A 72,089-nucleotide genomic window follows, 5' to 3' on the forward strand; every position below is an offset into this window, starting at 1 on the left:
ACGGATCATCACATTCATCAAGTTGAAGAACAAGTGATATCTTAGAACAAGAACAAGCGGAATTGAATAGAAGAACAATAGTAATTGCATTAATACTCGAGGTACAACAGAGCTCCACACCTTAATCTATGGTGTGTAGAAACTCCACCGTTGAAAATACATAAGAACAAGGTCTAGGCATGGACGAATGGCCAGCCTCCCAAAGTGATCAAAAGATCTAAAGATCAAAAGATTTCAAAGATCAGAAGATGAAAATACAATAGTAAAAGGTCCTATATATAGAGAACTAGTAGCCTATGGTTTACAGAGATGAGTAAATGACATAAAAATCCACTTCCGGGCCCACTTGGTGTGTGCTTGGGCTGATCATTGAATCATTTTCGTGTAGAGACTCTTCTTGGAGTTAAACGCCAGCTTTGGTGCCAGTTTGGGCGTTTAACTCCCATTCTTGTGCCAGTTCCGGCGTTTAACGCTGGAAATCCTGAGGGTGACTTCGAACGCCGGTTTGGGCCATCAAATCTTGGGCAAAGTATGAACTATCATATATTGCTGGAAAGCCCAGGATGTCTACTTTCCAAAGCCGTTGAGAGCGCGCCAATTGGGCTTCTGTAGCTCCAGAAAATCCACTTCGAGTGCAGGGAGGTCAGAATCCAACAGCATCTGCAGTCCTTTTTAGTCTCTGAATCAGATTTTTGCTCAGGTCCCTCAATTTTAGCCAGAAAATACCTGAAATCATAGAAAAACACACAAACTCATAGTAAAGTCCAGAAAAGTGAATTTTAACTAAAAACTAACTAGATCATACTAAAAACATACTAAAAACAATGCCAAAAAGCGTACAAATTATCCGCTCATCACAACACCAAACTTAAATTGTTGCTTGTCCCCAAGCAACTGAAAATCAAATAAGATAAAAAGAAGAGAATATACTATAGACTCCAAATTATCAATGAAACTTAGCTCCAATTAGATGAGCGGGACTAGTAGCTTTTTGCCTCTGAACAGTTTTGGCATCTCACTTTATCCTTTGAAATTCAGAATGATTGGCTTCTTTAGGAACTCAGAATCCAGATAGTGTTATTGATTCTCCTAGTTAAGTATGATGATTCTTGAACACAACTACTTATTGAGTCTTGGCCGTGGCCCAAAGCACTCTGTCTTCCAGTATTACCACCGGATACGTACATGCCACAGACACATAATTGGGTGAACCTTTTCAGATTGTGACTCAGCTTTGCTAGAGTCCCCAATTAGAGATGTCCAGGGTTCTTAAGCACACTCTTTTTGCCTTGGATCACAACCTTATTTCTTTCTTTTTCTTCCCTTTTTTTTCGAATTTTTTTTTTGAATTCACTGCTTTTTCTTGCTTCAAGAATCATTTTTATGATTTTTCAGATCCTCAGTAACATGTCTCCTTTTTCATCATTCTTTCAAGAGCCAACAATTTTAACATTCATGAACAATAAATTCAAAAGACATATGCACTGTTCAAGCATACATTCAGAAAACAAAAAGTATTGTCACCACATCAAACTAATTAAGCTAGTTTTAAGGATGAATTCGAAATCATGTACTTCTTGTTCTTTTGTAATAAAAACAGTTTTCATTTAAGAAAGGTGATGGATTCATAGGACATTCATAACTTTAAGGCATAGACACTAAGACACTAATGATCACAAGACACAAATATAGATAAACATAAGCATAAATTTTCGAAAAACAGAAAAATAAAGAACAAGGAAATTAAAGAACGGGTCCACCTTAGTGATGGCGGCTTGTTCTTCCTCTTGAAGATCCTATGGAGTGCTTGAGCTCCTCAATGTCTCTTCCTTGTCTTTGTTGCTCCTCTCTCATGATTCTTTGATCTTCTCTAATTTCATGGAGGAGAATGGAATGTTCTTGGTGCTCCACCCTTAGTTGTCCCATGTTGGAACTCAATTCTCCTAGGGAGGTGTTTAGTTGCTCCCAATAGTTTTGTGGAGGAAAGTGCATTCCTTGAGGCATCTCAGGGATTTGATGATGAGAGGGGTCTCTTGTTTGCTCCATCCTCTTCTTTTGCGTCTGTCACTAACGCCTCACAATCGCGAGTTTGAAGCTCGTCACAGTCATTCAATCCTTGAATCCTACTCAGAATACCACAGACAAGGTTTAGACCTTCCGATTCTCTAGAATGCCGCCATCAATTCTAGCTTATACCACGAAGATTCCGATTAAGGGATCCAAGAGATATCCACTCAATCTAAGGTAGAACGGAGGTGGTTGTCAGGCACACGTTCATAAGTGAGAATGATAATGAGTGTCACGGATCATCACATTCATCAAGTTGAGGAACAAGTGATATCTTAGAACAAGAATAAGCCGAATTGAATAAAAGAACAATAGTAATTGCATTAATACTCGAGGTACAGCAGAGCTCCACACCTTAATCTATGGTGTGTAGAAACTCCACCATTGAAAATACATAAGAACAAGGTCTAGGCATGGCCGAGAGGCCAGCCTCCTATAGAGGGTTCAATCATAAAAAAAAGATCAAAAGATCTAAGATTAAAGATGAAAATACAATAGCAAAAGGTCCTACTTATAGAGAACTAGTAGCTAGGGTTTACAGAAATGAGTAAATGACATAAAAATCCACTTCCGGGACCACTTGGTGTGTGCTTGGACTGAGCATTGAAGCATTTTCGTGTAGAGACCTCTCTTGGAGTTAAACGCCAGCTTTTGTGCCAGTTTGGGCGTTTAACTCCCATTCTTGTGCCAGTTCTGGCGTTTAACGCTGGGCAGTTTTGAGCTGATTTGGAACGCCAGTTTGGGCCATCAAATCTCGGGCAAAGTATGGACTATTATACATTGCTGAAAAGCTCAGGACATCTACTTTCCAACGCAGTTGAGAGCGTGCCAATTGGGCTTCTGTAGCTCCAGAAAATCCACTTCGAGTGCAGGGAGGTCAGAATCCAACCGCATCTGCAGTCCTTTTCAGTCTCTGAATCAGATTTTTGCTCAGGTCCCTCAATTTCAACCAGAAAATACCTGAAATCACAGAAAAACACACAAACTCATAGTAAAGTCCAGAAAAGTGAATTTTAACTAAAAACTAATAAAAATATAATAAAAACTAACTAAAACATACTAAAAACAATGCCAAAAAGCGGATAATATATCCGCTCATCACTGATGCTGGATACTTGTCTGATCTGCACAAAGAGAGATCTCAAACAGGATACATGTTCACATATGGTGGTACAGCTATATCATGGAGGTCCACGAAACAGACGATTGCTGCAACATCCTCTAATCATGCTGAAATACTAGCGATACATGAAGCTAGTCGCGAGTGTTTTTGGCTGAGGAATGTGATCCAATATATTCTGTCATCATGTGGACTGATTGATCAAAAGATAGCTCCAACTGTCCTGTTTGAAGATAATACAGCATACATTGCTCAACTTAAAGGTAATAGAACAAAGCATATTTCTCCCAAATTCTTCTTCACTCATGATCTTCAGAATCAAGGGACAATTGATGCACAACAGATCCGCTCATGTGACAATCTGGCAGATTTGTTTACAAAGTCACTCCCAAAATCTTCTTTTGAAAGATTGGTATATCAGATTGGGATGCGCCGATTTCGAAATATTAAATGATGTCGGCAAGAGGGGGAGACTGTACTCTTTTTCCCTTGGTCAGATTTTTTCCCATTAGGTTTTTCTTGACAAAGTTTTTAATGAAGCAGTCCCCATCATTAAAGGATATTGTACTCTTTTTCCTTCACTAAGGTTTTTTTTCACTGGATTTTTCTTTAGTAAGGTTTTAACGAGGCAATAATCCTAAATGGATATATAAGGGTGAGTGTTATAATATGGATGTCCATTAAGTGTCTACTCAGCATTATCTATTCTTCCATTCAAGTATTATTAGGAAGTACAAATATTAAAGAAATAAACGGTGCATGTTTTCCAACATTTAAAAAAGTGGAGCCTTGCACATGTATAAATAGGAGCATATGCTGAGGCTTTTGATATAATAATAATAATAATAATAATAACATTTTCTCTTTTATTCTCTCTCTTTCTTTACTTTACAAGTATTTTAAATACTCCTCTCTCTTATTCTTTATATATAATATTAATAAATATATTAATCATCTCTATTATATTGAGATAGTAATTATGGTGAATATTGTTATCTAATTATATTTTCTTATTTTATATTACCTCTTCTTTCTTTATTTATTTATTTATTTTACAACAATGAGATATTTTTTTATGTTATTAGACTTTTTTGTTGTTACAGCCCACAATGTAATTAAAAGAGCTGACTAGTACTCTAATTAGTTTCCAAGACTTTTTCCTCTTGCTATATATTTAAACATACTTTTTACCAACAATGATCATAATATAATTTTTACTGTTATATATAGTAATATATATGATAATCTATTATTTACTATATTATATTAAAATTAAATTTTTTTAACATTTAATAATAAAATTGATATGGCATATTTTTAAAAAATATTTTTTTAGTTTATTAAATTAAATTAATTATAATTAATTAATTATAATTAATTAATTATATCAAGTAATTAATTTGATTAGATATCTAAATATATTACAATTTAATATAATTTAATTTATTTAGTAATAATATAATAATTTGTATTATAAATTGATATATAAGATAAGACTATTTAATTTAGTTTATTTGGTATTAATTAGATAATTGGTAACAGAATTATATATATGACAAGAATATAATATATAAATATTATACCCCTCATGTCATTTCATTTTCACCTCTTTGCACATAAGTATTTAAAAGAGGTTATGTACCTCTTTCATTTCTTGTTTCGTTTTATTTCTATTTTTGTCAAATTGAGTTCATTATATTGATTTTATTTTATATTAATTTCATCTCATGTATGATTTCTTAACAATGTATTTATTTACTAATGTTTTGATTTTTTTTGACAATGTCTTTGTAAAAAATTATTAATAATTTTTTCTTTACAATTTTTTTCCTTGAATTGCGTTTTAATAAGAATTCATATTGCTTTGTTTTTTATTCTTTACATTTTATATTCTTTGATTAATTTTTTATTTTTATTTTTTAATCACAGGTCTACTTCATCCACTGTTCTAAACGTTATAATTTATGGTAACATTCTTTTCATATTTCCTATTTATTTTTCTTCCCTAAATGTGTTTATTTATTGTGGTTTTATTTTTACTTTTGGGCTAAGTAGATTAAAAGGATCTCTTTGTTTGTATTATTACTAATATATAATGCATTTTGTTTTAGCTTTATGATCATCACGAATTCATCATAAATATTATAGTGTGGTATATTTTTAATTAATTTTTCTAGGCATATATCTTCTAATTTATTTGTGGTTTGGAATTATCATTTATTATAACATTAAATCAATTAAAGCATGCATACTATAAATTTAGTGATATATATATATATATATATATATATATATATATATATATATATATATATAATGATGTAAATTATAATTTTTATGGAGAAAATAATAAAAAATAAAATAGAAAAGATTCTATCAAAAGAGTTCTAAAACATTAATTATATATAATTCAAAATAGAGTGAAACAATATCCTTTTTTTTTAACAGAAAATAATATTAAATTAAATATAATTTAATTTCAAATTAAAAATATTATGTTGATTAGTCCAAGTATTACAAGGATTAATTTAGTTTACTTGGTTATAATATTAATATAGTTGATGGAAAACATATAAACGATAAATAAGATAATAAAATAATTAAAAAAATAAAATATTAGTAATTACTAAAATAAGTAACGAAATAAATTATAGGATATTATTTTATTTAAATTGTTAATACTTAGAAGAATACAAAGTTAGTCATTATTTTCAAATACGCATGAAATTTAATTTTACGATAAAATTTGTAAGAATTATTAATATTGTCTTATAAATAATAATTTTGTAAATGGGATTGTTAATAAAATTTTATCATTTTAAAATTTATATCCGCTCAATTTTTATATATATTTTTTATTTTACTTTACCTAGAAGATTGAGACGGTCTTTTTTAATTATTTATTTAGAGAAGATAATGAAATGAGTTACAAAATTATAATCATTTATAATTAATTATATCAGTTAATTGATTAGATTAATTTGTAAGATAAATAACACATAATTGATGTTGTAAAGTCAATTATAATAAATTGATAATTGATAAATAAAAGATTAAAATGACTTTTTTTTGTTCTCTTTTGATGGTTATATTTTTTTATTTATTCATTTTCTTTTATCTCTTTTTTAATTTCTTTTAATTTATATAATCAAATTAATTATATTAATTATTTATATTAATTTATTAATTTGATTAATTTTTAAACATATTTTTTATTTAATTTATATATTTCATTTAAATACATTAATTATAATTAATCAATTATTTACTTTATTTGATTTGGATAATATAAAATTATTTAATATTTTACTTGATTTAATTAAAATAAATGTTAAATTATTTAATAAATAATATATAAAACAATGAAATACATGAATTAATTTAATTTACTTTATTCTCATTATTTTCTAAGGTAATTTACACTAACATATTGAATTGGATTTAAAATTATGCAAATATTCTAAATCAATTTAGAATATCCCTATGTAACCATTCCTAATAATGCGTTAGCAGTACAAAATGTTCGCACCCTTATGTTGACATTTTTGCACCTCCTCCTTAATCTATTGGGTCATCAGCATCATCAAACACTTGAATAATAAGTTGTGCTTTGGCCAATCTAAATTGCACATGGTGGCAAAAGGCGGTTGGTAAACATAAACAATCAAAAAAGAAAGCACACATTTAACACAAGTAATTCTTTATAAAAAAAAATATGAGAAACCAATATTAATAGTGTACAATGTGTACATCAGGGTTAAAATAAAATTAAAATTAAATTATAGTCAAATCATTAATTCTAAAGATTTACTAATTTGAATTTTGAAAAAAAAATTAGGATTCATTTATTTAAAAACAAAAACCACGACTATCTCTCTTTGAATGGTGAGAACTAACCAAATATGCAGACTCTTTCTTCGACGGTAGTAACTCATTTTCTCCTTGTCTTGTGTTTTATCATTGGGAGTCGTTCCGTCTGACGCCGACGTTCGCACCGGTGAATGTCCAGCAACGTATTCTGATTGTGTCGCTCGTTCTGGCGGCACCGCATCAAGTCCACTTGGTACGACTCCGTCGCATCCGGCGTGTGCCTTCCTCTGGCCATTGATGGTGCAACATAAAGGAGTCACGAGTGTCTTTCCTTTGATGCGTACATCACTGCGTGGAAGTTCGTCAATAGCGTGCAATGTCGTTCAATCGCCGTGTCATGTTCCATCCTCCGTTGCTGATTACAATTCATCGAAGCCACATGAAAATGCTCCCGACCATTTCGTCGCCGACAGTGAGCAATCTAATAAGATGAGTATGGTTCGTTGAATTATTAATAATGGATGGTTATTTTCATAAGATTTAGATGTTCATCGTTAGTGCAAGTGGAGTGTTTTATTTTATGTTAACTGCTTACTTAGATGGAACATGAATATTCTACATTCAACCATACTTGTGCTGGTTTTAAATTCATGGTGCACAATTATGTATGGAAGATATGCATGTGTCAATCAATCATGGAATATAGATTTTATTTGGGATGAAACTAGTTCTTTTGTGGAGTATCCTATATGGATGTATGAATTTAAATATCCAAAATTAAACCAGCATGTATAAGCAATATAATTGGTACATGGGACAACTGGCTACTTAATAAGTAATCACCCATGATTTTATGCATGATTCCCGTAGACCCGCTTGAGCCTTATTAGTGTAGTATATTGTTAAATAATATAAAATAGAACTAACTGCATTGTTATTATTAAGAGTATTTCTGAAAATATAAATTAAATAGAAAAGAATGCTTCCTGCATGTTTAGATTAGGCATATATGTATGAGTATACATGATAGATGGTGTATGAATTAAAAAGGACTCTAGTGACCTTGGACTCTAAAACTGAGGAATGAAATAAGTGCATGGTGGTTGTATGTGTTGTATGTTGATATTTGTGGTATACAGTGTCATGTAGTACAGAGAATAATAGTAGTTAAAATTCTTATATAATAGGTAAAATAAAATAAGTAATTCAATTACTATCAATAGGTGATATTGATGCATTTTTTCCCAAGTTAAAATGGGTAGGATGATGTGGTTGATTTATATTTGTGTCTTTTTCTCTGTGGTGTTTAGTGGGGATTTATGTACATCTCATTTACTAATGGTTTGTCTAATTAGTTTTCATGATTCGATTTGCGTGTTTATTTTGTGATTATAGGCCATGCCACTATTGAATATTACTGAGGTTGGAAGTGAAGAGATGGATCTTGGTTACAAGGTTTGAACTCTAGTTTTATCCTGTATTGTCATGTTTGGGACAGTAACCATCCTCTTGTGTACATTGAATTCTCCGAAAAGTCAAAATAATCCATACTTCTAAAATTAAAGAAACTAGTTTAAATTGAATTATGATTAAAGGATAAAAGAAAACTTGTTTATAATTTACTGAATTAAGCAATTGGTGGCATGACTTCATGAGCATGTGTACATGTATTGTACCTCGTGGAATCTTAAATAGGACTTAGATAATGCATTTCATTGCTGAACAAGAATAAAAAAAAGGAAACACGCCCGAGGAAAAAAAATTATATTTGTCTCACTTTTTTGTGGTGTTTAGTGAGGGTTTATGTACATGACATTCATTAAGAGTTTCTCCAATTAGGTTTTCTGATTTGGACTTGTGCGTTTATTTTGCGATTGTAGGCCATGTCACTGTTGGATGTTGCTGAGGTTGAAAGTGAAGAGATGGATCTTGGTCACGAGGTTTGGACTCTAGTTTGATTTTGTATAGTCGTGAACCGCATGATTGATTTGACCAGTAATGGTTTTGATTTTTTTTTTAATTTGAAACATAGGTACCGGATCACAGTTGCCTTCGGGAAGACGAAATACCAAGTGTTGGAATGCAGTTTGCATAATTACAAATAGCTCATGAATTCTATGTGAGCTATGCAAAGAAAGTAGGATTTGCAACTAAGATACGGAAGACAACCTGTGATAGGATCACAAAGCAACCCATTAACCAATCTATCCACTGTAATAGGGATGGGTTCCGCGGGTCTAATGTCAAAGCGTCAACGCAGAAGAATACGATTTCAACCGTTATGTGCAAGCAACGATATATGTGAAGTTTGATAAGCAGAAGCAAGAGTGGGTTTTCTTGAAGGTTGAGTTGAGGCACTCGCACCCATGTTCAGTGAGAAAGGCGGTGCACTATCATGAGTGTAATATCTGGTCTAACCGAAATTAATTAAATAATAAGTTAAATAGGAGCGAATATGGTTGGAAGATTTGGCAATTGGAATTTGATGATTTAAATATGATATTTGGATTCAGTGAATTTTTTCGAGTCGGAAGACATAGTTTTCTGCGTAAAAGCGCGCAGTGGAATTTTGACCGGCAGTACCGGCTGAGACCTGTCTGGTACTACAGCTGAGAAAATTGATTATGAGTAAATAAGATTAAGAAATGAGGAATTATAATTAGGGGAGGTAGAAATATTTGAAGTGCGATTTAGAGCGCTAATCTTAAAGGTTTTGGTCCAAAATTGGGCTAACGGACAAAAATAAGTGAACCGGACCTAAGTGGGCCCAAGACCCAACATATATAAATATTAATTATGAGCATTTCAGCTCATTTTACCCTAAAAGGAAGGCTTGGGGCGCTGAAATTGAGAAGAGAGAAGAGAAGAGAGAAAACCTAACTCTCTTTGATCTTCAAACCACCATAACTTGAGCTACGGAGCTCCGATTGACGAGCCGTTTATGGCCACGCATCACTCTTCTCATCCTCTACAATACTATCTAAGTTTTGTGGTGAGTATTTGATGTGTAAGCATCTTATCTATCTTTTCCTAGTGAATTTGTATCTAATTTGTTGAGTTTAATTAAGAATTAATTATATTTTAGCCACTATGGATGCTATTTTGAGTTTTGTGCAATTTTATTTATTTTAGGTAGAATTCGGAGGAATTTGATGAAGTTTCTGTAGAGAAAAAGAAGAAACCAAAGAGATGACCAGCGAAGACCGACACAGACACATGGCTCACGCGACCGCGCGGAATGGAAAAATCGCAATGACGCGATCACGTGCCTGACGCGAACGCGTGGACTGGAATCTGTACAAATGACGCGAACGCGTGGACGATGCGAACGCGTCACATGCGCGATTTGCAATAATACAGAAAACGCTGGTTACGATTTCTGGGCTGTTTTTGACCTACTTTCCAACCCAGAAAACACAGATTAGAAGCTGCAGAATGGACAAAGCAAGTAGTCCCCACCCATCAACTGAAAATCTGTTAATTAATTCGAATTTAAATTCAAATCTTATCTTTTAGGAAAAGATATTATTTTTATTTTCAGATAATTAGATTTTAAATTAATTAGGATTAGTTATAAAAAGAGAGAGAACACATTACATTACATTAGAGGGATTCCATTAGGGAATTCTATACAAATTTACATTCTACATTCCATGAGCAACTAAACCTCCACTGTTAAGGTTAGGAGCTCTGTCTATTTATATGGATTGATTTTATTACTTTTTCTATTTTAATTTATGTTTTGGATTTATATTTAAGAATTGTTTTCGTTCTTTATCTTATGAATTTGGGTGGAACGGAAGTATGACCCTCTTTCTATTTGAGTTCTTGTATAACTTGGAAAAGCTCTATACTTGAACAACAACTTGAAAACATATTCTCCTAAATTCTAATTATCTGGATTTAACGGGATACGTGACATATAATCCTTTTATTCTTTGGGTAATTAGAGTTTTTGTGGCATGCAAACTGGAATTTGATCATATACCCTTTAATTGGAATTAATTGACCAAGGAATTGGTAGTTAATGAATTTTAGAGGAGACTAGGAAGGTCTAAGGAATTAGGGACTAATCAAATATAGTTTGCCATAAATTAAATCCTACATAATTAAAATAGTTAATAAGAAAAGTTAATCCGGAAAAATAGATAACTCTGAAGCTTTAACTGTTTATCCATATTTTATTCCCAATTTATTTAATTTTCTATACTTTTGATATTTTGAATTCAAACTTAAACCTTTTGAATATTTCAAAACCAATTTCTTCTTACCTAACTAAGCCAATCAATCAATCATTGTTGCTTAATCCATCAATCCTCATGGGATCAACCCTTACTCACGTAAGGTATTACTCGGTACGACCCGGTGCACTTGCCGGTTAGTAAGTGTGGGTTATAAATTCCGCACCAGTATTCCATTCATCTCTGCCCAGTTTTTGATATTCTCCACTGTTACATGTTTTTGGGTAGTTAGTGTTGAAATCTTGTGATTTTGGGTGTTTAGGGATACTCCAACATGGATTCTAAGTGGGTTCTATCCCTACTTCATATGGACTGAGGTAAGAAGTGCTCAAACCTTTGTGATTTATCATTTTTATGAGCCCTAGGTTGATGTATGTATGTGATATTGGTTATGTTAGTGTATTTGATGATCTTGGTGCACAATTGGGAGATTGGTGTTGCTTGAGGAGCTTTGGTGAGGCTTGGGGCTAAGGTTGGTGGAGACTTCTAAAGAAGAGGCTCAATTGGTTTGGCTACAAGAGATACGGTTTAAGTTTCATTTAAGTACCATGTGGTGTGATGAGAATTTCTAGGCTAGATGCCCCTAGGATTAAGTTTGGATTGTGTAAATGGTTGGTGCTAATATGCATAGTTGGTATGTAATGTGAATTAATGATTGGGTTGAGAATTGTGTGGCCTTGTATGCTTGGTGTATTGAGAATTTGATGCATTGGGTAATGAGTATTGATTTGTGGTTTATGTATTTAAATTATGAAATTGGGCCGGAGGCCGTGAATTTTGGGTCGGAGGCCGGAAAGAGGTAAGTAAGGTAAGTTGATGTGTGCATTGTATGATGACATAAGTGATTGGATGAATTTCAGATAATAAATATATGAATGATTGGGTTGGTTATTGAATAATAAGGTTTGAGGAGTTGAAGTGTGGAATTTGGTAATTTTGGGTGAAATTATGTAGATGAGGCATGTTTGATTTCGGTTGAGATATATTATGTGGTCATATATGTGAGTATGATTATTGATGCCTTGATGGTATGATAATGCATGAGAGATATGTATGTTGTGATATATGCTTGAGGAATGATTAAGGTTGATTTGGGGGTGAAACCACGTGATAGTGAGTATGATATTGATTATGTATAATGATGGTTGATTGGAAATAGTATTGTTGGAAATTGGGATGAGGAAGGATGTATGACATGTTGATGTGTTTGTAATTTAGCCATTTGTTTGAAATGGGTAAAAATGGTTATATGGCAGTTTTGTGAATCGTGGTAAAGTGTTAATGTATGAGTTGAGGAGGCTTGATGTTGATTTTGGTAAATTTTGATTAATTTCAAAAAGGGTTGAAATTGGCATGTTTTGGTTGATTTTGAAAAGAGTTGAAAATGACTTGTTTTGAAAATGGCACTTTGTGGTTTTGAGTGAAACATGGTTTTTGGGCATACTTTGACGAGACATAACTTGGACTGCAGATTTCTGTTTTGTGCCAAACTTGTTTAGAAATGAAATTGGATTCGGGATGTCCATGTCGTTCGAAGAACGGGTGAAAAACGATTTAAAATGAGAAAGTTATGTCCGTCAGAAGATTGGGGGTTGAATCTGTGAATTCTGCAGCTTTTAACTTAGAAAATTTTTAGCAGAATGATCCTCCACGCATAGGGGCACTTGGCGCGTACGCGTCATTCTTCAAGAAGACACCATCCATGCATGCGCGTGGTGTGCGCGTGCGCATCGATGCGCTGCACCCAATGCCCAGCCACTTTCCCGAGAGTTGTGCCAGAGTTGTGCCAGTTTTGTGCTTGGGGCGCAAATGCACCCACGCGTACGCGTGGCTAACACGTATGCATTATCTGGCTGTGTTTCAATCCGTGCGTCCGCGTGTATGATGCATACGCATCGATGAGCTTTGTGGCCATCCACGCATGCGCGTGGAGTACGCGTACGCGTGGCCCTGTTTTCATGCCAAAGTTAATTTTTGAGTTTTAAAAGCCAAATCTCATACTTCTAAGCCTCCGATCTCACCCCTTATCTATTAAATCATTATGATATACGTAGCAATGAGAAAGGAGCTAGGGGATGTGGTAACTTGCGAGTAAAGCAAGGGAAAAAGTTATGATCAATGATGATCAACGATGATTATATGAGATATGGAGGATGGCGGTGGAAGTACCGTGTATGCCATGAGCCGAAGGACTGTATTTATTGATAAATGACTGGTTCTTGATTGAACCATGAGCCGGATGGCTGAGTTATTGTCGGGTTACGGCAAATCCATTACTGATTATGGCTGAGTATAAATGCATATATGATTAATGAATGAATGTGTTAAATGGATAATAATGGAAAATGTTGAAATGTGATGTGTAACCCCGGGTAGTAGGCAGTGGCGTTGTCCACTTGCTCCGGGTATGAGACGGAAAAGGATATTTATGATAAATGAGTTTAATTATGGAGTTTTGAATGAATATAGCTCTGATACCTAGGTAGTAGTAAGGGTTGTGGTTCGTCCCACTTGCTCCAGGTTAATGTTTGAGATTTGATAACAATGATGATTGCTTTTAAACTGAACGAATGTATGTTTTGAGATCCTGGGCAGTAGCAAGGGTTGTGGTTCGTCCCACTTGCTCCAGGTCAGAGACTGTGACGCCTGGGTAGTAGCGGCAGTAGTGGTGAATCCACTCGCTCCAGGTTGAACTTTTAAACACCCGCCTGGGTAGTAGCTGCAGTAGTAGTTATTCCACTGGCTCTGGGTTGAGCGGGTAGTAACAAGGGGTTGTAGCTCAAACCTACTTGCTCCGCAACGGGTGTTCTGTCCAATGGTTAGCTACCAGGACATGTCGGGTTGGCTATATAACCGACAGATGATATCATCAGCCATAGGGCAGGCATACATCATTTGCATATATTTGAATTGTTTGTGTTTGCCTATTTGTTTTGGATTTCTACATCATATATGCTATGTTACCTGATTATGTGCTACTTGTTCTACTTGTACCTTATTTGTGTATTACTTGTCTGTATTGCTTGTGTTTATACAACTGAGAGATCCCTCATGTTGGTGTCGGTGGATGTTGAGGGCTGTTCTTGATGAGATGAATTGATGATGCGATTGCATGATGATGATGATTTTTGAATGAGATAATTTGAGCCCCCTGGGTAGACGCAGTGATGTGATTTCACTAGCTCCAGGCGAGGTATAATGTATTGATATAGAGTTGCTGAGGCAGAACAAATGGTGATGATTTTGCTTATGATTCTGAGTCTGATTCGTGGAAGAATCAGCAAGTTGGGAAACATGTGTAACATGAACTAGATTTAGTATCCCCTTACGACAGTTGCCTATTCATGGATTAGTCAGAATCTAGGCTGGATATTTGGTGAAAAGGAGTTTAGGATGCTTAACGAGTTTTTATTGCAGTGCATTGTATTTATTCGGCACTTTTACCGTACTGGGAACCCATGGGCTCGGGGTTCTCATTCCGTATATATCTCTTGTTTTTCAGATACAGGTCCAGGTGCTCAAAAGTGAGCTGTGGTTCGTCTGAGAGACGGCGAAGATCTTTATTTTCTCTACTTTGTGTTTTGCTTAGAATCTCTCCACCTTTGTTTTGAAAAGATTATATTATGTATTGAACTCTTTTGAACTTGCCTATAGAGGCTCTTATGTTTTCTTTGGGAGAGATTATGATATACTGTTGCCAACTACTTTCATACTGTACCCTAGCCGGCCTAAACTTTGCGGGTCGCGACTAGTGGCTATTTACTTATGTTATATATATCTATCTGTTATCTATCTCTTAATCTCCTTTATGCCTTGCCCGTATATCGCTTTTGGCTTCACAGTTTATCTTTTTGCTGTCGAAACGTGAGTGATACGTCTTCGCGATTTTATTTCTACTCTTTTCAGGCTTCTCGATTAATACTCCTTTCAAATTTACCTATATTTATATATTAAAAATCCACCTGAGAGTCGTACCACCATAATATCATTGACTTATGACTCGAGCATAAGGATTTGAATATTAGGGTGTTACAATGAGTATAGGAAGCTGACCATGCATGCAAAGTACGTGATCGAGGATAATGATGAGGCTGGGATTCGATCAAACAAGACTTTCCTAGTTTTGGCAAATGAGGCTGGGGACCCATCTAACTTGGGATTCTCAGAAAAGGATTTAAGAAACTATATTACAACAAGGCTCCGAACCAGCAACGTGAATGTGGATGCTAGGGAGATGATGAACTACTTCATGAGAATGAAGGACATCAATCCAAACTTTTAATACGCGGTGAATTTGGACGAAGAGTGTAAATTTTGGAGTGTAGTATAGGTAGATGCAAGGTGTAGGGTGTCGTACGAATATTACGAAGACGTTGTGTCAGTTGATAGCACATACAGTACAAATAGGTATAAAGTAGATATGTTGGTGGTTTCTATTTTTATTCTTTTTTTTATTCCTTGGTCATGACTGGGATTTGTTATTTGTGCGTGTAGGCATGGATTACCGTTTGCGTCATTCGTCGGTGTCAACCACCATGGTAAGTCGACCCTCCTTGGTTGTGCTCTTCTTGGAAATGAGAAAATTCCAAGTTATGAGTGAGTTTTCAGCCAATGGGTGAAGTGCATGGGAACTGCTCCACAACGGATCATCACCGATCAATGCAGATCCATTTTCCGTGCGATCGGAAATGTGTTACCCGATACATGCCACCGGTGTTGCATCTAGCACATTACGAAGAAGTTATCGCACAAGCTTGGAGGTTACCGTCAGTACATAGAGTTGTATGATGACCTCAATGATATTGTGTGAAACTCTCGGACTGAGGAGTAATTTGAGGATAACTGGTTTGAATTTATAGACGAGTACAACTTACATAACAACAAATGGCTGTCAAGTCTGTTAGTGTACAATTAAAGAGCAAAAAGTAATTGTACACTAACAGACCTGACAGCCATGTGTTGTTGTGTAAGTTGTACTCGTCTATAAATTCAGACTAGTTATCCTCAAATGACTCCTCAGTCTGAGAGTTTCACACAATATCATTGAGGTCATCATACAACTCTATGTACTGGCGGTAACTTCCAAGCTTGTGCGACAACTTCTTCGTAATGTGCTAGATGCACCACCGGTGGCGTGTATCGGGTAACAAATTTCGGATCGCACGGAAAATGGATCTGCATTGATCGGTGATGATCCGTTGTGGAGCAGTTCCCATGCACTTCACCCATTGGCTGAAAACCCACTCATAACTTGGGATTTCCTCATTTCCAAGAAGAGCACAACCAAGGAGGGTCGACTTACCATGGTGGTTGACACCGACGAACCACGCAGACAGTAATCCATGCCTACACGTAAAAATAACCACAAATAACAAATCCCACTCATGACCAAATAACAAAAAAAAAAAAGAATAAAAATAAAAACCACCAACATAACTACTTCATACCTGTTTGTACTGTATGTGCTATCAACTGACAGAACGTCTTCGTAATATTCGTACGACATCCTACACTTTGTATCCACCCATACTGCACTCCGAAATTTACACTCCTTGTCCAAATTCACTGCGTAGAAAAAGTTTGGATTGATGTCCTTCATTCTCATGAAGTAGTTCATCATCTACCTAACATTCGTATTCACGTTGCTGGTTCAAAGCCTTGCTGTAATATACTTTCTTAAATCTTTTTTTGAGAATCCCAAGTTAGACGGGTCCCCAGCCTAATTTTCCAAAACTAGAAAAGTCTTGTTTAGTCGAATTCCAGCCTCATCATTATCCTCGATCACGCACTTCGCATGCATGGTAAGCTTCCTTACTCATGGTAGTGCACCGCCTTTCTCGCTGAACATGGGTGCGAGTGCCTCAACTCAACCCTCAAGAAAACTCACTCTTGCTTCTCATTATCAAACTTCACATATATCATTGCCTTGCACCCAGCGGCTAAAATCGTGTTCTTTTGCGTTGACGCTTTGACACGAGACCCGCAGAACCCATCCCTATTACAATGGATAGCTTGGTTAATGGGTTGCTTTGTTATCCTATCACAGGTTGTCGTCCGTATCTTAGTTGAAAATCCTACTTTCTTTGCGTAACTCACATAGAATTCATGAGCCATTTGCAATTGCACAAACCGCATTCCAACACATGGTATTTCGTCTTCCCGAAGGCAACCGTGATCCGGTACCTTCTTTTCAAATTAAAAAAAATCAAAACCATTACTGGTCAAATCAACCATGCGGTTCACGACTATACAAAATCAAACTAGAGTCCAAACCTCGTGACCAAGATCCATCTCTTCACTTCCAACCTCAGCAACATCCAACAGTGGCATGGCCTACAATCACAAAATAAACGCACAAATTCAAATAAAAAATTCTAATTGGAGAAACTCTTAGTAAATGTCATGTACATAGACCCTCACTAAACACCACAAAAAAGCGAAACAAATATAATTTTTTTTCTCGGGCATGTTTCCTTTTTTTATTCTTGTTCAGCAATGGAACGCATTATCTAAGTCCTATTTAAGATTCCACGAGGTACAGTACATGTACACATGCTCATGAAGTCACGCCACCTATTGCTTAATTCAGTAAATTATAAACAAGTTTTCTTTTATCCTTTGATCATAATTTAATTTAATCTAATTGCTTTAATTTTAGAAGTATGGATTATTTTGACTTTTCGGAGAATTCAATGTACACGAGAGGATGGTTACTATCCCAAACATGACAATACAGGATAAAACTAGAGTTCAAACCTCGTAACCAAGATTCATCTCTTCACTTCCGACCTCAGTAATATTCAATAGTGGCATGACCTATAATCACAAAATAAACACGCAAATCGAATCATGAAAACTAATTAGACAAACTATTAGTAAATGAGATGTACATAAATCCTCACTAAACACCACAGAGAAAGAGACACAAATATAAATCAACCACATCATCCTACCTATTTTAGCTTGGAAAAAAATGCATCAATATCACCTATTGATAGTAATTGAATTACTTATTTTATTTTACCTATTATATAAGAATTTTAACTACTATTATTCTCTGTGCTACATGACACTGTCTACCACAAATATCAACATGCAACACATACAACCACCATGCACTTATTTCATTCCTCAGTTTTAGAGTCCAAGGTCACTAGAGTCCTTTTTAATTCATACACCATCTATCATGTATACTCATACATATATGCCTAATCTAAACATGCAGGAAGCATTCTATTATATTTAATTTACATTTTCAAAAATACTCTTAATAATAACAATACAGTTAGTTCTAATTTATATTATTTAACAATATACTACACTAATAAGATTCAAGCGGGTCTATGGGCATCATGCACAAAATCACGGGTGATTACTTATTATTGTTATTAAGTAGCTAGTTGTCCAATGTACCAATTATATTGCTTATACATGTTGGTTTAACTTTGAATATTTAAATTCATACATTCATATAGGATACTCCACAAAAGAACTAGTTTCATCCCAGGTCAAATCTATATTCCATGACTGATTAACACATGCATATTCTCCATACATAATTGCGCACCATGAATTTAAAACCAGCACAAGTATGGTTGAATGAAAAATATTCATGTTCCATCCAAGTAAGCAGTTAACATAAAATAAAACACACCACTTGCACTAACGATGAACATAACCATCCATTATCAATGATTCAATGAATCATGCTCACCTTATTAGATTGCTCACCATCGGCGACGAAATGGTCGGGAGCGTTTTCATGTGGTTTCAATGAATTGTGATCAGCATCGGAGGATGGAACATGACATGGCGATTGAACGAAATTGCACGTCATTGACGAACTTCCACGCAGTGATGGACGTATCAAAGGAAAGACACTCGTGACTCCTTTATGTTGCACCTTCAATGGCTAGAGGAAGGCACACGCCGGCTGCGACGAAGTCGTTCCAGGTGGACTTGATGCAGTGCCGCTAGAACGAGCCACACGATCAGGATGCACTACTGGGCGTTCACTGGTGCGGACGTCGGCGTCAAACGAAGCGACTCCCGGTGATAAAACACGAGACAAGAGAAAATGAGTTACCACCGTCGGAGAGAGGGTCTGCGTTTTTGGTTAATTCTCACCGTTTAAAGAGAGATGGTCGTGGTTTTTGTTTTCAAATAACTTAATCTTAACTTTTCAAAATTTAAATTAGCAAACCTTTAGAATTAATAATTTGACTATAATTTGATTTTAATTTCATTTTAATCCCGTTGTACATATTGTATAATAATAATATTAGTTCCTCATATTTTTTTATATAGTCTAAAACTCAATTCGTAAGATCAAGTTAATATAATTAGAATTTTAAAGATAAAATTAATACAACAGTCCAATTTGGAGTATCACTTCAGAGATTTGGTCCATCTTAACAACATACCTGATATTTTTAAGGAATAACATACATAATTAAAAATATTATTATGTCGCATAAATAAATTTTATTTGATAAAAGATTCAGCTATTTCAGCAACGTTTCCGTTTACGCACCTAACACTCTCCTAGTCTCTTTAGTGACTTAAAAGTTTAAACGCTCCGTTTTGAGACCGTAACTTCTCCGTTCCCAAACCCTTCACTGCACTGCACATCGGTTTGTATCCTTTTCTTTCATTCCGCCTCTGAAAACCCTAGATTCCTTTCTCCCAATTCTCAAACTCCCAATTTCGCCCCCTAATCCCGCAATCGATAACAAAAAATTGGAATTAAGAGAGGTGAGTATAACCTTGAAGCTCCGAAAATGGTGGGAGCAGGAGGGAGCAGGAGGGAGGATGCACCACCATCACTGAACAGCACCAACGTCTTCGCCGCGCTTAGTAGCTTGAAGAAGAAGAAGAGCACAAGCAGCAGCAAGAGCAAGGAGCAGATAAGAGGAGGAGGCGAAGTGACGCCGGAGAAGAAGGAAGTATTCTGGGCTCCGGCTCCTCTGACGGCGAAGTCATGGGCGGACGTTGACGATGAAGATGACGACGATTACTACGCCACCACGGCTCCTCCTGACTCATCTTGGGGCGCCGCCGTGAGTTCCGAGAAAGCCAATGACAGTGATGCTGCCGCAGATGTGGTGGGAACTCGCAATATTCTGCATTCTTGGTTCAATTTTTTTTAGTTTTTAAATTGAATTGAATGGTGATATATTGATGTTGATTACCAGAGTAGAGTTCTGTTTGATTTTACTTTCTACGAAAATCAATTTGATTTTTCTTTTAGGGATGGTAGGTAAGTTCATGGGGATGTGGGTGTTGGTTGGTGTTGGTGTTTTTCAGACATAAAACCGGTTAAAACCATCTCTGATATATTGGAAGGATTCTACCCCTCTAATAAGAATCTTCCATAAAGAGTGTGCTTATATATAGTATGGCTACTCCTAATCTCTTATCATGACAGTGAACTACTAATAGTTTTTCATTTGATTCTCGATATGATTGGCTATTGCCTTTGTTAATTTCAGTGAACTACTAAGAGTATCTGATTTTTATGTTGTCTAGCTACATGGGAATAATTTATCATTATTAATACTTCCAAATTATCAAAAATTGTGATACCACGTCTTGATACTGTTCTATGTAATATCCATAGTATTATCTTTCCTAGTTATTGTTTATAGTTTATACTTTATACAACTAATGTTAGTCTTCTCTTTTCTTGGTACTCCATTTGGTCTGCATGAATATAATGGCCTTAGGTTCGTTTGTTTGCTGTGTTCTATATATAATATCACTGGTGCCGGGGATATATCTACCTTTATTCTTCTATCTGAGTCATGTTTGTGTCGTTCCAATGAACTTAGGTAGAGTTTGTTTTGAGGTACTGGAATAGAGACCGGGAGACTAAGACTTAGTATCATGTTTGTTGGTTCAGAGACTGATACTAAAATTTCTGTCTCTGTCTCCAAAATTTCAAAATTTCAGGATTTCAGTACCTCCAAAAAGTGAGGACATAGGGGACTGAAATCTTTAAAGATGGAGACTGAAACTTTAATAACATTTATATCTGAAACACTCTCATTTCAATTAATTAATTCCAGTTTTGTCCTTTGTACAAATTAAATTAGAGCTTCATTTTTGTTTCAATTTCTGTCTCCCATTTTGCACCAAACAGAATACTGAGATTTATTTCAGTCTCTATCTTTGAGTCTCAATCTTTCAGTCTGTGTCTCTCTACCAAATGCTACCTTAACTAACATAAAGACAAGGCACAAGGAAGTCGTGTGCCTTGTAATCATCAAAGAACGGTCTTGCATGTGACATGAGCATTTAAAATTATTATCATCAGGATGTCAAATATGAAACAAAATGGGGCATAATAAAGTTAATTTGCAAAAATTGCATCAAGCATTGCATATTGAGGGTATCAATTAAATGTAAATATGAAGCTTGTGCTTAAGCCAGATGGGTTTCTACTTTTGGAAATGTGCTGCTAATCAAAAGAAGTTATATTCATGGAATTATTTATGTAAAAAAATAGTGGTTAAGTGAAATATATCACTGAAGAAAATCTGACATTTGGATGAAAAGTTTGTTGTTGCATGCTCATATAGATCAGAATTCTTAATACTATGATCCATTTTTATAGTCAATTAACTAACCAATGTATACTACAGTTTGATTGATCTGAATGTCTGGTGTTTCTCATGATGTTGATTATCATTCTATTAAGTCATGATTGCTTTGCACTTCAACTAACTTGTAGACTTGGTGAATATCAGGAAAGTGAGAGTGATGAAGAAGAAGGTATCTATAATGTGGAAGATGATGCAGAAGAGGAACACAAAAATGATGCAGAAGTACCAACAGAAGCTGAAGCCGTTGTTAAGAAGCTTCCTGAACCCTCATTGGCTACCAAAGAAACAGAAAGACAGCTTTCTAAAAAGGAATTAAAGAAAAAAGGGCTTGAAGAGCTTGAAGCTGTTCTGGCTGAGCTAGGATATACACCAAGAGAGTCCACTGGCCAGGATGATTCCCATGGTAATATAATGCTATTAATCATATATATGACCATTTTTTGGTCAAGCGGATAAGACTATGTCTAATGTTTAGTTCTTTCAAATGGAGTATAATATGTAATGAATTTTGATTACTGATTCCTTGTAAATGATTCCCTGATAGAAAATTAGTTGGTTATTGTATGAAAGTTAACAAGTTTTATGTTTATATTTGTTGCTTAGCTGTCATACTGTCACACTATATATGTATATGGAAGCTCTCTTTGTCTCATTTTCATTAACAATGACTTCTATCATCCTTAAAAATGTCATGAATAGATTGCTGCTCGCATTGTTGTATCCTGATTGCCGGATAATAGATTGCTGTATCTTATTATTTTGATTTTTCAACATTGGATAGTAGCCCTAAAAGCTCGAGTAAACATATCTACACTTAAACCTCGTACATACAACCTGTATCATCGAAGTCTTGCAGAAGTAACTGGTTATTTGTTCAGGTTTTACTTGGATTTTTGTTTCACATGGCCCTCTTAAAATGCAGGTGCAGAGAAGAAAGAGGACTGCAATGGTGCCTTGGAAAAGAAGGAGAATGCTACTGGGGAAAGCAAAAGTGCAAGAAAGAAGAAGAAGAAGGAGAAATCTTCAAAGGAGCAGAAAGAATTGGAAGATCAAACGGATGCTGGAAATACAACATCTGAAACTACTGGCCCAGAAAAGGTAGAGGATGCAAATGCAGGTGATGTTAAAGAGCGGCTCAAGAAAGTTGCTTCCATGAAGAAGAAAAAGTCAAGTAAGGAGATGGATGCTGCTGCGCGCGCTGCTGCAAGCGAGGCTGCTGCAAGAAATGCAAAGCTTACTGCGGCCAAGAAAAAAGAGAAGGCTCATTACAATCAGCAGCCAGTGCGGTAAACAGAGTAGTGGCAAAGTATTTGTATCTTTTCTCTTGTTGTAAACTTTTGTCTTCTTCTATTCATTCTCTTTTCTGGTTAAATGCAAATCACCCACCACCACAACTTTAGACTTTTGGGCAAATCACTCCTTAAAGTTTTGATCTTTGTAATTTACTCTGATTGAGCTTTAAACATTTAACAATTTTCAAAAGTTTTATAACTAATTTACACTGCATGGTTTGGAAACTAAAATCTGAACATCATGGCATGTGTGCTGTTAAAAACTTAAAATTTAAATATATTGAAAAATGTTTAAAGCTGAAGCAGGTAAAATTGCAAGAATAAAGGGGCTAGTTTGCCTTACAGTCCAACTTCTGCTATTTGCAATTATTTGACCCTTTTTAATCACATATGACTTTATGGTCTTTTCATTTACTTTATTTTATTTTTACTTTTCTGCAAGTTTAAAATAAACTTTTTCGTATTTGGCTTACATGGTGCATTGTGTCCATAATGCCATTTGTTGTGTCATCACATTTTTTTTTATATGTTAAGAAATGGCAATGTTGATATTTAAACTCCATATCAAAAAGGTTGATGCACCAACGACTGCATCATATAATAATAACCAGCTTATGTTTTCAGTCATACAAAGATAACAAGTCATTAAGGAAGATTAATCTATTACTTCTTCACCAGATTCATACCTGCAAATCTTTGTGATCCATCCTTCTTCTCTTTCCCCTTTATTATTACCTTCTCCCATTGAAGCCAGAACCCCAATCTTTGCATGCTTCAGTAAATCACATCCCTACAAATGCCTCACTCTTCTATATCTCTACTCTCAGCACTTCCCTCATGGCTCCTCCGTGGGTCCAAGAGCTCCATCTGCCTCATCTCACCGTTCCAGTTACCATTGACGCCATGTACCCTGTCATGCCATCGCACCCTATACCCGTCCAATATGGAGACACCCTCTACCTCTCCAACCTCGACGACATGATCGGAGCTCGTGTCTTCACACCCACCGTGTACTTTTACCAACAAACTACCACCAACAGTTGTGCCAATTCACAAAAACCCATAGTCAAAACACTTCAAGATGCCCTTGCTGATGTCTTGGTCCCTTACTACCCTCTCTCAGGGAGGCTAAGGGAGACCAGCAACGGGAAATTAGAAGTGTTCTTTGGTCCAAGCCAAGGTGCACTCATGGTTCAGGCACATTCCGATGTGGCTTTATCCGAATTAGGAGACCTCACTGCACCAAACCCAACTTGGGAGCCATTAATCTTCAAGTTCCCTAATGAAGAGCCATACAAAGTCCTTGACATGCCGCTTGTAATAGCACAAATCACAATCTTCCGCTGCGGCGGATTCAGCCTTGGGTTGCGACTCTGTCATTGCATCTGCGACGGCCTAGGAGCCATGCAGTTTCTAGGCGCATGGGCTGCAACTGCAAAGGCTAGGACTTTGGTAACAAATCCAAGGCCAATTTGGGATAGAGAGGTTTTCAAACCCCGTGACCCGCCTCATATACAATTCCCCCACATGGAGTTTAGGAAAATTCAAGAAGGCTCAAATCTCACAATGTCGTTATGGGAAACTAAACCGTTACAGAAGTGCTATCGCATCACGCGGGAGTTCCAAAACCTTATAAAATCCCTTGCCATGCCACGTGACGGTTATGGCTGCACAACATTCGACGCAATGGCTGCACACGTGTGGAGGTCGTGGGTCAAGTCGTGGGTCGTGTCAAGTCATGCAAGACAAAAGCTCCGGAATCCACCCTTGAAGGAAGGGTTCTACGGCAATGTAGTGTGTGTACCTTGCACAACAAGCAAAGTTTCAGAGCTTGTGAACCCTGAACGGCTTTCGGAGACAACGAGGTTGGTTCGAGAAGCAAGGCTAAGTGTGTCGGAGGAATATTTGAGGTCAACGGTGGATTTCGTTGACTTGGAGAGGCCAAAGCAACTAGAGTTTGGAGGGAAGCTAACAATAACTCAGTGGACAAGGTTTTCAATATACAAGTGTGCAGATTTTGGGTGGGGAAGGCCACTATATGCTGGTCCTATAGACTTGACTCCTACGCCTCAAGTTTGTGTTTTTTTACCCGAAGGACAAGATGGTAGTGGTGGTGATTCTTGTTCCGGTGGTGGTTCTATGATTGTGTGTATATGTTTGCCAGAATCTGCTGCTCATAAGTTTACTCAAGCATTCATGTTGTTGGATAACTCAAAATTCACACATTAGCTTGGTTACTTAATGGCTTTTGGGTTTAGTTGATTAAAGGTGTTTTCAATAAAACATTGGCTTTGATGTGTTTTGGTTATGTATGAAGAGTAATTATTTTCTTGAAAAGTATTCAAAACACTAAACGAATAAATAAATAAAATTTAGAGATATAGTTAGAACACATGAGATTTTAAATTTAAATTTTATTGTCCTTGTGTAACATATAAATGGTAGATCTTATATGACTAATATGTCAAGTTGTCAACAAAAAAAAAATCTTATATCAGACATTTAGACTTGCTAATTCTAGTAAATTCTAAACATCGCTAAAATTAATTAATGTCCAATTAAGTAGAAAAGTTCACCGTTATCTTCTAATTAATTTAGATTAATTTGAAAATCAATCAGTTAGTCTAAACTCATGTCAATTCAAAATTCTCATATCTTAATCTAATTATAAAATCAATTTGAGTTTGTTTAATAGTTGACTTACTAATCTATTTAAACAAATGTCGGAGGTTCAAATCCTATTTTTGTATATACAATAATTTATTGGTCAGTAACAAACTCTTAAATAAAACTTAAATCTATAGTAGATTAATTCTTCATTTACTGAAATAAGAGATACCATAAGAAAAAAAAAAACTTGATCCAATTATACATAAAAGAGTTGTCTATCTTAACATTAGATCTTCAACTAGTGGAAGAAAACTTCTTAAATTAATAAGTATCATATAAGAGACTAATCTTCTTTTTACTTTTATTTTTATTTCTAAATGAGTTTTAGTCTTTTGCTAATGGAGCCGGTTGGAGGAGGAAAAAAAAAAGAGAAAAAATGAGAAGTTTGTGAAGATTAAACCACCTGATTAAATTCAAAAGCTCTATAAGAAGAGCTCACCCCATCATTAGTAAATATTTCATAATAGCCTCGTTAGACCATATATCTTTTTGGTAAATTCAAAGAGTAGATAGAAGTATAAACTAAAATATTTTGAAGCCACAAAAATAGTAATTAAATTGTTAGCACCACATAAGAATATTTTATCTAGAGTAGTTATTAATACGAATAACTATGTTAGAGCCATTTTAATTTTGTACATTCAATGTACTCACAAATAGAGAAATACATATTGCTGAACATAATAAATTAAAACTTTTCATTAAAATTGTTAATTTAAATTTTTAAAAAAAATAATTTTATATTTTTCTTTCTATCAGACACTAAGATCTTATGCTTATTACCAAATTTGTTGAAGAGATTAAATAAAACTAAGATAAAATCGTCGTGAACCCTTTAAATCAAGTAGTAATACAAGGGTTCTCATAAGCAATAAATTAAACATATGTAATTAATTTAAATTTTGTTACGTGGTTTATTTTTATTTTATTTTTTTCTTTTTTGAGGGAAAAAGAGAGAGAGGGAGGAGGAGGGTGTACTATTTTTTTTTCATTAAAAAGAATTTTGAAAAAATCCGATAAAATGGCTTTAATCTTGTTAATTGAGAATGAAACGGGCATAAAAATAAAAATCAAAATAATAACTTTTGCGGATCAAAAATTAAAATATAATACAAGTTTGGTATATTAAAAATCTTTCCAAAAAAAAAAATATCAACTCTACAATAAAACTGAACCAAAGAAGCAATTGATAAGAATAAGATAATAAAAACACTGAATATTTTGGAGATTGGGATAACCATTCATCCATTCGGTCAAGATAAAGAAGACTAAAAGTCTATTATAACCTGTTCCAGACAAGAAATTAGCATCAATCAATTCTTGAATAAGATAAGGTACCACTTTAAACATAACTCATTGATTGCAAAACCAACCTCCGTTTACAAGTCAGTGAATCACCACCTTCTAATAACTTTCCCTTTCCCATTAATGATGCCGAATTCATAGATGACGCTGCTTAAAAGCCTAATTATGTACCAATAAATGTCACTAATTAAGAAAATAGATTAATAGATGCAAATTTTAGTAGTCTACCAAAATATCTTTATGTTGGCATCCATCAAAATAAATAGAATTTAGCACATTTGTCTAAGGGTATAGCAATAAATTGTTTCTATTTATTTTTTTATATATTTCATATATTTGAAATATAAAAATAATAATTTCAAACACTTCTAGTATATATATATATATAATATCATGATTAGATTTCAGATAAGTTTCGAACGTTTTATTTATTTTTTTAAAAAAGATGAATTTTGTAAGGTAGATAATAATTTTTGTGAATAATTTAAATAATAGATTTTAAAATTAACCCAATAAAATAAAAATATATTACATCTCCATATTATCTACTTAAATAAATTAAATTAAATATCTAATATATTCATTATTCATATTATTTAATATTTTCATTTTTTACTTATAATTTTTCAAAAAAAAATTTCTTACTACTCATTACTCAATGGGTATGCTATCTGATGTGATGAACTCTTTGATCATATAAAATAGCTCAAGCTCCTCTCCCAAGATTACCCACCCTAACAACACTAAACATGGGCTATGACTATGATCTTTAATTAAGTTAATCATATTTAGGCCACACTTTTTCTTGGGTGTGAACATTGAAAAATGAAAATGCCAACAATGATGAAAGTTGATTCAGTAAATAGTTGATTGGATCACTTCCACGAATCCATATATGTGTTCCTCATGTTCTTAGAAACGTAATATAATAATTAGAGATATTACAAAAATATTATGTGTATTTAAAAAATTAATTAGTCACTAAATTAATAATTATATATTTGTATATAATATATATTATTTAATTTATTTTTAATATATATTTTATATTTTAATATATGTTGTATATGAATAATTAGTTTAATGACTAATTTTTTTATACATGTAACATGATTTTATTTATTTTTATAGAACTATTGATATTAGAAATTTTTAGAATTTCTTAAACCCCAAGACCAATCACTAAAAAAGAAATATTCAAATATAAAAATGTATCTAAATTCATGAACATAATTAGAAGAATTTGATTCTTTGATCTTTCTCGATCAAAATCTCTTTTATTTTTAATAGGGCTGAATTGTCATCTAATAGAAAAAGAACTACGAAAGAGGTTTTAATATGTTGGAGACCAAAACTGTGAAGTTACTATTTATATTTAAGAATGACACTCATTAAATTTTAAAATTCAAATAAAAATAATATCTAAAATCTAAATAAAAATAATTAATTTTATTTTTATTTAATTTTAAATTAAAAATAATTATAAATTATTCAATTTATCACTTATAACAATAAATAAAATTATCATTATATAAATTATTTAATTTAAAATAACATAATTTATTATTATAATTAATATATATATTGTTCACAAATAAATTAAAAAATTAAATAATTTTTCAACGATCGATAATTTTGTGTTTCAACCGTTATGATTGATGTCAAATTTTAAAATATAATTAAAAAGTGTTTAAAAACTAAAATTAACGGGACACGTATATGGTGCTTGGATGACGCCAATTTATGAATATTCATATGTGTCTTTCTTCATATTTCTATTTCTGTATTTCAATTTTCAAGTACATTATCCAATAGTAAAATTAGGTAATTAGTAACCACAAAGTCTAACGATGCCAACATCACTCAAAATCAATAAGGTACGGACTACGGGGTACCGCAAATTAAAACCACGTATTAATCAGATTTTGCACTTCTCATTTCTCTATAGTGGTGACTGGTGAGTGTGAATTGTGAATAAAAGACCCTGATTGAGACAGTGGCAACGAATGGTGATGAGATCCTCACTTTCTAATAATTCTAGTAATAACTATTAATAATGTATGATCATGCTTCGCAAAATATTACGTATAGTACAAAATATTATGTATTTTGCGAGTAAATAGTCAAATTGATTTTTAAAATTTATTTATTAATTAAAAGTTATTTCTTAAAAATTTCGTTAAATTAAATTGGATTTTTAAATTTACCAACATCAGTAACATACGTCTTTATGCAGAATGATTCGGGAGACCAACATGCATGATTGATGTTGATAAATTTAAGAGACTAATTTTAGTAAAAATTTGATTAAGAATATTATTAGAGACTAAGAGAAGATACTTGAGGGAAAGAGTCTGTATAGGTGAATATTATAATGAAGATTTTATAATTATTTTTATTTAAATTTTTTTTTTTGTTTTTTAAATGATGGATTGGATAGTTAGATTTTAATATATATAAAAGTGTTGCCTTTATTTAAAGTGTGACTAAATAAATAAGACACTTTTAAATAAAATATTTTTATAAAAAGATATTTTTACTATCTTAGTTTGAGTAGTTGCCTTTATTATATGTCTTATGATACAAAGTACATTTTATTTATGGATATTAAATAAATAAAAAAGATATATATCTAATTTAAATGTCAATGTAAATTCAATTACAAATAATAATCCAATTAATATTTCAATACTATTCAAGCATTATTCCAACCAAATTATTATTTGACTAACTAGTAAAATTTAAGGAAACTAATTTAATCGTTTAATTGTTATTTGTCTTTTAATACAATAGAAATGTTAGATAATCAAATATTTTTAAACCAAATCCAATCAGATTACATTTATTATATGCATGCTTCTTTTCTTTTTCCTGATGCATCTGCATTTTTAGTAAATTTTTTCTTAAAATTTTATTCAACAAGTTAATGATTCTTCTTTTATAAGTAATTATTTTATGATTTAGTAAATATTACTTTGAGTTGCTTTGAATTTTTTTATTATAAGAGATTATGAAAGAAAATTAGCAAAAAATAAGGATGGAAAAAGACAAACAAGAGAAATACTAGAAGCAACAAATGGAGAGAGCCAAACAGAAAAATTTCTGTTCAACACACCAGACAAACAGAAAAATTTTTAGACCAAACAGAAAAGTCCCTGGACCAAGTAAAGAGCCATGCGTTCAACTTGCCAATTTTTACGTCCAACGCAGGCCAAGCAATGACTCTTAGGAATGCCAAGCAAACCATGCGTTGAACGCACCACCACCTGCGTTCAACACACCAACCTGCCACGTCCAACGCAGCTCAGCCCCCACCTCCAGTGCTCGTGCATTCAACGCACCATAAGCTGCGTTTGATGCAACTCGACCTCAATCATCCCTATAACACCCTACTATACAAAGCTTTACACCTATATATATATATATATATAGAAAATGGTTTATATCTAGGAGCCTGTTGAAGAAGAGTTAGGACAAAAACGTTAAACAGAAAAGTGTATCACTCACTTAGGCGATAAACGTAAACCAGACTAGAATAGCGCAAAGTGACATATACATATATACAAAGGAAAAGAATTCCAAAGATACAAATAACAAAGCTTCTGACTCGGCTCGCGAAGTTAAAACCGGTCAGAGCATATATACATATATACAACATAAAATCCAAAAGGCCCAAAAGATAGTTTACAGAACCTGTTTCTCCAAATCAACCTCTAAGAGGGATAAAGAATATTATACATATACAACAGAGATATAAGAGTATCGATATATACATCAGAACCAAAATAAAAATCCAAACACAAAGATCTTCACTTTCAGAAGCTCCCAATATGCCCCAGCGAGGTGTCTTACGTCCTGCATATGAAAACTACAAAATATGTATGGGATGAAAACCGGAGATTCTCAGCATAGTAACGGTACCCACATAACTAACATATAAGGTCCTGAAAAAGCTGAAGGCAATCCTAGAACTCCGACATTTAGATTCAAACTTAAAACAATCATTGAAAACCATAAACAGGGTGAGGTATCTAAGGATTCTAGATTCTATCTCAATTTCTAACTTAACCCCTAAGTTCATCGCCTTTCCTCCAATCCTCCAAAACACCGATGCACAGACAAACAATGCATATAAAGAAAACACAAATAGTTTACAGTTACAACAAACAGAACATATAGCAGTTAAGCATGAATATCAATTACGCAAACCTAAGAATGCAAAACCAAACAAGTCACTCAAATGCATATTGTAACACCCTAATTACGCTAAGCCTTACCTCGTGTCGTAAAGCAAAGGTTAATAAAAATTTACGACAAAAGTGAGAGATATGAGCAAAATAATAAAAAAAGACTTCAAAATGGGATAGAGATTCTCCGCTCTGTCACCACCAAGCAACTCACCGAGGTGGGTTGCGACCTGCATCTGAAAAATAACAACAGAATATGGTATGAGAACCGGAGGTTCTTAGTATGGTAACAATGCCCAGTGATGTAAGATATAAGACTCCTGGATGCCAGAGGCAATCCTAGAGCTTCATATCCATCATGAGCAACTTAAAGCATAATTGAAACATTAAAACATCACTTAAAACCATAATGACAAAGGGGTAATCTAACTTAGTGGATTTCTAAACTAACAACTCTCTGCTGTCCCACAACCTTCACCAACCTAACCTCCATGCGATCCCATCACCACCACCTTCCAAACCTCTCCAATCCCAGTAGAATGCACAATTAATACAATGCAAGTAAAACACAAGTATAAGTATATATGTCAAGTAATTCAAATAGGCAATTAGGCATGTTATACAATTAGGCAAGCAATACTAGTCGGCAAAGCAAGCAAACAGATAAAAGATGCACATGATGAATGCCTGTCTTATTGGCTGTAATGTCACATTGTCGGTTCAATTGCCACAGACCTCATATCTTAGCGTAAGCGGGATAAACCTACCGTCCTTACGCCGCCGCCGCGACCTCGACAGGCGGGATTAACCTATCATCCCTGCCAGGTGCATAGCGTCTCAACAATTCTCAGTATATAACAGCAATCCAGTGGTTTTTAGAAAATCATTTTTCAGTATATCAATAATTCATCATTGCATTCCGAGTCCCAAACTCATCTCAACCACTATCAATTAATAATTTCCATTCCGAGTCCCAAATTCATCTCAACCACTGTCAATTCATAATTTTCATTCCGAACCCATTAGTTCACCGCTTTCACAATTCATTCAGAACTCTTCAGTTCACCACTTTCACAATTCATTATCAATAAGCACCAATACCATACGCCGCCTTTTCAATCAACTAAAACCATCTTCAGTACTCTAGAAACCTAAGCCTCCATTTTCTAACTTTTTACCAAAAATACCGAGTTAGATCGCCTAGAACCTTTTCTATGTTTTGACATCCAAAAACAAGCCAAAGATTCTTATATAAGTGTCATGGAAGTTTACAAGCTTGCTGGGAAGGTGAAATAGTTGAAAACAAGGTTTTTATTGAAAAACAAGACAATGTGCGTACGCATAGAGTTGTGCGTGCGCACGCCCAGAAAGATTTATAAGAAGTGTGCATATGCATAGAGGTGTGCATATGCACAGGGAGTAAAAATTTCCATTCTACTCATACGCACAATGCGTGCGAACGCCCTCAATAGAATGCACCTTCCAACGTGTGCGTGCGCACAGATTGCAAAACTTCGTTGGTTGTGTGTGTGCATAGAGCGTGCTAGCGCTCCCAACAGCAGCCATATTCCCGTGTGTGCGTGTGCACCCAAACCAGAAATCACAAATTTTGCAGCATTCACAAAATTCAGATTTTAGACACCAATTTGCAACGATCATATCTTTCTCTACAAAATTCATATTTCTACCAAATTGATACCGTTTTAAAGCTCTTTACATTATCTTTGATTTGATATAAAATTCATTCCATTTCAAAAATGGTAGCCCATAATATGATCCGTTGAAGTTCATCAAAAATCTATTTTTATCCAAGTTTACTAAATTGAGTAAATTCTCAACTTACCAAATTATTCAACCAAAACCAACTTAAAATCACACCAAACTCCAATGTACCTCATAACTTACCCTTTGTGCCACAAATTACCATTTACACCAATTTTCCTTCACATGATATATTCCTCAACCTCAATTATCAATTATTTCACACTATAACATTTCTTAACCAACACAATCATTCATCATCATTATATCACCAACAATCAATCATGATCAATCTCAATCTCAATCTTCAACACCATTTTATCAACATCAATATCACAATTCATCAAAACAACCCAAAATCATCAAATCATTATACGTCATCATTCAACAATTCAACAACCAAATTAATCAAATCCTGTCCTATGGGTCACTCGCCTAAGTGTCCAGAAATATTATATATTACATAGAGAAAACCGAAATCATACCTTGGCCGATTCCCAGTGTGCACTAAAACCCAATTTGAGTGCAATCAAGCTTCCAAACATAACCAAGCCACCAATTCAACTCCAAAGCTCCAAGTAAATGCCAATAATCACAACTTCAAACTATATATACACGTAATTCATAGCTAATTAACCTAGGATTCATCATAATCATAATTTCACAAGGGTTAAGAACAACTCACCTTATCCAATAGTTTTAGAAGCAAAACCCAATAGATTCCTCAAGCTAGATTGATCCTAAACACATCAAAACACCCAAATCTCAAAAACCCCAAATACTGAATTTTCGAATTTTTAAAGGAAAAGCTGAGATAAGATTCGTGATTTTCTTACCAATTTCTTGGATGGATTTTATAGAGCTCTTCATGGTGATCGTGTGGCCACAAACGTTGCGGCGATTAGAGCTTCATAGCTCAAGTTATGAGCTTGGGAAGTTGGAGGTGAATAGTGTTAATGGAATCCTCTTGTCTCTTCTCTTCTCAGCTGTGTTGTGTTGTGTTTATGGCTGATGGGTTCATTAATAGAGTGTTATATGTGTTAGGCTTGGGCCCAACTTGGGCCCAATCCAACCCATTAGCATGTTTGGCCTGTTTGGCCTAATTTTGGGGCAAACCATTAAAATTAACCCCCAATTTTTAACTCTAAATATTTTCCTAAGGTTTTCTACTGTTTTTAATTATTCTCGCACAGTATTGGATAGACTTAAACCGGTTTGGCCGGTTTATCTGTCGGTTCAAGTTTTAATGCGGTTTTTCGCAGAAAATTACATTTTCTGACTCAGAAAAATCTACTGAGTCCAAAATTCATATTTAAATCCCCTAATTCTATTTCTAAACTTTCAAAACCTAATTTGGGCAATTTAATTATTTAATTAATCGGTTAGTTAATCGCGGTTCTTACACATATGATGCATGCCTTTTCTACTAGCCGTGAGCTCACGTGTCGATTACTTTGTCAGAACTCGACACATCTGGTAGCTAATCTGGATATTGTCCTCTTGAAAACCGATGGGCAGTACACCACCACGAACCCCACCATTGCAAGTGGTACTCCACCACAAATCTCGTAAGATCCTCAATTGGAAAACAACACATACACGTGGGCGGTAAACCACCACGAATCCTGATGAACGGACTTTTGGTTGGTAAAGAATTCACAAATAAATTCTCGTTGCAAGTATAGTTTCTAAACCAGCAAGAATCCTTTCATACAAAAATTTGGTTGTCACAAGTAACAAACCCCTAGTAAATCTAATAACCGAAGTATTTAAACCTCGGGTCGTCTCTCAAAGGAATTGTAAGGTAGTGTTCTTGTTATTGGTCATGAATTGTATATTTTGGGGTTTTGGGATGAGAAGCAAGAAAAGTAAATGGCAATGAAAATCAAATGATAAAACGGTCTTGGCAAGGTTTGGTGGTCAAGGATCTCTATCCTTATCACTAACCACAACATGATAATTGCAAGGATCAATCCCATTAAATCATCCTCTAACTAGTAAAAGAAAGTCAAATAAGCTATATCAATCCAAGTCCATAAGTCCTAGCTCTCCACTAATCCAATTAGTGAGCACTAGAGTTAGCGGCTACCAATCATCAATCACTTGGATATTAGTGACTTAAGAATTTCTAAGTTACCATCCCAAGCCAAGAGCATAAAATTCTACTATACCATTGATAAACTCATATTTTATGATATAATTTGTGCTGAATTTAAGTGTTTTATTCAATCCTTTACCCACTTATGCATGTGAAATTGTATGTTTTTACATTTCCTTCCTTATTATGTGATGTATGTGAAAAACATGTTTTCTAGGCTTTAAAAATATTAATTTTAATTATCTTTTATTGCCATTCGATGCCGTGATTCGTGGGTTGAGTAATTTCAGATATTCCAAGGCAAGAATGACTTAAAGGATGAAAAAGAAACATGCAAAAATGGAAGGAAAGCTTGAAACAGAGTTGTTGAAGAAACTGGAAGCGACGCGATCGTATGGGCGATGCAGCCGCATGCCAGCGCGAAACGGCAGTGACGCGATCGCATGACTGACGCGATCACGCGCCTTGAGAGAAACGCATATGACGCGGACACATGAATGACGCGGCCGCGTGACATGGAAAACTCCGGATGACGCGACCTCGTGACAGAGGCCACGCACCAGAAATTGCAGAAAATGATCCCAACATTTTCTGGAACCCTTTTCGGCCCAAATTCAAGTCCAGAAGGCATAGACCAGTAGTTATAAAGTGGGGGAATGCATCCATTCATAATCATGCTTTTGATAATTCATAATTTTAGGATTAGATGTAGTTCTGAGAGAGAGAGGTTCTCTCCTCTCTCTTTAGGATTAGGATTTAGATTTAGGATTTTATTTGCTTTGAGGATTATCTTTTTATCAGGTTCAATATTCCTTTTTCATTACTTGCTTTTCAATTTAGTATGAATTCTTCTATGTTACAGATTACTCTTTCGAATTAATGTTATTTGAGGTATTTCAGTTAATATTGTTTTCTTTTATTTATGTTATTGATTATTCCCAATATGAAGACATTTTTATTCCAGTAGATTTAATTCCTTTTCCTTTTGGTCTTGGTTAAGAAATCAGTAACTCAGGAGTTATCTTAGCTCAACATAATTAATAACTGTTATCTTTGCTAATTGAACTGAACTTCAATAATCCCAACCTTTTCTTAGGAAATAAATAGGATTCGAAGGTCAAACTAATTAGTCCCTTGACTTTCCTTTGCTTTATCAAAGGTTAACTAAGTGGAATTATGATTCAACTTTCATTATTATTGATAAGAATAACTAAGTCTGGACTTCCAATTTCTCATACCTTGCCAAAGGGTTTTGCTTTACAGTATTTATTTATTTTAATTGCCATTTAAATTATTTGCCATATTCATTCCTCATTCTCAAACCCCAATTTACAATCTCCATAACCAATAATAAGAACACACTTTGATGGGGCGGAAATTGGTGAATTAAAAATTATTAAAATGTATACGTTGTAAGTATAGTTCTTAACTCACCGGAAATCCACTTATCAATTTAGAAAGGTGTCACAGAAATTTAAATTTTAAAATACTGGGAGTATGAATCCCAGGACGTCTCCCAACGAGTCGCAGAAAAGTGTGCTATTTATTAATCAGATGTTTTCAAAAAGGTTTGAGTTGAGTAAACAAGAAATAAAATTGGAGAATTTGAATAATGTAAATAAAAGCCTTGATTGGGAGTTGATTAGTTGGAAGTTCCGCTATTGTTGGATTACTCTCTAGATTAATTGATAATTGAAGGTTATCCCGTTTAGTTATCTCTTACTAGGTAAGGGAAAGTTAAACAAGTTGGGATGCTATGCCCATTCACAAGTTGCAATCCACCTAATTAAAAGGGATTGGTGTTGGTGACTAGAGGGCAAGCCAACAATAACGCAATTACAATTTTTCTTTCAAGTCTTCCAACTCAATTGGTTCCTTTCAATCAACTCCCCATCAAGTTAGGGAACTACTCGCTCATTGTGAATGTAAAATTCATGACATATGAAAAGGAATTAAAGAAAGACATTGTGAATAAAAATCAAAATAATCAAATAAAAATAAAAGTAATCCTTGTATTAAATAAATCCTAATAATATTCCAATGGTAAAATTAACAAAGCAAAAGACATGGAAGAGTAAAGCCAAGTAAAGAAAACGAACTAGAATGACGAAGTCTTGATGAGGTAATAACTCTTCTTAGTATCCCAATGCAAAAAGTGAGAGAAAAATAAAATCCTAAGATTATCAATGTGTAGAGAGAAAAACCTAGAGGAGGAGTAAAAACTAGATCTAAAACTAAAACTGTGTAGAATGAACTGTTGTCTTTGGTTTCTGCATGTTCTCTGGCTCTAGTCTGCTGTTCTGGACCGAGAACTGGGTCAAAATAGGGCCCAAAATCGCCCCCAGCGGAATCTGCAGATTCTGCAGGTCGCGCACGTCACGCGATCGCGTCATCCATGCGGACGCGTCATTCGCGTTTTTCCCTTCCACACGTTTGCGTCGTCCACGCCTCCGCGTCACTTGTGCTTTTCCACTCCGCGCGGTCGCGTGAGCCATGCGGCCGCATCACTGCGATTTTTCCTCTTTCGTGTGAACGCGTGAGCCATGCGGCTGTGTCACTTCTCACTGATTACCTCCTCAATTTCTTGTGTTCCTTCCATTTTTGCTAGCTTCCTTCCTAATCTCCAACTCATCCATGCCCTATAAAGCCTGAAACACTTAACACACAGATCACGGCATCGAATGGGATAAAGGAGAACTAAAATGCATAATTAAAAAGTCTCTAGGAAGCAGTTTTCAACCATGTAATAATTTCAGGAAGGAAATATAAATGCTTGCTAAATTGATGAATAAGTGGGTAAGGATCATGATAAAACCACATAATTAAATATAATATATACCATAAAATAGTGGTTTATCACACTTCCCTGCAGTTCCTTGAGAAGACGACCCGAGGTTTAAATACTCGGTTATCAATTTTAAAAGGGTTTGTTACTTGTGACAACCAAAACGTTTGCACGAAGGGATTTCTGTTGGTTTAGAATCTATATCTACAACGCGACTATTTTTATAAAATTCTTTACTAGCAAAAATCATAACGTCAAAATGGCGCCGTTGCCGGGAAATTGCAAACGTATGCCTTATTATTGGTTATTGTAAATATTTTTCAAAAAAAATCATATCTTTTTCAAAATGTTATTTTATCTTTTTTTTTTCAAAAATTATATCTTATCTTATCTTTTTTTTCAAAAATCTTATCTTTTACAAAATATTTTCTTTTTGTTAGTTTTTATTTCTAATTTTCTCATACTACTATGAACTCTCACCCCTTTGGCTATGAGTCTGGTTACAATTATGTTGCAGGAAGAGGAGATTACAATGAGAACATGCATCAAGGTTGGGACAATCAAAGATGGGAGGAGCCACAAGGATTTGATCAACCCTCATGGCAACAACCACCTCCAATGGACTATCAACAACCATTCTGTGATGCATATCAAGGCAATGGCTATGGTGAGCGCTCTTTTGATTATCAACAACCACCACCATACACCTATGAACCCCCTCATCAACATAGCTTTGGACCACCATACTCACAAGTCCCTTTTCACCATTCACCTCCATATGACCCTAACCCTCAACCACCATACCAACCACCTTATGAGCCATATGAACCATATATAGAACCACCCCAATTCCAACCCAATTACTCCCAAGAACCACCACCTCAATATTTGCCATCTCCATATCCAGCAATCCAAGAGTCTTATGGTCCTACTTATGATACCCAAGCGGAACAAGAATCAAGGGATTGTCTCAAGGAAACAGTGGATCAATTTCAGGCAACCATTCGTCAATTGAATCAAGCGATAAATCAATTAGCTTCCCAACGTTCGGACACTCAAGGAACCCCCATGGCTTCATGTGGACAATCTAATGAAGAACGTCGCATGAAAGAGACACTAGAGACTTCAGTGGATAATAAGGAGCATGACTTTGTACTGGAACAAGTGGAGGAAGCTATAATAGTTGTAGAGGAAGAAGTGGTTGAAGATTTAGGAGATGCAGAACCTCCACGGGAACCTCAAATCACAGAACCCTCTTCTAAGGAGTTTGAATTTGTTGTTGAGGAGGGTGTACAACCTCCAAGGCATATCACAGTTGAAGACCTGGAAGAGGTTAATCAAGAGATGGAGATTCAAGAAGAAGAAGCACAACCTCCCATGCCCTTGGAAAGTAATGAAGAGGAGATTGAATTGGAAGAGAGCTACCAAGAGGAAGAGGTTGAAATTGAAGAAGCTTGCAAAGAGATGGTAGTTATCAGAAAAGAGCACAAGGGAGTGGAGCTTGCAATTTCATTAAAAATACCTCCCCCTAAGTTGCCATCATCCTTCACAACATTCAAGTAGGTAAAATTCATATCCCTTAGCTTTCCAATTCCACTTGAATATGGGCTACTGGAGACGGATGGTCAACTTAGAGCTCTTTATGACACTAAGAGTAAGAAGAAGATGGTCGGTGGTAAGATCTGTCCTGCAAGGTTCATTATGGTTGGAAGATCAAAGTTTAAATGCAAAGGTTGGTATAGAGCTCAGCTGAATGGATCTAGGAAGCTGTTTGGTTATTTCAGTGAGAATTCTAAAGCTGAACCACCCGGATGGAATCATGATAATCAACTCGAAGACGGGTGCAGAAACAAGATTTGGGATCCTGGAAGATATTGGATTTGCAAACATTGGTGGAGATTCCTGGATCAGTACAAGCATAAGTGATGAGCGGATAATTTATACGCTTTTTGGCATTGTTTTTAGTATGTTTTTAGTATGTTTTAGTTAGTTTTTATTATATTTTTATTAGTTTTTAGTTAAAATTCACTTTTCTGGACTTTACTATGAGTTTGTATGTTTTTCTATGATTTCATGTATTTTCTGGCTGAAATTGAGGGACCTGAGCAAAAATCTGATTCAGAGGCTGAAAAGGACTGCAGATGCTGTTGGATTCTGACCTCCCTGCACTCGAAGTGGATTTTTTGGAGCTACAGAAGCTTAATTGGCGCGCTCTCAATTGCGTTGGAAAGTAAACATCCTGGGCTTTCCAGCAATATATAATAGTCTATACTTTTCCGGAGATTTGATGGCCCAAACCGGCGTTCCAAATCAGCTCAAGACTGCTCGGCGTTAAACGCCGGAACTGGCACAAGAATGGGAGTTAAACGCCCAAACTGGCACAAAAGCTGGCGTTTAACTCCAAGAAAAGTCTCTACACATGAAAGCTTCAATTCTCAGCCCAAGCACACACCAAGTGGGCCCAGAAGTAGATTTTTATGTCATTTACTCATTTCTGTAAACCCTAAGCTACTAGTTCTCTATAAATAAGACCTTTTGCTATTGTATTTTCATCTTGGTTCTTCTGGTTCCCTCTCTGGGGCCGAAGCCAATGATCACTATTATCACTTATGTATTTTCAACAGTGGAGTTTCTACACACCATAGATTAAGGTGTGGAGCTCTGCTGTACCTCGAGTATTAATGCAATTACTATTGTTCTTTGATGAGCGGATAATTTGTATACTTTTTGGCATTGTTTTTAGTATGTTTTTGATATGATCTAGTTAGTTTTTAGTATATTTTTATTAGTTTTTAGTTAAAATTCACTTTTCTGGACTTTACTATGAGTTTGTGTGTTTTTCTGTGATTTCAGGTATTTTCTGGCTGAAATTGAGGGACCTGAGCAAAAATCTGATTCAGAGACCAAAAAGGACTGCAGATGCTGTTGGATTCTGACCTCCCTGCACTCGAAGTGGATTTTCTGGAGCTACAGAAGCCCAATTGGCGCGCTCTCAACGGCGTTGGAAAGTAGACATCCTGGGCTTTCCAGCAATATATGATAGTCCATACTTTGCCCAAGATTTGATGGCCCAAACCGGCGTTCAAAGTCACCTCAAGAAATCCCAGCGTTAAACGCTGGAACTGGCACCCAAATGGGAGTTAAACGCCCAAACTGGCACCAAAGCTGGCGTTTAACTCCAAGAAGAGTCTCTACACGAAATTTGCTTCATTGCTCAGCCCAAGCACACACCAAGTGGGCCCGGAAGAGGATTTTTATGTCATTTACTCATTTCTGTACACCTTAGGCTACTAGTTCTTATAAGTAGGACCTTTTACTATTGTATTTTCATCTTTGGATTGATTTTAGATCCTTTGATAATCTTTGGACATCTAGTTCTTAGATCATGATAGAGAGACTTTGGTAGCTATCTTCATTTTTATGCTATCTTAGATCATTGGGAGGCTGGCCATTCGGCCATGCCTAGACCTTATGCTTATGTATTTTCAACGGTGGAGCTTCTACACACCATAGATTAAGGTGTGGAGCTCTGCTGTACCTCGAGTATTAATGCAATTACTATTGTTCTTCAATTCAATTCCGCTTGTTCTTGTTCCAAGATATCACTTGTTCTTCAACTTGATGAAGGTGATGATTGACGCCCATCACCATTCTCACTCATGAACAAAGTGACTGACAACCACTCTTGTTCTACAAGCATTTGAGACTTGGTGAATATCTCTTGGATTCCTGATTGCACGATGCATGGTTGATCGCCTGACAACCGAGTGCTCGCCTGACAAACGAGCCAACCATTCCGTGAGATCAGAGTCTTCGTGGTATAGGCAGGACCTGATGGCGGCATTCAAGAGAATCCGGAAGGTCTAAACCTTGTCTGTGGTATTCTGAGTAGGATTCAATGATTGAATGACTGTGACGTGCTTCAAACCTGTAACCTACTGGGCGTTAGTGACAGACGCAAAAGAGTGATTCTATTCCGGTAGGGGAGGGAACCAAACCGGTGATTAGCCGCACTGTGACAGAGTGCATGAGCATTAGTTTTCACTGCGAGGATGGGAGGTAGCTGCTGACAACAGTGAAACCCTACACGAGCTTGCCATGGAAAGGAGTAAGAAGAATTGGATGAAGGCAGTAGGAAAGCAGAGAAACGGAAGGGAAGGCGTCTTCATACGCTTATCTGAAGTTCCTACCAATGAATTACATAAGTATCTCTATCTTTATCTTTGTGTTATTTTCGTTCATCACTATATCCATTTGAGTTTGCCTGACTAAGATTTACAAGATGACCATAGCTTGCTTCAATACTAACAATCTCCGTGGGATCGACCCTTACTCGCGTAAGGTTTATTACTTGGACGACCCAGTGCACTTGCTGGTTAGTTGTGCGAAGTTGTGTAATGCCATGGTATTGAGCCACCAAGTTTTTGGAGCCATTACCGGGGATTATGAGAGTTGTGAAAAAGTAATGTTCACAATTTCGCGCACCACGTTTTTGGCGCCGTTGCCGGGGATTGTTCAAGTTTTGAGTAAGCCTTTGGTAACATCAGTGCCAAGATCCGGCAACAACATCAAGTTTTTGGTGTTATTGCCCGGGATTGTTTAGGCTGGACAACTGACGGTTCATCTTGTTGCTTAGATTAGGTATTTATTTTTTTTCGAAATTCTTGAAGATGAGTTCTAGAGTTTCATGATGATTTGTTGAAATCTGGCTGGCTGAGAAGCCATGTCTAATCTCATTGGACCGAGGTTTCAACTCATCATCACAAGAGCTTGTTGATTTTTCATCAATCTTGCTTTTGGAGCAGTGATCTGCTAAGGCTTGGCTGGCCTTTGGCCATGTCTAGTGTTTTGGACCGAAGCTTTCTTTGAAAGCTTGGCTGGCTGTGAAGCCATGTCTAATTCCTGGACCGGAGTCTTAGACTAGCATTGCACTGATTCCTGGAATTCTCATTAAGAATTTTGATATCCTTTTTTCCACTTAATTTTCGAAAAACACAAAAAAAAAATTTACAAAAAAATCATAAAATCCAAAAATATTTCTTGTTTGAGTCTAGTCCCATCATAAGTTTGGTATCAATTGCATGCATTCATATGTCTTATTGATCTCCAAGATGTTCTTGATGATTTGCTTGATCTGATCTTTGAATTCTATTGACTTGAGTGTTTTGTGTGTCTCATATGCATTTTCGTTTTGTTAGTGTCAGTAGTATACAAACTGCTAAGTTTGGTGTCTTGCATGCATTGTCATTTGATTCTTGTTGCATTTTGGTTTGTCCTTATTATTAAAAATCCAAAAAAATTTTTAATTTGTGTCTTTTCAAGTCAATAATACAGAGAATTGAAGATTCAGAACATACAGCAGAGGAATTGCACAGAAAAAGCTGGGCGTTCAAAACGCCCAGTGAAGAAGGACAGACTGGCGTTTAAACGCCAGCCAGGGTACCTGGTTGGGCGTTTAACGCCCAAAAGGGTAGCATTTTGGGCGTTAAACGCCAGAATGGATACCATTCTGGGCGTTTAACGCCAGGATGGCTAAAGGGGGAAGATTTTGTTTTCAAATCAATTTTTTTCTAAGTTTTCAAAATTTCTTCCAAATCAAATCTTTTTCAAATCAATTTTTCAATCAAATCTTTTTCAAAATTAACTTCTTTCCTTTTTCAAAGAAACTTACTATCAATTAATGATTTGATTCAACATTTCAAGTATGTTGCCTTTTCTGTTGAGAAAGGTTTAATGTTTGAATCATATCTTTTCTTGTTAAGTCAAGTTTTTAATTTTCAAATCAAATCTTTTTAAAATGTTTTTCAAATCATATCTTCTCAATCACATCTTTTTAAAACCAATCATATCTTCTTAACCACATCTTTTTCAAAATAGTTTTCAATCAAATGTTTCTGATTTCTAATTTCAAAATCTTTTTCAAAAATCATTTGATTTCTTTTCCCTTTTCATTTTCGAAAATTAAGTAATGTTTTTCAAAAATATTTTTTTTAATTTTCCACTTAATTTTCGAAAATGACTTCCCTCCTTCTCACATCCTTCTATTTATGGACTAACACTATCCCTTAATGCAAAATTCGAACTTCATCTCCTTTGTTAAGTTCGAATTTTCCACTTCTGTCTTCTACTCTTCCTTTCCTCTGACACCTAAAGGAATCTCTATACTGTGACATAGAGGATTCCACATTTTCTTGTTCCCTTCTCTTTCTTATGAGCAGGAGCAAAGACAAAGGCATTCTTGTTGAGGCTGATCCTGAACCTGAAAGGACCTTGAAGAGAAAGCTAAGAGAAGCCAAAGCACAACTCTCTTTAGAGCACCTGGACGAACTCTTCAAGGAAGAAGAACAAATGGCAGCCGAAAACAACAACAATGCCAACAATGCAAGGAAGGTGCTGGGTGACTTTACTGCACCTACTCCCGACTTCTATGGGAGAAGCATCTCTATCCCTGCCATTGGAGCAAACAACTTTGAGCTTAAGCCTCAATTAGTTTCTCTAATGCAACAGAATTGCAAGTTCCATGGACTTCCACTGGAAGATCCTCATCAGTTTTTAGCTGAGTTCTTGCAAATCTGTGACACAGTCAAGACTAATGGGGTTGACCCTGAGGTCTACAGACTGATGCTATTCCCTTTTGCTGTAAGAGACAGAGCTAGAACATGGTTGGATTCTCAACCTAAAGAAAGCATGGACCCTTGGGAAAAGCTAGTCAATGCCTTCTTGGCAAAGTTCTTTCCACCTCAAAAATTGAGTAAGCTTAGAGTGGAAGTCCAAACCTTCAGACAGAAGGAAGGTGAATCCCTCTATGAAGCTTGGGAAAGATACAAACAATTGATCAGAAAGTGTCCCACTGATATGCTTTCTGAATGGAGCATCATAGGTATTTTCTATGATGGTCTCTCTGAACTGTCCAAGATGTCTTTGGATAGCTCTTCTGGAGGATCTCTTCATCTGAAGAAGACGCCTACTAAAGCTCAAGAACTGATTGAAATGGTTGCAAATAACCAATTCATGTACACTTCTGAAAGAAATCCTGTGAACAATGGGACTAGTCAGAAGAAAGGAGTTCTTGAGATTGACACTCTGAATGCCATATTGGCTCAGAATAAAATATTAACTCAACAAGTCAATATGATTTCTCAAAGTCTGTCTGGGATGCAAAATGCACCAAGCAGTACTAAGGAAGCTTCATCTGAGGAAGAAGCTTATGATCCTGAGAACCCTTCAATAGAAGAGGTGAATTACATGGGAGAACCCTATGGAAACACCTATAATCCTTCATGGAGGAATCATCCAAATCTTTCATGGAAGGATCAACAGAGACCCCAACAAGGTTTCAATAACAATAATGGTGGAAGAAACAGGTTTAGCAATAGCAAGCCTTTTCCATCATCTTCTCAGCAACAGACAGAGAGTTCCAAGCAGAATAATTCTGACTTGACAACCATGGTCTCTGATCTAATCAAAACCACTCAAAGTTTTATGACTGAAACTAGATCTTCCATTAGGAATCTGGAAGGACAAGTAGGTCAGCTGAGCAAGAAAATTACTGAACTCCCTCCAAGTACTCTTCCAAGCAACACAGAAGAAAATCCAAAAGGAGAGTGCAAGGCCATCAATATGGCCGAATTCTGGGAGGAAGAAGAGGCAGTGAACGCCACTGAGGAAGACCTCAATGGACGCCCACTGACCTCCAATGAGTTCCCCAATGAGGAACCATGGGAATCTGAGGCTCAAAATGAGACCATAGAGATTCCACTGGACTTACTTCTGCCATTCATGAGCTCTGATGAGTATTCTTCTTCTGAAGAGGATGAGTATGTCACTGAAGAGCAAGTTGCTAAATACCTTGGAGCAATCATAAAGCTAAATGACAAGTTATTTGGAAATGAGACTTGGGAGGATGAACCCCCTTTGCTCACCAAAGAACTGGATAACTCGTCTAGGCAGCAATTGCCTCAAAAGAGGCAGGACCCTGGGAAGTTTTCTATACCTTGTACCATAGGCACCATGACCTTCAAGAAGGGCTTGTGTGACTTAGGATCAAGCGTAAACCTCATGCCCTTCTCTGTAATGGAGAAATTAGGGATCTATGAGGTACAAGCTGCAAAAATCTCACTAGAGATGGCAGACAACTCAAGAAAACAAGCTTATGGACTTGTAGAGGATGTTTTGGTGAAGATTGAAGACCATTACATCCCTACTGACTTCATAGTCCTAGAGACTGGGAAATGCATGGATGAATCCATCATCCTTGGCAGACCCTTCCTAGCCACAGCAAAGGCTGTGATTGATGTTGATAGAGGAGAGTTGATCATTCAAGTGAATGAAGAATCCTTGGTGTTTAAGGCCCAAGGATATCCCTCTGTCATCATGGAGAGGAAGCATGAAGAGCTTCTCTCAAAACAGAGCCAAACAGAGCCCCCACAACCAAACTCTAAGTTTGGTGTTGGGAGGCCACAACCAAACTCTAAGTTTGGTGTTGAACCCCCACATTCAAACTCTAAGTTTGGTGTTGGGAGGTTCCAACACGGTTCTGAGCATTTCTGAGGCTCCATGAGAGTCCTCTGTCAAGCTAATGACAATAAAGAAGCGCTTGTTGGGAGGCAACCCAATGTTTTATAATTAATTATTTTCTTTTGTTATTTTATCTTTTTTGTAGGTTGATGATCATAAGAAGTCACAAAAACAATGAAAAAAGCAAAAACAAAATGAAAAACAGGAAGAAAAACAGCACACCCTGGAGGAAGATGCTGCTGGCGTTTAAACGCCAGTCAGCCTAGCAGTTGGGCGTTTAACGCCCAGTCTGGCACCCTTCTGGGCGTTTAACGCCAGAAAGGGGCACCAGACTGGCGTTAAACGCCAGTAAAGGGCAAGAACCTGGCGTTAAACGCCAGGAATGGGCACCAGCCCGGCGTTTAACGCCAGAAATGGCTCAAAACGTGGATTTTGATGCCATTTGGTGCAAGGATGCCTTTTCCTTGACACCACAGGATCTGTGGACCCCACAGGACCCTACCATCACTCTCTCTCTTCTTCCCCCATTCACCAATCACCTCAACACCTCTTCCCCAAAAACCCTTCACCTATCAAATCCCATCTTTCTCTTCACCACTCACATCCATCCTTCATAAACCCCCACCAACCTCACCCTTCAAATTCAAACCACTTTCCCTCCCAAACCCACCCATCATGGCCGAACCCTTTACCCCCTCTCTCCTATATATACCCTTCTTCAACCCTTCATTTTCACACAACCTAAACACCACTTCTCCCCCTCTTTGGCCGAACACACCACCATCTCCCTCTTCCTCATTTCTTCTTCTTCTACTCTCTTCTTTCTTCTTTTGCTCGAGGACGAGCAAACATTTTAAGTTTGGTGTGGTAAAAGCGTTGCTTTTTCGTTTTTCCATAACCATTATGGCATCCAAGGCCGGAGAAACCTCTAGAAAGAGGAAAGGGAAGGCAAAGGCTTCCACCTCTGAGTCATGGGAGATGGATAGATTCCTCTCAAAGGTGCATCAAGTCCACTTCTATGAAGTTGTGGCCTTGAAGAAGGTGATCCCCGAGGTCCCTTTTTCACTCAAAAAGGGTGAATATCCGGAGATCCGACATGAGATCCGAAGAAGAGGTTGGGAAGTTCTTACCAACCCCATTCAACAAGTCGGAATCTTGATGGTTCAAGAGTTCTATGCCAATGCATGGATCACCAAGAACCATGACCAAAGTGTGAACCCGAATCCAAAGAATTATCTTACTATGGTTCGGGGGAAATACTTGGATTTTAGTCTGGAGAGTGTGAGGGTGGCGTTCAACTTGCCTATGATGCAAGGAGATGAGCATCCTTACACTAGAAGGGTCAACTTTGATCAAAGGTTGGACCAAGTCCTCACAGTTATATGTGAAGAGGGCGCACAATGGAAGCAAGATTCAAGAGGAAAGCCGGTCCAATTGAGAAGGCATGACCTCAAGCCCGTGGCTAGAGGGTGGTTAGAGTTCATACAACGCTCAATCATCCCCACTAGCAACCGGTCCGAAGTTACCATAGACCGGGCCATCATGATCCATAGCATCATGATTGGAGAAGAAATAGAAGTTCATGAGGTTATAGCCCAAGAACTCTATAAAGTGGCGGACAAGACCTCCACCTTGGCAAGGTTAGCCTTTCCTCATCTCATTTGTCACCTCTGTTATTCAGTTGGAGTTGACATAAAGGGAGACATCCCCATTGATGAGGACAAGCCCATCACCAAGAAAAGGATGGAGTACACAAGAGATCCCACTCATCATGAAATCCCTGAAATTCCTCAAGGGATGAATTTTCCTCCACAAAACTATTGGGAGCAGCTACACACCTCCCTAGGAGAGTTGAGTTCCAACATGGGACAACTAAGGGTGGAGCATCAAGAACACTCCATCATCCTTCATGAGATTAGAGAAGATCAAAGAATCATGAGGGAGGAGCAACAAAGACAAGGAAGAGACATTGAGGAGCTCAAGCACTCCATAGGATCTTCAAGAGCAAGAAAGAGCCGCCATCACTAAGGTGGACCCGTTCTTTGATTTCCTTGTTCTTTATTCTTCTGTTTTTCGAATTTTATGCTTATGTTTATCCATGTTTGTGTCTTGTGATCATTAGTGTCTTAGTGTCTATGCCTTAAAGTTATGAATGTCCTATGAATCCATCACCTTTCTTGAATAAAAATGTGCTTAATTGAAAAAGGAAGAATTGCATGAATTTTGAATTTTATAATAGTTTAATTATTTTGATGTGGTGGTGATATTTTTGTTCTCTGAATGTATGCTTAAACAGTGCATATGTATCTTGAATTTGTGGTTCATGAATGTTGGCTCTTGAAAGAATGATGAAAAAAGAGACATGTTACTGAGGATCTGAAAAATCATTAAAAATGATTCTTGAAGCAAGAAAAAAGCTATTCAAAAAAAAAATCGAAAAAAAAAGAGAAAAAGAAAAAGAAAAACGAAAAAAATAGAGAATAAAGAGTTGTGATCCAAGGCAAATAAGAGTGTGCTTAAGAACCCTGGACACCTCTAATTGGGGACTTTAGCAAAGCTGAGTCACAATCTGAAAAGGTTCACCCAATTATGTGTCTGTGGCATGTATGTATCCGGTGGTAATACTGGAAGACAGAGTGCTTTGGGCCACAGCCAAGACTCAATAAATAGCTATGTTCAAGAATCATCATACTTCACTAGGAGAATCATTAGCACTATCTGGACTCTGAGTTCCTAAAGAAGCCAATCATTCTGAATTTCAAAGGATAGAGTGAGATGCCAAAACTATTCAGAAGCAAAAAGTTAAAAGCCCCGCTCATCTAATTAATACTGATCTTCATAGATGTTTTTGGAATTCATTGCATATTCTCTTCTTTTTATCTTATTTGATTTTCAGTTGCTTGGGGACAAGCAACAATTTAAGTTTGGTGTTGTGATGAGCGGATAATTTGTATACTTTTTGGCATTGTTTTTAGTATGTTTTTGATATGATCTAGTTAGTTTTTAGTATATTTTTATTAGTTTTTAGTTAAAAATCACTTTTCTGGACTTTACTATGAGTTTGTGTGTTTTTCTGTGATTTCAGGTATTTTCTGGCTGAAATTGAGGGACCTGAGCAAAAATCTGATTCAGAGACCAAAAAGGACTGCAGATGCTGTTGGATTCTGACCTCCCTGCACTCGAAGTGGATTTTCTGGAGCTACAGAAGCCCAATTGGCGCGCTCTCAACGGCGTTGGAAAGTAGACATCCTGGGCTTTCCAGCAATATATGATAGTCCATACTTTGCCCAAGATTTGATGGCCCAAACCGGCGTTCAAAGTCACCTCAAGAAATCCCAGCGTTAAACGCTGGAACTGGCACCCAAATGGGAGTTAAACGCCCAAACTGGCACCAAAGCTGGCGTTTAACTCCAAGAAGAGTCTCTACACGAAATTTGCTTCATTGCTCAGCCCAAGCACACACCAAGTGGGCCCGGAAGAGGATTTTTATGTCATTTACTCATTTCTGTACACCTTAGGCTACTAGTTCTTATAAGTAGGACCTTTTACTATTGTATTTTCATCTTTGGATTGATTTTAGATCCTTTGATAATCTTTGGACATCTAGTTCTTAGATCATGATAGAGAGACTTTGGTAGCTATCTTCATTTTTATGCTATCTTAGATCATTGGGAGGCTGGCCATTCGGCCATGCCTAGACCTTATGCTTATGTATTTTCAACGGTGGAGCTTCTACACACCATAGATTAAGGTGTGGAGCTCTGCTGTACCTCGAGTATTAATGCAATTACTATTGTTCTTCAATTCAATTCCGCTTGTTCTTGTTCCAAGATATCACTTGTTCTTCAACTTGATGAAGGTGATGATTGACGCCCATCACCATTCTCACTCATGAACAAAGTGACTGACAACCACTCTTGTTCTACAAGCATTTGAGGCTTGGTGAATATCTCTTGGATTCCTGATTGCACGATGCATGGTTGATCGCCTGACAACCGAGTGCTCGCCTGACAAACGAGCCAACCATTCCGTGAGATCAGAGTCTTCGTGGTATAGGCAGGACCTGATGGCGGCATTCAAGAGAATCCGGAAGGTCTAAACCTTGTCTGTGGTATTCTGAGTAGGATTCAATGATTGAATGACTGTGACGTGCTTCAAACCTGTAACCTACTGGGCGTTAGTGACAGACGCAAAAGAGTGATTCTATTCCGGTAGGGGAGGGAACCAAACCGGTGATTAGCCGCACTGTGACAGAGTGCATGAGCATTAGTTTTCACTGCGAGGATGGGAGGTAGCTGCTGACAACAGTGAAACCCTACACGAGCTTGCCATGGAAAGGAGTAAGAAGAATTGGATGAAGGCAGTAGGAAAGCAGAGAGACGGAAGGGAAGGCGTCTTCATACGCTTATCTGAAGTTCCTACCAATGAATTACATAAGTATCTCTATCTTTATCTTTGTGTTATTTTCGTTCATCACTATATCCATTTGAGTTTGCCTGACTAAGATTTACAAGATGACCATAGCTTGCTTCAATACTAACAATCTCCGTGGGATCGACCCTTACTCGCGTAAGGTTTATTACTTGGACGACCCAGTGCACTTGCTGGTTAGTTGTGCGAAGTTGTGTAATGCCATGGTATTGAGCCACCAAGTTTTTGGAGCCATTACCGGGGATTATGAGAGTTGTGAAAAAGTAATGTTCACAATTTCGTGCACCATTCTTCTATTCAATTCGGCTTATTCTTGTTCTAAGATATTCATTCGCACCTAAGAACATGATGAATGTGATGATTATGTGATGCTCATCATCATTCTCGCTTATGAACGCGTGCCTGACAACCACTTCCGTTCTACAAGCAAACAAGGCTTGAATGTTTATCTCTTGGATTCCTTAATCAGAATCTTCGTGGTATAAGCTAGAATTGATGGCGGCATTCAAGGGAATCCGGAAGGTCTAAACCTTGTCTGTGGTATTCTGAGTAGGATTCGAGGATTGAATGACTGTGACGAGCTTCAAACTCCTGAAGGCTGGGCGCTAGTGACAGACGCAAAAGAATCACTGAATTCTATTCCAACCTGATTGAGAACCGACAGATGATTAGTCGTGCTGTGACAGAGCGCATTGAACATTTTTACTGAGAGGACGGGACTATAGCCATTGACAACGGTGATGCCCAACATACAGCTTGCCATGGATAGGAGTAAGAAGGATTGGATGAAGACATAGGAAAGCAGAGAGACGAAAGGGACAAAGCATCTCCATACGCTTATCTGAAACTATCACCAATGAATTACATAAGTATCCCTATCTTTATTTTATGCTTTATTCATAAATCCTTCGTAACCATTTGAATCCGCCTGACTGAGATTTACAAGATGACCATAGCTTGCTTCATACCAACAATCTCCGTGGGATCGACCCTTACTCGCGTAAGGTTTATTACTTGGACGACCCAGTGCACTTGCTGGTTAGTTGTGCGAAGTTGTGATAAAGAGTTGAGATTGCAATTGAGCGTACCATGTTGATGGCGCCATTGATGATCACAATTTCGTGCACCAACAAGCCACCATGACAAGGAGCTCACCAAATGTCCAACTTAAGGACTTTAACTAAAAGTGCTAGGTGGGAGACAACCCACCATGGTATGACCGTTCTTTTTTCAATTAAATTTTAGTCTACTTTTAAGTTTTTATTGAACCTGGAATCATGCATAGCATTCATATTAAGCATTGCACTCTGCATACTGCATAAAAAAATAAAAAAAGGAAAACACGCACGCGATGCGGCAGCGTCGCTGACGCGTCCGCGTCACCAGTGCAATGGGAAGAAAAGAAAACGAACAGAAAGTCATGCGAGAGCGTGGCTGGAGGCGCACCATTAGCATAATTTGACCCCACGCGACCACGTCATGTGGAACTTTGGCCTCCAATGCGACCGCGTCACCCACGCGGCCGCGTGCCATGAAAATCGATGTCAAAAAGGTGCATGGCCAAAAGTTGTGCTGGAATTGGGCTGGACTCGTGCTAGAAGCCCAAGCCCTCCCACGCGAATGCGTGCCCCATGCGGCCGCGTCGTCTTTCAAAAATGGCCATCCACGAGATCGCGTCACCCAGATTTTTGGCAAAATGCAATTCAAACAGAGTGTTGTGCGAATGCGAGGCTGCACTCACGCCACTAGGACAAATCAAGTGACGCGATCGCGTGACCCACGCGTCCGCGTCGCCTGACCTTATTGCGCACCACACGGCCGTGTCACCCACGCGACCGCGTCGCCAACGTCGCACACCTTATCCTAATTTGCCATATATCTTATCTTTTCTTCCCCAATCCTAATTTTTCCCTCCTTCCTTTCTTACTCACTTCTTTCCCTTCTCATTCTTCTTATCTTTCATTTTATTTATTTGCATATTTCATTCATTGCATTTTAATTTAGTGTATATTCTTCCTTCTCTTCTAAATTCATTATTTTTCCTTTGGTGTTGAATTTTCTTATTTAACTGTTGCATCTTCTCTTGAATTATTTTGAATGCTTAGTGACTTGTTTTATTCTGGTTAGGTAATATTATTTATATCAATGCCAATCTTTTATACCTGTATCACTTTTGCATTGACATGAATTTATATTATCTCTCCTTACCCACACTCTCTTCCCTCATTTTTGCAAAGTTTTACATTATTGATATGCCATGTGTCTTTACTATTTTCTCACTTGCATGTTGTAGCTACCATGTAATTGAGACTCCATTATTTGGCATTAACCCACCCAGACTTTATTTATATAAATATTTTTATTTCTGGGTTACTTTTTCTTCTTTCCCTCTTTTTTGAGGATGACCACCACAAAGGGAGAGGAAAAGCTTCTTACTGGGGAGACAAACAAGTTCATCTGCTCAATCTTTAGAGAAAAGCATCAGTTGAAGCAACCCGTCCACCTGCACATCTTAGCATGCACCGAGGACGGTGCAATCTTTAAGTGTGGGGAGGTCGATACCGATCTCCATGGGTTAGTTACTCTTCTATTTCAACACCAATGGTTTATTTTCCTTGTTAGTTATTGCATTTGCATGTTTGATTGCATATTTTACCACTTGGTTGAAGTAATAAATTTCTTTTCAAGACTTTATTTTATAATATTTCACTAATTTAAATTGAAAATTTTTTGTGTTAAATTTGTTTGAAGTTGTATTTGGAACATGGTTTTTGATCCAAAGAACACATAACCTGTGAGATTTTAAGCTTATTTACATGGTTACATTATTTAACCACAAATTTTTATTCTTGTGTGTTTTCTTCTCTATAATTGTAATCTTTGCTTTGTTCCATTCTATATGTCCAATATTTAATATATTTACATGCTTGCATATGATTGAGGCCATTGTTTGATTCTAGCTCACTTATCCCAAAATTAGCCTACCTTTTACATCACCCTTGTTAGCCCCTTTGAGCCTTTAATTCCCTCTTATTCTATAAACCACAACACTAGCCTTAAGCAGAAAAACAAATTTAAAATCCCAAGTTGAATCCTTGGTTAGCTTAAGAAAAAAAATTGTGTAATTGTTTAAGTGTGGGAAACCTATTGGGAACATGGATGATAAAAACAAAGGGTGGGAAGTTGAAAAGAATGAAATAATTCAAAATAAAATTTTTGGGAAGCATGCTCATGTGAAATCAAAATAATTGAATTACCATGTGCATTAAAATATATATATATATATATATATATATATATATATATATATATATATATATATATATAATTCAGTATTTGAATAAAGGGGATACAAAAGAATTCTCCAAATGCAAAATAAAGCAATGCACATGGGACAAAATTAAAACTAATGCATGAGCATGTAACATCAAAAGTGGGAAAAATATGGGAGAATAGGTAAAGAAGCTTTGCTTTACAAAGTATGTATGTTAGGTGAGATCTTAGACTAATCAAGGATTCACTTAATTAGCTCACTTAGCCTTATATACATATCCCTACCTTTACCTCAGCCCTATTACAACCCTGAAAAGACCTCATGATGTTTGCATTAGCATATTAAATATTTGTTGATTGGTTAGATGAAGAACGAAGTTTAGAAAGCATGATTAGAGAAGAATAAAGTGATTGACCCTAGACACTTGAGAGATTAGAGTGATATACACTTCCTGTGAGGGTTCAATGCTTGATTCTATGTTCCCTGCTTTCATGAGCTATCTTCTTACAAGTTTACTTGTCTTTATTTTATATGATTTGAATTAGTGGAATTTGAATTATTTTTGTCTTAGAGAACTTATTTACTTTTAACCAAGTAAGTAGAATCATTTTTGCATGTAGTTGCATTCATATAGATAGGTTGCATTTCATACATTCTACCATTTCTCTTCATCTCTTTATAGTTTCTCTTGAGTTTAGCATGAGGACATGCTATTATTTAAGTGTGGGGAGGTTGATAAACTCATATTTTATGATATAATTTGTGCTGAATTTAAGTGTTTTATTCAATCCTTTACCCACTTATGCATGTGAAATTGTATGTTTTTACTTTCCCTTCCTTATTATGTGATGTATGTGAAAAACATGTTTTCTAGGCTTTAAAAATATTAATTGTAATTATCTTTTATTGCCATTCGATACCGTGATTTGTGTGTTGAGTAATTTCAGATATTCCAAGGCAGGAATGACTTAAAGGATGAAAAGGAAACATGCGAAAATGGAAGGAAAGCTTAAAACGGAGTTGTTGAAGAAACTGGAAGCGACGCGACCGCATGGGCGACGCAGCCGCATGCCAGCGCGAAAAGGCAGTGACGCGATCGCATGACTGACGCGATCGCGCGCCTTGAGAGAAACGCATATGATGCGGACGCATGAATGACGCGGCCGCGTGACATGGAAAACTCTGAATGACGCGACCGCGTGACCCATGCGGACGCGTGACAGAGGCCACACACCAGAAATTGCAGAAAACGATCCCAGCATTTTCTGGAACCCTTTTTGGCCCAAATCCAAGTCCAGAAGGCATAGACCAAAAGTTATAAAGTGGGGGAATGCATCCATTCATAATCATGCTTTTGATAATTCAAGAATTAGATGTAGTTCTGAGAGAGAGATCCTCTCTCTTTAGGATTAGGATTTAGATTTAGGATTTTATTTGCTTTGAGGATTATCTTTTTATCAGGTTCAATATTCCTTTTTCATTACTTGCTTTTCAATTTAGTATGAATTCTTCTATGTTACAGATTACTCTTTCGAATTAATGTTATTTGAGGTATTTCAGTTAATATTGCTTTCTTTTATTTATGTTATTGATTATTCCCAATCTGAAGACATTTTTATTCCAGTAGATTTAATTCCTTTTCCTTTTGGTCTTGGTTAAGAAATCAGTAACTCAGGAGTTATCTTAGCTCAACATAATTGATAACTGTTATCTTTGCTAATTGAACTGAACTTCAATAATCCCAACCTTTTCTTAAGAAATAAATAGGATTCGAAGGTCAAACTAATTAGTCCCTTGACTTTCCTTTGCTTTAGCAAAGGTTAACTAAGTGGAATTAAGATTCAACTTTCATTATTATTGATAAGAATAACTAAGTCTGGACTTCCAATTTCTCATACCTTGCCAAAAGGGTTTGCTTTACAGTATTTATTTATTTTAATTGCCATTTAAATTATTTTCCATATTCATTCCTCATTCTCAAACCCCAATTTACAATCTCCATAACCAATAATAAAAACACACTTCCCTGCAGTTCCTTGAGAAGATGACCCGAGGTTTAAATACTCGGTTATCAATTTTAAAAGGGTTTGTTACTTGTGACAACCAAAACGTTTGCATAAAGGGATTTCTATTGGTTTAGAATCTATATCTACAACGCGACTATTTTTATAAAATTCTTTACTAGCAAAAATCATAACGTCAACCATCCTTCCAAGTATTTTATCAAACACTTGGAAGGCATAAAAGGAAAGCATAGTAATTTGACAACAAGAATGAATTCTAACAACAACTAATTGCAAAGAATCAACAACAACAAATCAATTGAACAATAAAAGAACATGAATCATGAATTTCATTAAAAGGAAAATAGAAGAACAAGAGTGCATCAACATAAAAGTAAAGAATTACAATAATTAGAGTATAAAACTAGAGAGAGAGAGAGTAGAGAGGCAAGAATTGATAAAGGAAAAGTAAATCAAAGCATGAATTAAACCTAGATCTAGAGAAGAATTAAACCTAATCCTAATCCTAATTCTAGAGAGAAGAGAGAGCTTCTCTCTCTAGAAAACTAAACTAAAACTAGATCTAAAAAAGTGTAGTGTCTCCAATGAATGGAATGATGCTTTCTCCTTCAATCCTTGGTCCTTTTAGCCTTTTTCCCCCAAAGATTCAACTCAAAACTGGGCCAGAAGCCCTCCAAAAATTGCCAGGCATGATTTTACTAAAGAGGTCAAGTGCGGGCATCACGCATACGCGTCATGTGCGCGTATGCGTCCCTGGAGTTTCGCGATCCACGCGTATGCATCTAGTGCGCGTGCGCGTCCATGGGTGCGTCCCAAATCTTTGGCTCTTCATGATTTTCCCACTTTGCATGCTTTCTCTTCACTCCCTTGATCCATTCCTAGCCCTTTTCAATCTGAAATCACTAGCAAACATATCAAGGCATCTAGTGGAATCAAAGGGAGATTAGAATTATTAAATTAAAGACCTAAAAAGCATGTTTTCACACTTAAGCACAAATAAAGGAGGAATCACAAAATCATGCTATTTTATTGAATAAATGTGAGAAAAGATTGATAAAATGCTCTAAATTCAATACAAGATAAACCCTAAAAACAGGGTTTATCAAATCCCACATAACATTCTCTTTTAAAAACATGTGGGCGGTACACCACTACGAACCCCACACACGTCTTGAAACTGGGCAAGCGGTAAACCACGACGAACCTTGCCAGGTCAAAGCTCAAAACAACCTTATTTTCAAATTCATTATAAATCATTCATTGATATCCATTCAGAATCATTCAAAATCATTCATTAAGGCCATATTCGTCATATACATATCACATTTCTACACTTCTCATTCATACTTCATTATGTCTCAAGCTTTCTTCACTAACGAGTTACCTTTTTCAACATTCCTAATCATACTCCACTACCTAAAATACATCTATCAGGCTTTAACAAGAATTACAAAGGTTTTGAAAGCTAGAGAAATGGTTTGAAAAGCAAAAAGTTTATTTTTCAGAAAAATAGGGGTCCCGCGAACACATGCACCTGATCGCGTACGTGAGACACCAAACCCGAAGGGAATGGTTGCGTCACGTGCAGGTAGTTGCATACGCAAATCCTGCAGGGTGACAAATTGGCTGGGTTGGGCCTAATACGACCCGTTTTGGCCCATTCGACCCAATCTTGGGCCAAATTCTTTAAAATTTATGTCAAAATTCTTATTTTAATTTGCTCTATCTCATTCAACTATAAAATTAAATTTTCTGATTTATTTTATTAATAATTAATTTATTAGCTAATTATTTACTAATTTTGCGGGTTTTACAATCCCTGCATTCAATGCAGGGTTTCGTGCGTCCATCGCACCATTAATGGGAACCTCCAGTAGCTCCAATCTCCCCTGCTTTCAAGGCACTAAGAGTTTTGTCTAACACACCAGGCCATGTGTCCAACTTGCCATTTAATGCATTTAACGCAGCTTTCAAATGTACCTTCAGTAGCTGCCCAACAAGCCTTGCATTCAACGTATGGTTCCATGCGTCTAACGCACTATACAAGATGCTCCAGGATCCCAAATTTTAGGCCATGTGTTCAACGCACAAGTCATGTGTTAGACGCACCACATTGGCCAGCTGCCAGGGCCTTCCAAATCATTCACTAATCTTTCCAAATCTCAGGATTTTGATTTGATGATCCAAGGTTAAGCACAAGCCCATGTTATCAAGCCTTAATTACCAATTATGAAAAGAATCACCAATGGCTTAACTTGAGAGGAAAAACTATGTGAGAAGTATTAATTAGATTAGATTTGATTTTGTTTATTTGATTGAGTTTTGAATTCTGGATTTCAGGTTTAGGGTTATCATTTAAAAGGAGCGAGAGACACACACACGAGCTCTCTTCTTTCAGCCATTTTCAATTCATTGTTTATGTTTCCTTTGCACCATGAGTGACTAATATCCTCTGTTAAGGTTAGGAGCTCTGTTAATTCTAATAGACTAATGTTATAGATTTTCTACTTTCGAATAATGCATTGATGTTTTCTTAAGAAAAAAGTTTTTGTTCTTCATCACAAGGATTTGAATGTATAGGAAAATAGTTCTAATCCAAATTGAATTCTATTATTAACTTGGAAAAGTTGGTTATTGGAACTAAGCTTGAAAACTTCTTCTCATAATTCTTTAAGTTTTAAAACTAGTTTTGATAAGTGACATTAAATTAACTAGGGTTATTTCTTAAGAGAAATCGAGGACTTAACGATTTATTAAGTTAAGAGAAATAGAATCAACAAGGGATTGGAGTTTGATTAACTATGATTTGCCATGGATATATCTTTGTATCCACAAAGTAGATAGTGAAAAGCACTCCTCTTGAAGTTTAAACATCTCTGAAACCTTAATGCTTTTATTCATATTACTTCCTTAACCGTTTATAGTTTGCTTTCATTTAATTCTATGTTTTTTATACTAAATACCTCTAAAACTTAATTTTTAATTGTCTAACTAGATTAATCAGTTAACCATTGCTTGCTCCGTCCATTAATCCTCGTAGGAACAATAACTCATTTATCGTGGTATTACTTGATACGATTTGATGTACTTGTCGAGTTTTGGAAAAGCCCATCAAGTTTTTGGGTGCCGTTGCCAGGGATTAATTAAGATAACAACAAACCAGTTAATTAATTATCTATATTAGACCCTTTTTTTCCATTTATCACCTCACTGGGAATTCTCTTCACTTTAACGTAGGGAGTTTTCACTTTTCTTATTGTCTATGTGTTTATGTAGGGCAATAAGGATAAAGAACCTTTCCACTTTGATCCAGAGATTGAAAGAATACTGATGTTGGATAAATGTCGGTCTAGAATTTCTTAAAGGAATTTTGTTGCAAGCATAGTCCAAACCAACAATTTATCCACCAATCAAAGTTTAAAAAGATTGTCACAATACAAATCAAAATAACTGAAAGTATTAAATCTCAGGTCGTCTCTCAAGGAATTGAAGGGAAGTGTGCAAATTATTAGTTATGGGGTATATTTTTGGGGTTTTGGATTTGATGAACAAGAAATTAAAACCAACAATTAAAGAAATATAAATGCTAAAAGGCTACTCATGGCAAAGATCAAGAGTCAAGGTTTCCTATCTTGGACCATTGACCACAACATGGTGATTACAAAGGATTAATTCCACTTAATTATCCTCTAACAATTGAAGGAAAGTCAAGTGGATATAATTGGTCCTAGAACTAATTAACAACCCTAAACCACCAATGGAACTGGACATCAATAATCTCAAGGGACCTAAGTCCTCAATCACAAGCCAAGAGTACCAAAATCTACTCTAAAAACCAACCAAACATTTTATCAAACACTTGGAAGGCACTAAAAGGAAAGCATGGTAAAAGGGAAAGAATAATAAAATCTAAAACAACCAAATGCAAGAAGATAACAATAACAACTCAATTAAACAAGGAACATAAAAACATGAAATTGCATTAAATAAACTCAAATTCAACAAAGGTTCATAAACAAAAAAGCAACAAAATAAAGGGAATAGCAAGTAAAACTAAAGGAACAAAGGTGCAAGAACATTAAATTGCAAGGAAAGTAAATGAAAACAAGAATTAAACCTAAATCTAAGGGAGTTCTAACCTAGATCTAACATAATTCTAGAGAAAAGAGAGAGTTTCTCTCTCTAGAATATGACCTAAAGCATGTTCTAAACTATTCCTAATTGTTCTCCCCTTGTTCCCTTTTGAATTCTACATCAAATAACTCCAGAAATGAGTGGATTGGGCTTCTGCAGCCCCAAAAATTGCCCCTAGCCCATTTCATTAATGAGGTCATGTGCTGCTTGTCACGCGTATGCGTAGGCCACGCGTACGTGTTATATTGCGATTCTTTAGGTCACGCATACACATGGGTCATGTGTACGCCTCGCATAGCAGATTTCCAAAACTTCATTTCTTCATGAATTCTCCATTTTTGCATGCTTTTTCTCCATTCCTTCAACCCAATCTTTGCCTTCTAAACTTGAAATCACTTAACAAACACATCAAGGCATCGAATGGAGTTAAAGTGAATTAAATTTATCAATTTTAGGGTATAAAAAGCATGTTTTAAATCATTAAGCACAATTTAGGGAGAATTACAAAATCATACTATTTTATTGAATAAATGTAGAAAAAATTGATAAAATCCACCAAATTCAATACAAGATAAACCATAAAATTGTGGTTTATTATTCTCCCCACACTTAAACAATAGCATGTCCTCATGTTAAACTCAAAAGAGACAAAAGGGATAATCAATTTATTCAATGCAAACTATCTATGCAAACTACCTACACGTAATCTATCTAAATGCAATGCATGCAACTACTTGGTCAAAATAAATAAATTTCCAAGAATATATATATGACATAAGGGCTAAAGAAATCTTAATCAAATCAAATCCACAATTAAATTGAGTTATTGAAAAGAATTTTACAAACTTGCAAGATAAGAGATGATCATAGGTGAAAACATAGAATTGAGCAATGGAACCCTCACCGGATGTGTATCCGCTCTAGTCGCTCAAGTGTATAGGGTTGATTCACTCAATTCTCCTCTAATCATGCTTTCTAAGATTTGTTTTTCATCTAACAATCAACAATCATTCAATGCATGCATAGAATAATGCATTGATGTTTTCTTAAGAAATAGTTTTCATTCTTCACCACAAGGATTTCAATGTATAAAAAATAGTTCTAATCTGAATTGAATTCTATTATTAACTTGGAAAAGTTGGTTATTGGAACTAAGCTTGAAAACTTCTTCTCATAATTCTTTAAGTTTTAAAACTAGTTTTGATAAGTGACATTAAATCAACTAGATTTGATTCTTAAGAATTGTGTGGATTTAAATCAGTGAATGTGCCTCACCTCTTATCATAGTTAATTGATAAAGGACCAGCAATTCATCATGGTCCCAAACCTAAACTGGGTGCCTCCTTCTGCTATGCCCCCTGTAGATGCAATGACGGCGTCAACAGAGCCTGTGGTGGGTGATTCCTCCAGTGCCCCCCAGTAGGATTCCCCTCCACCAGCATTCGTCATCCGGCTAGGGATTTGGCCCGGTAGCATGCAGTCGCTGTTCAATTTTTTAATCTTAAGTTTGTTTATCTTAAGTTTTTGTGTTTCTATGTGTTTGTTATTGTGAAGTTTCTTCTCCGACAGGTTTGCACCAAACTCCAATGCTTGCACACAGGATCGGAGATCAACAAGGTCATTAAGTCCATGTACGATAGCCCATGGCCGACCTACACGCAGATCTCGGCTAAGACTAGAGAGCGATAGTTTTCAGAAGTGGGCAGAAAGAACTCAATTTTGTTTGAATTAATTAACTGTATTTTATTCTGACTAACTAAACTTGGTAAATCACTTTGTGTAGTTGAAATTCATATGAGATGCAGAACACAATCTCATGATCCGGAAGATCTATGACCACCGGGCAGCCAAACGACTTTAGTAGATGATGAGCGACGTTTGTTAGGAGAAAGACTGCCTAACATCGTAGATCTGTCCAAACATCAAGAAAAAATTGGAGGCCTATTTTAGAGATAATGAGGGGTTCAAGTGTCGTCGTTTGATGAACATTGCTAACAAGGCTTCTCCCAGGTCGTCGAGGTATACGAGTGGGTCCGCAGCCTTCATGAAGACTGTAAACCCCACATAAAATTATGAATAATTAGCTAATAAATTAATTATTAATCAAAAAAATTAGAAAAAATAGAATTTTATAGTTTAATGAGTTTGAACAAATTAAAACATGAATTTTGACATTAATTTTAAAGATTTTGGCCCAGAATTAGACCGAACGAGACAAACCGGACCTAAATCGGGCCCAAGGCCCAACCAACAAAACCCAATACACATAGGGCCCATTTGGAAAGCTTCAAAAGTTACTTTTTTGAGCTTTTAACTTATGAAAAGTAGTAGTATTAATGTCTGATGTAATTTTTAAAACTAAATTGGAGCTTTCTAAAAAGCTATTTAAGTGCTTATGGAGAAGTTAAAAAAATGACTTCTCTCATAATAAAAAGCTTTTTATCATATTTCTTTTAAAATAAGCACTTTTAGAACTAAAAAAACCAAACACAAAATAACTTATTTATAAGCTACTTTTAATATAAGTATTTATTATTTAAGCTATTTTTTCATAACGGGCTTAATTAACCTGTTTACCCAAACTGGACCTTAATGAACTCTCCTTCTTCCTCATTCATTCAGCAAGGAACGCTGAAGAGGGAAAGGAGTTCATGGAACCCTAACTCAAATTTCCATCCAACTTCAATCTCTTGTATCTTCCAACTTCGAGCTCCGATCGCCACACCGTTTGCGGCCACACGTCCACTGTGTCGAGCTCTACAAAGCCCAATAATCAATTTAGTAAGGAAGTCATTCAATTCTCCCTTCCCAAATTTCGAAAATTCAATGTTTTGGGTTTTGAGATTTTTGGTTAATTTAATTTTTAGGGTCAAATTAGCTTGAGGAATTAGCGGGCTTTTGTTCAATTAAGTCACGGTAAGGTAAGGATTCTTAAATCCTAGTGAATTCTTTGATTAATTGAAGTTGAGCATTAAGTTTGTGTATATGAATGTGGTAATATGTAATAGGTTGTGTATATGTGAAATTGGACACGTTTGAGGAGATTAGAAGCTTGGTGGAGCTTTGGGTGCTACAATCTTGGAGGTTGAGAACCTTGGGGCTGAGTTTTATGCAAATTTGAGGTGTCTTTGGCTTAAGGGAGAAATCGGATAAGGTATGGTTTTGGATTCTCATATGTAATATATAATGTGTCATGAAAACTTAGACTAGATGACCCTAAGAAAGGTTGTATGGTATGTATGGTTGAGGATTAATGATTTGTGTTGATAATTATTGTTTTGGCAGTTGAAATATATATTGAATAATTGATGATGGTAAATGTTGAGTAATAATGATGATGAGATTGTGTAATGATAATGAATTATGAAAATGATGTTGGATAGAGAAGTTATGTATGGTTTGTGTTGAAAATAGTTGAGAGTAATTTGGTTAGGAGTTATTGATAACAAATAACGATTATGGGTATGGGGTTGTAATGGTTGTGAAAAGAGGTTATGTGTTTTGAGGTTTTGGTAGGAAATAAGGATTGGTGTTGTTTTTGAAAATCTAATTTTGGACCAACTTCGGTGAGTCATAACTTGGCTTCCAGACCCTCAAATTTTGTCAAACTTGATTTAAATTAAAATTGGATCTGTGAAGTTTATGTCGTTCAAAGAATGGATGAAAAATATTTTAAAACAAAAGAGTTATGTGTGTTTGAAGTTTGGTGCGCGAAAAGTGAATTCAGCAACTTTGGTGGTTTTGGGGGGAAAATAGAGGCATGCGTACGCGACTGACACATGCAACGCGAACGGTGGGCACTACCCAGACGTCTTGCGTACGCGAAGCAGTCCGCGTACGCGGACCCTTGCTTTTTACACCCCTTGCATACGCGAGACACACGCACACGATACATGATTTCATTTCGGGCAGGATGGGAGATTTTCAAGTCCGCGTATGCGGCTATATGAAGTGCGTACGTGAGCCCCTGTTTTCGCAATACATGTGAATTTTTTATGTTTTATCAATCCTCTAGCTTCCCAACCTCTTTTACCTATTCTTTTTGGTCCGATACCTAGTTTTTGAACTTAGGAAGGATAGTATACTCATAGAAGAAGTTGAAAAAAGAAGAAATTAAGTTAAAAAACTGTAAATAAATATGTATATGAGATTAATAATAATTAAGTTGATATTGAATGAGTTGAGGAAGTGTGAAAGGCTGAGTATGAGATGTATGAGGCTGAAATGATGCCGATTAATTGAAAATGATGAATTATTATTGAAATATGATTGATGATTAAATGATTATGATTAATTGAAGAAGTGCAGAAATGTTGCGAGTATGTCAGAGATGCATATATGAGTTAATGAATGAATTTGATAATTGAGGCCTGATTGAGATTGTTGATGTTGATTATGTTTAAGTTTTCTCTCTGTTTGTAAAGTGTGGCAGGCTCTATATCCCGAGAGCGTGGTGATGCGGTATTTTATAACCTACAAACTAACCGGCAAGTGCCCCGGGTCGTACCAAGTAATACCTTACGTGAGTAAGGGTCGATCCCACGAGGATTGATGGATCAAGCACCAATTATTGAGTGATATGCTTAGTTAGACAAACAGAAAATAGTATTTGGAAGTTCAAAGAGCATTAAATAGTAAATTAAGAATATTAAAGACAGGCAGATAAATAAGTTGGGAATAAAATATAGAGAAAACAGTTAAGGTTTCATAGCTTTCTATTTTTCCGGATTAACTTTTCTTACTAACTAATTTAATCATGCAAGATTTAATTCATGGCAAACTATATGTGACTAGACCCTAATTCCTTAGACCTTCCTAGTCTCCTCTAAAATTTATTAACTGCCAATTCCTTGGTTAATTAATTCCAATTAGAGGGTGATGATCAATTTCTAGTTTATATGCCAAAAGAATCCTAATTATCCAAAAATAAGGGGATTATATGTCACGTATCCCGTTAAATACAAACAATTAAAAATTCAGTATAATATGTTTTCAAGTTGTTGTTCAAGTAAAGAGCTTTTCTAAGTTTTACAAGAACTCAATTAGAACATCGGTCATACTTCCGTTCCACCCATATTCATAAAATAAAGAGCGAAAACAATTATTGAAATATAAATCAAAACATGGATTAAATTAGAAAGATCAAACGAATAAATCCATACAAATAGACAGAGCTCCTAACCTTAACAATGGAGGATTAGTTGCTCATGGTTCAGAGAAGAAAAATAAGGGTTCTGGTAAAAATGTCATGTCTGTCCAACTGATGGCATCTAAATTCCTATTTATAACTAATCTTAATAAATTTAAAATCTAATTATCTAAAATTAAAAATAATATCATTTCCTAAAAATAAGATTTGAATTTAAATTTGAATTAATTAACAAGTCTTCAGTTGATGGGTGGGGACCACTTGAATTGTCCATTCTGCAACTTCTAATCTGTGTTTTCTGGGCTGAAAACTGGGTCAAAACAGCCCAGAAATTGCCCCCAGCATTTTTCTGCGTTTTCTGCACGTGGCGCATGTCACGCGTACGCGTCAGTCACACAGACGCGTCGCTGGTCTTCTTCGCAAGTCACGCGGATACGTCGATCACGCAGACGCGTTGCTGAGCAAATCCTCAATTCATGCGTGCACGTCAGTCACGCGGACGCGTCGCCATGGATACCTCCAATTCACGCGCACGCGTCAGGCATGCGTGCGCGTCGCTCCTCGCGGCCATCTCCTTTGATTCGCATGCTGCAAAAACTCCATCAAATCTAGCCGAATGCTACCTAAAATAAACATTATTGCACAAAACTCAAAATAACATCCATAGTGGCTAAAATATAATTAATTCTTGATTAAACTCAACAATTTAAGTGTAAATTCACTAGGAAAAGATAGGAAAGATGCTCACGCATCACGTGGCGGGCGTTATATCCCGAGAGCGTGGCGGGCGCTATATCCCAAAAGTGTAGAAACACTTTAACCTAGGAAATGCGACGGACACTATATCCCATGAGGGTGACGGACACTATATCATGAGACCGTGACGGACACTATATCCCAAGGGTGCGGAGGCATGTCAGAGAGACGATATCTGGGTTATCTAACGGGTCTGTCGGGTTCTAACAAAGTAACTAACACATGAGCTCACAGCTAGTAGAAAAGGGATACATCATATGCATATGTATGTTTTGTTTGATTGTGCATTAATTGAGTTGCCTATGTGATTATTATGCTTACCTGCTATATTTGCTACCTGCCGTATCTGTATCCTACTTGTGTTTGTTTTGTCTATATTGCTTGTTTATGTACCAGAGTTTTGGAGAATAGGAGGAAGGCAAGAAGCTGAGGGAAGAAGTTAGAATTAAGTAGAATTGAGATAGGATTAAGAAACTTAGACAAACTACCCTATTTATGGTCTTCAATTTATAAATTTTAAGATTTAAATCTAAGTGTCAAAGTTCTAGGATTGCTCTGGCTTTCCCGGGACCTTATATCTTATTTATGTGGGTACCATTATCATACTGAGAACCTCCGATTCACATACTATATATATGTTGTTGTTTTCAGATACAGGTCAAGAAGCACCTCGTTAAGCACCTGGAGTTTTCTCTGCAAGCAAAGATAGATATTTTTGGGATTGATGTATTTTGTTTATGCCCTATATGTAGGTTTATACTTTATAAAGTCTCCTACATGTATATATAACTTATGTTTAATCTTCTTAGAGGCTTTGGGAGAACTAGGTACTTAACTTATGTATGTCGGGGTATTTGAGTTATACTTATATACTTATGTATGTAAATATTCTCCAGCCAACCTTGGCTTCGCAGGTCGAGTCCGGAGCTTGCTATCTTGTATTTTGGAACTCTATCGTTTATATATTTCATGTCTTACCCTTATCTGTTTACCGGTTTATGTTTTCTTGAGCGTTGCGCTTTTTATTTTTCACGTCTTTTTTTTTTTACTTTTCTTCGAGGCTCATAGGTACAACTTTCTTCAACTATATATATATATATATATATATATATATATATATATATATATATATATATATATATATATATATATATATATTATAAGTCGTAATACTTCACCACCTCTGTTTTATGAACTTAAGTGTAAAGCTCTGTGGGGTAGGGTGTTACAAAGACGAAGAGAAGACTGGTAAGAAATTTGGCATTGTTTAATATTTTAGTAGTTACTTGAATTAGTTTTTAATTTGTTCATTTATTTTATAAGCATGTAATTGATTTATAAGCATTCTTGTTTTGAATATGATCTTTGGTGTTATCCTTGCTCTATTGATATATACTTATATAGTTCTGTATGAATTGAACTAAGCTGAGCTGATATAGAACTGCTATGTTGGTTTAACTGGTTGATTTGTGTGGTTGATGACGAGAGAATGTTTGAACCATATACAAAGTGGGTTCATAGTTAAACTGGTTCTGATATGGCTTGACTAGTTTATAATGTGTTAAAATATTTTGGTTTATTTTAATTTAGAATGGTTAAACTAAGTTGTAAGTATGTAGGATGCTTGATGTCTCTGAAATTATAATAGAAAAGTGTTTTACCCAAAACATTTAGTATTTGTATTATAGCATCCTAACTTCCTAACTTGAATTCATTTACCAAAATTTGTTGTCATTAAACTGAATTTTGTGATAATGATGGGTGATGATGATGAAGACTAGAATAATTGTCAAGAAAAGAAAACACTACTCCATATCTAGAATTAAAGATAAAAAGGTATTTGTCACTCCAAGCTTTTTATTGTTCTTTTTCTTACTTTATCTACTTCTTTTAATTTAAATTTTTAGTAGCTTAATATCCTTCTAACTTGTTTAATTTCATATATCATTAATTTATTAGGTACTATATGGTGTTGTTAATGTGACATCATGAGCAATATTGTGTATAGTATGTTAAGGATTTGAGATATTTAGTGAGTTTGATGATGATACTTATTATAATCATATATAGCCAGTAGCTTGAGAATTATATGCTGATGATCTTAGTTGTTAAATTTTGAATTATCATAATAATAAACAAGGATGATGATTTACATATCTAGGACTAAGGATGATGATGGATTATCATATATATTTGTCTGTCATTGTTTAATTTGTTCATTTATTTTATTGGTTGATATATTAATTTGTAGTCTAAGTTGTTGGATCCTATGGCGATACTGGCGGAGACTTTCAAGTATACCCATATTTTGAAGGTAAACAATGAGAGATTTACTAACAAGCACTTTGTGGCCCATTATGTGAGTTTAAATTAATCATAAGTTTCTACTTTAATTGGTTTAAAATCAATTATTTAACTATTATCGTAATCACAACTAACGTGTGTGACGTAAGAGGAGTACGTGCAGAGGTTGGAGGCCGCAACCCAGCAATCTCATCCGCCTAGTGGGGAAGACGAAACTGGATTCGAGACCTCAGTAATAGATCCTGGTAGGGTTTGGCGCGAGACCGCCTCTAAACCCCACAAGAATCGCTGCTTCAGGTTGGGGTTGTTCTTCGCCAATGGCTTCTACTCCTCTACGTTGGCAGCTTCCTCTGTCACCAGCCCTGCTGATTCTTAAGAAGTTGTCGACTTGAGGGAGGAGGTGTAGAAGCTAACACAGGAGCTTCACTAGTAAGTGGAGCAGTCTGAGCAGAGGTATCGAGACCTTCTTACACGTGTTACCGTTAGCTCGGACCTGATGGAGAAGCTGGATTAGCTCAATCTGTTGTGATAGCAGATGGAGGAGTACATCCAGCAGATGCACACTAGAGGCAACGGCGCTGCTAGTTCCGACGACAATGTTGCTGGTGGGGCACCGACGACAGCACCTACTCCGTCGTCTCAGTAAGGGGACCATGACGTTGACGACAACGAAGATTACCAGGATCTGTATGTGTTAGGATTGTATGCATTTTTATTTGTCTACTTCATTGTATTCTACGTCTATAACATTTTATTGTATTCAAACAATTTATTTTTTAATAAAATAATTTGTTAATTTCTACTAACTTTAAATTTCTACCAATAATTTTGTTAACAAGAGTCTACTAATTGTGGCTTAACTGTGTCAAAAAATAAAAAAATAAAAAAATATTTCCGTCGAATTTACCAACACAATCTTGCCAAATCTATTGAAAAAACCGATGGAAAATCCGCCGATAATTAGCGTCGGACCAAAGAATCCGATGGTATGCAGTTTTTGGCGACATTTATACCGTTAACTCAAGGACGACGTTAAATTCGACAGTAACTTTTAAACCGGAAAATTTATTTGATGAATCCGAAGATAAATCCAATAATAATCAGTGCATTTCTTGTAGTGATCATCAAAGAATTGGGATTTGATTAACTATGATTTTTCATGGATACATCTTTGCATGATCAAAGTAGATAGTGAAAAGTATTCTTCCTAAAGTTTAAACATCTCCAAAACCTTAACGCTTTTATTCATATTATTTCCTTAACCATTTACAATTTGCTTTCATTTAATTCTCTATTTTTGATATTGATTACCTCAAAAATTTAATTTTCAAATGTCAAATTAGATTAATCAGTTAACCATTGCTGGCTTAGTCCATTAATCCTCGTGAAAACGATAACTCACTCATTGTGGTACATGTTACTTGATACAATTCGATGTTCTTGCCAAGTTTAGGAAAAAATCCATCACTCCTCTTAATTTTTTTTCTCCTCCATCATCATCATCTACTTCGTGTGTGTGTGTATGTGTGCATACGCGTGCGTGCGTGTATATGTGTTTTTAGTAAAACTATTGAACAAAGAAATTTGGGTGCACAATACATAACCCAAAACTATGAAATAAAACTATTGAGCACAGAAGTTTTCATGCACAACACAGAACTCAGAACAATAGCAATAGAAGGAAATTTTTTAGTTATGTAGCAAAATTTTTTAGGCTGTGTGTAAAATTGTGCTATATCGATAAGTTTATGTGCTATATACAAAATTTTCTGTGTTATATGCAAAAATTTCTATACTATATCAACAAGTTTATGTGTTATGTATAAAAATTTTTGTACTATGTGCATAATTTTGTTTTTTATATCAATAAATTTTTTATTTTTCAACAAAAATTTTTGCACTATATCCATGGTTGTCAAACTCGCGAGTTAACTCAGACACAAATTCGTTTCTGGGTAGACTCGGGTAGACTCGGATAGACTCGAGCAGAATCGGTCAAACTCGCGAGTTTGAGAGCGAGTCAGTGAGTTTGATTTGGGTGCCAATTTTTGCCAAAACGGCGTCATTTTGGGCCCAAAAAAAAAAGGAAAAAGGGAAAGGGCTTCGTTCATGTAAGGAAACCCTAATCCTAAACGGCCAAACCACGCTAACACACAGAACCGAGAAACACTCTCTTCTCCAAGACTCCAAGCCCTCACTCTCTTCTCCAAGCCCATCGTGCCGCCATCCACCGTTGTCTGCGCCCCCACGCCGAAGGCTGGACGGATCCCGCGCAATCTTCTTCCTCGAGGTGCAGCGCTGCCACCATCGTTCATGTCCACTCCTCAGTCCTCACTTCGTCGGTGACGCTGAAGGCTGACGGCGACGCTGAAGGTTCCTCGATGCTTCACGGCACTTCTATTCTTTCCCTCGTTCCTCGCCTTTAGTCTGCATTCCTCGCCCTCTGTTCTGCACTTCTGTGGTTATGCATGAGCTAAAGGTTGCCTGAGCTGCCTTTCTTCTTCTTTGGTTCTGCCTGAGCTTCCTTCTTCAAGGTAATTTTTTCCCCAAATTTAAATATCAATAATTTCGGTTCTACCTGAGCTTCCATCGATTCTGCCATTTTGGTTCTGATTTATGATATTAATAGTTTAATTTTTTTAGTTTAAATTCTCGTCATCTGATGGGATGAATGATGAAATTGGTTATTGAATTTTGATGGAAAAAAAAATTAAACAGGCTTTAATAAATTAATAATGTATAAAACATTAAACGGATGCTTTAATAGTTTAATTAGTGTTAGATACTTAGACTGTTAGTTACTTAATTAGTTCTTTTTTGTTGAAGAATTTGAATATCTGAAACTGAAATACTAAAATTCTGAAATGTTAGGGTTAGTTTAGTTTGTTTTTAATAGCTAGTTCTTGTAATTTGTAGTTGTTACTTGTTAGTGTTGCTGTGTTGGTTATGAATTTATCAACTTTGATAGTGAACTAGTGGATAACTTGGCAATTGAATCCTGAAATCTGAATTTATTATTTATCGTTTATTCATTTTATCAACTTTGATAAATTTGCAATTGAATCTAAATGTTGATTTAGGGACAAAAATACAAAATATCTGATAAAAATGGTGAAGGTGATGATGTTGATGCCATGGAAGATGAAGATGTTGGAGGATTTTAGTTTTAGTCTTTTATTTTATTAGAACATTTAATTGTTACTTTGTTATTTTCTTTTTTTTTTTGGTTGTGTTATATGATGTTTTAATTGTGTGATTGTGTGTTTTATGTTGAATTAGATGCATATTTGTGATTTGTGAAGGATTTGAATGTGTGATATAGAGTACTTGTTATAATTGTAATATTATGTTAATTTATTATATTTTTTATGTTAAAATTGTTAAATTTAAATGCCTATATTTGAATAAATATATATATTATACATGATATGTATATTTTTTATAAAAAATTTATAACAGGTAAACTCGTACGAGTCTACGAGTCGAGTTTACGAGTCGAGTCTAGGTCCGCTCCACGAGTTTACCTAGACTCGCGAGTTTGACAACCTTGACTATATCAA

General features: G+C 35.9%; 2 protein-coding genes and 1 non-coding gene across 3 annotated transcripts; 2 read left to right on the top strand and 1 right to left on the bottom strand.

The window, feature by feature from the left end:
- Positions 1-19,717: 19,717 nt before the first annotated feature.
- LOC112716231 (uncharacterized) lies at positions 19,718-23,548 on the top strand. Its single transcript, XM_025768099.3, has 3 exons — positions 19,718-20,342; positions 21,987-22,245; positions 22,765-23,548. The coding sequence occupies exons 1-3, from the start codon at positions 20,019-20,021 to the stop codon at positions 23,130-23,132; spliced, it is 951 nt and encodes a 316-aa protein (XP_025623884.1). The 5' UTR covers positions 19,718-20,018; the 3' UTR covers positions 23,133-23,548.
- An 83-nt stretch (positions 23,549-23,631) lies between these two features.
- Positions 23,632-25,526, top strand: LOC112716230 (omega-hydroxypalmitate O-feruloyl transferase-like). The gene has a single exon (XM_025768098.2). It carries the CDS (start codon positions 23,972-23,974, stop codon positions 25,361-25,363), a length of 1,392 nt encoding a protein of 463 aa, XP_025623883.1. The 5' UTR covers positions 23,632-23,971; the 3' UTR covers positions 25,364-25,526.
- A 19,167-nt stretch (positions 25,527-44,693) lies between these two features.
- LOC112719526 (small nucleolar RNA R71) lies at positions 44,694-44,801 on the bottom strand. The gene has a single exon (XR_003161825.1). It is a non-coding gene; the product is annotated as a small nucleolar RNA R71 (small nucleolar RNA).
- Positions 44,802-72,089: the final 27,288 nt, after the last annotated feature.

The sequence above is a fragment of the Arachis hypogaea genome, chromosome 10 (genome assembly GCF_003086295.3).
Source record: "Arachis hypogaea cultivar Tifrunner chromosome 10, arahy.Tifrunner.gnm2.J5K5, whole genome shotgun sequence".
Taxonomy (NCBI): domain Eukaryota; kingdom Viridiplantae; phylum Streptophyta; class Magnoliopsida; order Fabales; family Fabaceae; genus Arachis; species Arachis hypogaea.

What these genes read in the sequence shown, in the direction of transcription:
- LOC112716231 (XM_025768099.3), top strand. Translation starts at nt 20,019, where the DNA reads ATGGTGGGAGCAGGAGGGAGCAGGAGGGAGGATGCACCACCATCACTG. An exon ending in GTGATGCTGCCGCAGATGTG is followed by an intron (nt 20,343 to 21,986) that starts GTGGGAACTCGC and finishes GGTGAATATCAG; the next exon opens with GAAAGTGAGAGTGATGAAGA. An exon ending in TGGCCAGGATGATTCCCATG is followed by an intron (nt 22,246 to 22,764) that starts GTAATATAATGC and finishes CTTAAAATGCAG; the next exon opens with GTGCAGAGAAGAAAGAGGAC.
- LOC112716230 (XM_025768098.2), top strand. Translation starts at nt 23,972, where the DNA reads ATGGCTCCTCCGTGGGTCCAAGAGCTCCATCTGCCTCATCTCACCGTT.